Source organism: Felis catus, chromosome B4, assembly GCF_018350175.1.
Source record: "Felis catus isolate Fca126 chromosome B4, F.catus_Fca126_mat1.0, whole genome shotgun sequence".
Classification (NCBI taxonomy): domain Eukaryota; kingdom Metazoa; phylum Chordata; class Mammalia; order Carnivora; family Felidae; genus Felis; species Felis catus.
In genome coordinates this window covers 92,719,540-92,791,628 of record NC_058374.1, presented here as the reverse complement: position 1 = coordinate 92,791,628, position 72,089 = coordinate 92,719,540, and the positions used below count along the sequence as shown (strand labels likewise).

Here is a 72,089-nt window from a genome sequence, read left to right as displayed (position 1 = left end):
GGTTGGTGAGACTGAGCTCCACGTTGGGCTTTCCACTGTTAGCCAAAGCCTGTGTCAGATCCTCTGTCTCCCTCTCTCTCTGTCCCTCCCCCTCTCGCGTGTGCTCTCCCTCTCTCAAAAGCAAATATTTAAAAAAACAAAAAAGAAAAAGAATTACTTCTTTTTGAAAAAAGAAATGAAATAGATTAGAAAGGGAAAGAAAACATGTTTGAGAAAAACCTTGACAGGATTTCTGGGTGCCAAAGATTCCAGTCTTTTCTGTCTCACACAAGCTGCCCAGGTAACCTATCTTTAAGTACGTGGCGAGGCCAAGCAAAAGAATGGATTGTATTTTTTTTAAGTAAGAGAATTCTGCAAAAGATTAAAATTTTGTTTATGGGGAAAATGATCTTTCAATATATGTGTTAGAAAAATTCAGTTAATGGGGCGCCTGGGTGGCGCAGTCGGTTAAGCGTCCGACTTCAGCCAGGTCACGATCTCGCGGTCCGTGAGTTTGAGCCCCGCGTCAGGCTCTGGGCTGATGGCTCAGAGCCTGGAGCCTGTTTCCGATTCTGTGTCTCCCTCTCTCTTTGCTCCTCCCCGGTTCATGCTCTGTCTCTCTCTGTCCCAAAAATAAATAAACGTTGAAAAAAAAATTAAAAAAAAAATAATAAAAAAAAAGAAAAATTCAGTTATTAAAGTGGGCAGCAAATTAGCTACGGGCAATAATGGGACGCAACACATCAGTTAATATTTACGCAGCATTTCTGCAGCAAATATGAAGGGACAGGCTCTAAAACAGCTTAAGAATAAACCTAAAACTAGAGAGGAGGCAGTTTTTCAAGTGTGCCTTTAGAATATGCATCCCATTCTGTCATGTCATTTGCAAAAAAAAAAAAAAAAAAAATGTGAACAAATTGTCTTCAAACGAGAGTAGAAAATTAAAGCTTCATTCAGAGGCAAACTCTGCATCTGGGAGGCCAATGTCAGAAACTGAAATATTAATGTTGTGCCTGGAATACTAGAGCTCATTACTGCCTTCTGCTGGTTCTACCTCCTCCCCACCAATATGTCCTGCCATATTCTCTCCAGCCCACTGGCTTCCCTCAACCCTTAGGAAATGAAGGTCCCAGACGTAGAGTGTCACCTCCTAAATATTCTCCTCCCTTATGCTGACTTTTGCATTGGTTTAGCCCCTCCTTTCTGCATGCACACATTCATTCATTCATTCTCTTACTCATTCTTCACCAAATATTTATTGAGTTCCTACTCCACACCTGCCATGCCACAAGGACTGTGCAGGTCCTTTCTTGAAATGAGATTGGTTTGGGGCGCCTGGGTGGTGCAGTCGGTTAAGCGTCTGACTTCAGCCAGGTCACGATCTCGCGGTCCGTGAGTTCGAGCCCCGCGTCGGGCTCTGGGCTGATGGCTCAGAGCCTGGAGCCTGTTTCCGATTCTGTGTCTCCCTCTCTCTCTGCCCCTCCCCCGTTCATGCTCTGTCTCTCTCTGTCCCAAAAATAAATAAACGTTGAAAAAAAAAATTAAAAAAAAAAAAAAAGAAATGAGATTGGTTTTTCTCTCCTCAGTAATCACAGATTTTGTAGATTTTTATTTTGCATCTTGAAAACACTTCTGATGTTTGTACTACCTCAGGAAAAACACAGACACACTGAGGAACTGTGCTGAACAATTACTATGGCGGATTTCATTTACTCTCACGTCTTGTACGCTATCACTTTTTTTTGACGGAAGTAATGTGTCTGCAACCTGGGTTGTTGGGATTTCACCATAGGATTATTATAACATGGAGGTGCCACGCCCCTTCTTTCTTTTTCATCCCAGCACGGGAGTTTGTGCACAGAGGTGAGGGTTGAATCCGTAGATTAGATGACGTGTCCAGAAACAGCATGCTGCACAAGAAATGGCCAACTTTTTCTGTAAAGACCGGACAGTAAATATTTCTTGTCCTCGCAGGCCATGTGGTCACTGGGTGCATCTGGTCACATGCCCCGTAGGTAGGGCCAAGGCAGCCGTGTACGATTCATAAAGAAATGAGCATGACTGAGTCACAGGAAAATGGTATTAATGGACAGCGAACTTTGAATTTCCTATAATTTTCCCATGTCATAAAATACTATCCTTTGATTCTTTTCCCAACCACTTAAAAATGTAAAAACCGTTGTGAGCTCACGGGTTCTCGAAAAACAGGTGGGGGCTGGGTGTGGCCTGCAGGCAGTAATTCGTTCACTCCGAATGTAGCAGAACAGAATAATCTCAGGGTAGGACCAGTATGTGAACACTATGTCACTTAACCAGCTGGGAGCCATAATGACTAATATCTTTGGGCCACTATCTTCTTAGCTGAAAGTGGGAATGATTTTGGTCTTGCAACGGTGAGGTAGGGGTCAAGTGAGAAGCAGTACCCATAAAGGATTTCCTAAAAGATAAGGGAGTCTGGGGGGCTTGGGATCAGCTGAAGGGACATGTCGGTAGGGGGATGGGAAAAGACCAGCAAGAGGCAATCCCTCCTTGTCTGAACTCAAATAGGCACTTGTTCAATGATAGCTGTTGTTGTTGTTGTTGCTGCTGTTACTATGTTCATCATCATTCAGAGAACGAATCTAGAGAGAGGGAAGTAACAAGTGTCGACAACAGAGTCAGAGGGAGAAAGAGGAGCTAAAAAAAGGAAAGTGAGAAGTAGCAGGAAAGAGAGGAAGAAAAAGCCACAAGAGCATAATGATTCCAAAATCCTCCCCCCGCTCTGATGTCCCTCCCAAACTCCAGAAATGGATTTTCCGCCTCTCTATCGAATCTAGCCACTGGAGTAGCCCTCCGGCAACTCCAGTGGAGCATGGCCCAAGTTAATTTATCTTCCTCTGATCTTAACTCTGCTTTGCTCCAACACTTTCCATTTCTATTAATAATACCACCAAGCTCCAAACATCTAGGTCAGATTGGATTCCTCTCCCTCATTTTGTCCTAAGCCTTGTTGAGTGTACCTTCCACATTTTTCTAAGGTCCATATTCTCCCAGTGCTGCTACTCACCCTCTCTCCTGGCCTCTCGACAGCCCAGGCTGCCCCTGCCAGCCCTACCCATCCAGATCTCAGCATCCCACTCCGACCTCCTTTCAACCTGACCCACAGTGTATCCACAGTGGACCCTGCCAAGCAGAACTGAAGCACAGGGGTGTGTGCCCATCACTCCAGAACAAAGCCTCCTTAACAAGAGGTGAGTGACCATCCAGGATCTGCCCTGATATCCTGACTTGATGTGATTTCCTACACAGCTAACGATTCCATCTCTGCCTGCATTCCTTGGCGTCTGCTTTTGCCTCCTCCTGGGATGCCTCCCTCTCCACTGTATTTCCAAATTCTGGGAATTCTTCAAGGTTTTCTTATAAATGCTCCCTTTTCTGGGAAGCCTTCAACTTAATCTTTACTTCCTGTGAATATCCAATAGCATTTATCTGTACTTCTTTCTTGTCAGTCATCATTTGCTATCCCTGTGTTATTTATATACATGTTTATTTTGCTAGACCAGTGATTCTCCCATCCAAGTACTAACCAGGCCCGACCCTGCTTAGCTTCCGAGATCAGACGAGATCGGGCGCGTTCAGGGTGGTATGGCCGTAGACTAGACCAGTGATTCTCAAACAGAGATGATTTTGCGCCCCAGGTGATCTCAGCCAAGAGGCAGTGTCAGGAAATAGTTTTGATTGTCACAGTTGGGGGATGGGGAAAGGTACTGCTGGCGTGTAGTGGGTAGAGGCCAGAGAGACTGCTGAACGGCCTACAATGTACAGAGCAACCCTCTACAACAAGAAAAACGTCAACAGAGTGAGGGTGGGAAACCCTGGACTAGTTCTGAGCTCTTGTAGAAAGGGTTCCATAACCTATGCCTATGTGTCTTCTGCAGATGCTAACTCAGTCTTGCATATGGTCGTTGCTAAGGAAATATTTGTTGACTTAATGGAACAGGAAGAACTTTGGGAGAAAAGGCACAGCCCTCAGGGATGACACACAGTATGGTCTTACAGTAGCGTGTGGGTATCTGTGCCCAATACATGTGCTTCTCCGTACAAGAACAGCTTTCCAGCATCAAAGGTCTTTCTCATCTCACCCGGTGCAGAGTGCAGGTGACAGCCTCAGAGGGCCTCCTGGATGTCGTGGTCAGTCTGGTGATTCACATTTTGGAAGAGTCTTTCAAAAGATGTAGTCTTCTATAAAACAGGCAAAACGATACTTCGTTTTCTTTTAATATTTCAGCATTCGAGGCGTGTATCTTGATTCTGAGTAAGTTGGATGATTTTCAGCATATCAAGGTCATCACACCCTGAAGAGTTGGCCTCCGTCCTTCAATCAGGCCTGCAGTTAAGCCATCTCAGAAGAACACAGACTTGGAATATGTTTCCGAGGCTGCCATTAGTTCATGTGTTGTTTAAACAATCCGGAGATTTGATTTGATTTTTTTTTTCATGTTTTATTATTTGCCGAGAGAGAGAGAGAGAACAAGCAGGGGAGGGGCAGAGAGAGAGGGAGACAGAGAATCTCAAGCAGGCTCACGCAGTCAGTGCAGAGCCCAACACAGGGCTTGATCTCAGGAACCATGAGATCATGACCTGAATGACCTGAGTCAGATGTTTGACTGAGCCACCCAGGCATCCCTACCCCTTGTATTTAGAGAGATAGAGAGAAAAAAAAAAAAAAAAAATCCCTGCTCAGTTTTCTCCTAACTCATACCTACTAGAGTTTAAGCCTGATTCTTTTTAATCTGCTCTCAGAAATAGAGAACCACTGAAGGTAACACAACACCAGTAACAATAGTAGAAACGGCTAAATCCTTCCGATTTATAGAGGACTTTTTTTTTTAATTTTTTTTTTTTTTGCAACGTTTTTTATTTATTTTTGGGACAGAGAGAGACAGAGCATGAACGGGGGAGGGGCAGAGAGAGAGGGAGACACAGAATCGGAAACAGGCTCCAGGCTCCGAGCCATCAGCCCAGAGCCCGACGCGGGGCTCGAACTCACAGACCGCGAGATCGTGACCTGGCTGAAGTCGGACGCTTAACCGACTGCGCCACCCAGGCGCCCCTATAGAGGACTTTTTACTGGCTTTCCCACTTACTGAATGAACAGTGTAAGCTCCCCAGTGGTGGTTGGGCTTGGGCTCCAATCTTCCTCTTTCCTTCTCTTTACTGCTCACTGGCACTTTCTCCGTGGTGGGGACGGGAAAAACGTTCATCAGTCATTTTTGTAAATCCTGATTTTAAGTAATGGTTCATTTTAAGTTTGTAGCTAATCTAGGGATTATCTACCTTCATACCCATTGACATAAAAAACTGTAGTTTTTTGGGTTTAAATCCAATTGTCTTCTGGACAAATCCGAATTTGCTAATTCTCTAGCTTTCAAATCCCACCTCTCTTTTTTATCAAATCATTTCCCAAGTATTTCTTATGTTTCATAGGACACAAATGGTGAAATAATTGTTTCGAGTATAGGATATCATACTGAGAGGTAAAATATATACTAATCCCATAAGGCAGATATTTATAAGCATTTTTAATGCAAGAAGGATTAACTGCATACAAATTTCACACCCATCTCTTCATATATACTACCGAGACTGAAGTATTATTGAGCCTTGCCTATACATCTATAAATAACAAGCAAGGATTTGCTACCGAAACAGCCAGTAGTTTATTCAGCATCTTCCATTGCAGGTAACTTCAATCCTGACTCTGAAAACATACTCACTGGGGCGCCTGGGTGGCGCAGTCGGTTAAGCGTCCGACTTCAGCCAGGTCACGATCTCGCGGTCTGTGAGTTCGAGCCCCGCGTCAGGCTCTGGGCTGATGGCTCGGAGCCTGGAGCCTGTTTCCGATTCTGTGTCTCCCTCTCTCTGCCCCTCCCCCATTCATGCTCTGTCTCTCTCTGTCCCAAAAATAAATAAACGTTGAAAAAAAATTTATAAATCTCAAAGAGTAACTAGCATCTGGATTACTCAGTTAACACTTATGGAGTGCCTACTATGTACCAGGATATTTTAAAGGCACTGGGGTGACAGTGTTGAATAAGGCAGGCTTCCTGCCCTTGACCTTTCTTTCTTTCTTTTTCATTTTCTTTTGCTTTTTTAAGTAATCTTTATGCCCAGCATGGGGCTCAAACCCATGACCCTGAGATCATGAGATGCATGCTCTACTGACTGAACCATCCAGGGGCGCCTTGACCTTACTTTTTGGGCTGGGCACAGAGCAAAAACAGACAAGAGAGACAGGCAATAAACAAACAAAGAAAGGGACGAACAAGACTTTTTTCAGAGTAGAAAGGATTATGGGAAAAAAAATGGTTTCAAAGGTATGTGTTATGAGTCCTTCAAGACAGAGGTAGGGAGAAGAATGAAAGCGAACTTAGATCAGATCAGGGAGGGCTTCATAAGGAGGGGCTGTTCGACCGGGACCTGAAGAGCAGGAAGGAGCCAACCATGTATAATTCCTGGGGCGTTCACTCTCAGCAAAGGATGGCAAGCATGAGGCTGTAAGCAGGAAAAGCAAAGATCAGTGGGACCGGCTATAACCGACCAAGGGCAAAGATATTGCATCAATTTCCTAGAGCTTTGCTGTAACAAAGTACCACCAAGTGGATGGCTTAAGAGAACAGATTGTCTCACAGGCCTTGGGGGGGGGGGCTAGGAGTCCAAAATGAAGGTATGAGCAGGGTCAGTTCCTTCTGAGGGCTGCGAAGGATAATCTGTTGGATGCCCCTCTCCTAGCTTCTGGTGGTTTGCTGTCTGTCTTGGGCTTTCCTGGTTTGTCCTCTACCCCCACATGGCAAGGTCCCTGTGTCTCTTGACCTAACTCCCCTTGTTACGAGGACACCAGTCTTACTGGATTACGATGTACCTAATGATCTCATTTTGACTCGGTTACCTCTGCAGAGACTCTATTTCCAAATGAGATCACAGTCTGAGGTGGGAGGTGGGAGGTGGGGGGGGGGGGTTAGGACTTCAACAGATCTCTTGAGGCGGGGGGGTGGGTACACAATTCAACCCATAAGAGGACACAGAGAGTTCAGAGATTTTTTTTAATGTATTTTATTTTTTAAATATTTTATTTTATTATTTTTGAGAGAGAGAATGTGAGCAGTGGAGTGGGGGGTGGGGAGGCAGAGAGAGAAGGAGACAGAGGATCTGAAGCGGGCCCTGTGCTCACAGCAGCGAGCCCGATGCAGGGCTCAAACTCCTGAACCTTGAGATCGTGACCTGAGCTGAAGTTGGACGCCGAACCGACTGAGCTACCCAGGTGCCCCAGCTTAGATTTTATTTTTAAGCACCATCTTGAAATGTCTGGCATGTGGCAAATAATAAATGTCAGCAAGTATCATTATTATGCAGGGAATTTCTTTAAAAATGCAAAAAGTTAACAGAATAGGGTTTTACAAAGTGAAATCAGATTGTGTGCTGGCTGAAATCCCTGCAAGGGCTCCCCCTTCAAACTCTGAGAAATGTCAAGTCAATAAAAGACCCACAAACCCCACAGGATCTGAGCCCACTATGATCTTTGACCTTGTCTCCCACCAGAGACTAACCCCTGCCTGCTCCTCCCACTCCATCCACACTGGTCTCCTTATTTGTCCCCAAGCACCCCAAGCATGGCCCCCACCTCGGAGCCTTTTTGTGTTATTGCTTCTGCCTGCAATGCTTGTCCTCCAGAAACTGTCCCTAATGTCATTCATACAGGCTTCACTTCTAATACCGCTCTTAAAATAATGCCTTCATCAATTTCTGTCTCTTACTTCACTGAACTATTCCTCATAGCTTTTATAACTACTTAGACTTATTACACACACACACACACACACACACACACACACACACACACACATCTGTTCTTGTCTCTGGAACGTCAGCTCTGTGAGGAAAGGGAAATGTATGTTCTAGTCAATTTGCCACCAGAGTCACAGCCGCCGGAACAGTGCCTGACACCTAGGAGATGTTCAATATGTTTGTTGAATAAATGAATCAAGGGAGCCGATGAAACCAGGTGTCTCTATTCTCATTCAAGTATGGTCTTCTCTCTCTTTTGGATTGTGTCTGCAATCCATAAATGTCTCACTGTTTCTTTGTTTCACCAATGAACTGTCTCAGTCCCCTATAAGTCTGTCTGTGTACATTGTTGAGCACTCAGTGATGCATATTTAAAGGACAGATATTTATCTCAGGGACATGGAGTTAACAGCTAATGTCTACCTCATTTTGTATTCTTCACTTACTTGCAGCTACATAAATCTGGGTTCTGCAGGGATGGGAAGTGAGATGCCTTTCAAATGAACCCCAGAATGCCTACAGATGACCTCTTCTCTGTCCTGCAGTGGTGGAGGGAGTTCCTAAGCCCCAAGAGAGCAATTAAGTCAAACGATTACGAAGAATCCGAAACACTTCCCGCTGCAAAGTAGAAGTAAATTAGACACAAACCAAATTGGAAACAGAAATGTATATTGCACTGCAAAATGTGACTTCAGATGCACTGAACCACACAAGAAAATCAATCAAATTGCTTTAGAATCCCATCTTCTGGTACTGCCTTGTTTCATAATCCCAAAGAGTCTAACACAAGTTGATCATTATGAAACTGACTTAAAAAGAAAAGACTTTTGACTATTTCCAAAATTTGCATCAGCCTTTAATAGAAGAAGGTCTGCCACTGCTAACGGTATTCAAAAGAATGTGCTGTGAGTCCTTAAATTAACTCCAAAGAGACAGTCCAAAAATGTTTTAGGAAAGGCATCATCACTGAAATAAATGAATGGTTTCCCAATGTGACCACTCAATTAAATGCACAAATTTTGCTGAGATAATTTTAAATTCAGGCATACCTTATAATAAATTTATGCGTATTTAGTTTGTGGTGTATTATGTTTTCCAGTATGCTTCTCAGTTAATTAAAAAGTGGTTCATTACAACTTTTACAAATTATTTATGAGAGAACTATATATTTTCCAGGAAAAAAAAAAAGATTGCCTAATTTGAAAATGTATGGTGCTGGCCAAACATTTTAAACTATGCAAACGGTTATAAAAATTTCTTTACTATTCTTTTACTCCATTAATTTCCTTGAGGTTCTTACTTTAAAAAGAGGCCTTCCTTAAAAGGATACCTATTCAAAAGACATTCCTGATTAAATACCCTACGTAATAAAACTATTAACAAGAAGGAGGAAAGGGCAGAGGGGAAAGGAAGGAGGAGAAGGAGGAGGAGGAGGGGTGGGGGAGGAGGAGGGGGGAGAGGAAAGGGAGAAAAAAAACATTTCTGGGTGACAAAGATTTCCAAATTCCAGCAAATGCCCCAGTAATTCCAAATAGCATTCACTACAGAAATTTTAGTACATCAGAAGTATTTATCAGGCCCTTAGAATTTCATTCCCAACCCTGATTGACCGTAAATTAAGACGTGCATGTCTTTTGAGCTGTTACTATATTTGTAGTTTGAATTTAGTCACTAATTTACCCAGACTGGCCAATTCTTTCAAGTGAACACTGATCTATTTTTCACATGGCCTCAATAGGCAACTTCAAATAATTTACCAGCCAATTCAGTCAAAAGAAGCAGATTGGTAATGTACACAAACTCATTCATTGTAATCTGAGAAAAAGTCACAAGGGTATATTATAACTAATAGCACCCCGGGAGAGTAACGGAGAAGGGCTAGCTTAGAAAGTTCTCTGCACCACAGAATGTGCTCCTTCATTACTTTTCTGAAGCTTGTTTGGTCTTCACTCTATGCAACAAAGATTTCTCGTAATGGACTATAAATGCACTGTGGCATATTTCAAGGAAAAAAATGATAATCATTAATAGTGAGAGAGCTTCATGCTGAGGTCAAAGGCACTCTGGTAGAAGCAAATAATATAGAGGTTTCTAGTTACGAGAGAACAAATCAGAGGGCTCAGTTCTAGTTAAAACAGAGAATGATTCTCAGTCCGAATCATTTTAGAAACAGAAATTGCTCTAGAAACCTAGAGGTAGTTATAGAATGCTGGTCTCAAAATGCAAGTGCCGCAAGGGAAAATGGAAACAGAAAAGCTTAAACATATTCCCTCGGAGCTCCCCAGAGCTTTTCTTTATGCCCAAGGCATTTCTGGTGGAAACAGCTTCACGAGACAAGAGTGTTGTTTTGAAAATTAACCTTGCCTTTTTGGAACATCGAGAAAAATACTCATGTCTTTCAGTTCTTCCACTCCTGCCTGGTTTTCGAGCAAAACTTATTTTTGAAATATTTTCTCTCCCGATTAGCTAAATGATTTAATTTGGGTAATCTCAAAGTTGTTTAAATTAATGATTCAAGATTTCAGTAATTTTAAAACATCATAGCCACATTTATTTATTAATCATTTATACCACATGTGTGTATTGAGCCCCTCCTGGGCACTCGAGATACTGCAGCGAAAAGACCAGCAAGCTTCTTACTCTTATGAAGCTTCCTTTGAAGTTGGGGAGGTGGAGGGGTTACCAAAAATGAATAAATAAACAAAAAGCTACAGCATATGGTGTTGTTTCCTGAGAATCAAAATAGGGCATTCTGATAGAGAAGGACAAATGGGTATTCTAAGATATTTTTTAATGCTTATTTTTGAGAGACAGAGACAGAGCATGAGTGGGGGAGAGGCAGAGAGAGAGAGGGAGACACAGAATCCCAAGCAGGCTCCAGGCTCTGAGCTGCCAGCACAGAGCCCAATGCAGGCCTTGAGCCCATCAACTGTGAGATCATGACCTAAGCCGAAGTCGGACGCTTAAACCACTGAACCACCCAAGCGCCCCAACAAAAGGCTATTCTAGATAGACCCATCAGGGAAATCCTCTCTGAAGATACAACAGTAGAACTCAGTATTGAATGATAAGAAGGAACCAGCTATGCAAAAATCAAGTAGGAAAAGCATTTGGGGCAGAGGGAAGAGCCGATGCAAAGGCCCTAAAGCAGGACGAGTGTGGTCTGTTCCAGGAACAGGAAGAAGGCCAGATACGGTAAATGGATTGGAATGGGTTCAGAGTAGGCACGGAATAACCCCAGTCCAGAAATTCGCAGCCATCACCGTACCCTTGATTAAACGGATGAACATCAAGGCAGTATATTCTTTTTTTTTTTTTTTTAATTTTTTTTCAACGTTTATTTATTTTTGGGACAGAGAGAGACAGAGCATGAACAGGGGAGGGGCAGAGAGAGAGGGAGACACAGAATCTGAAACAGGCTCCAGGCTCTGAGCCATCAGCCCAGAGAGCCTGACACGGGGCTCGAACTCACGGACCGCGAGATCATGACCTGGCTGAAGTCGGATCAAGGCAGTGTATTCTGATCTGAGTTCTGTCCCCTCCCAATATAATCTGCACGTCACTGTTAATTAACCTAAAATATCATGTTAATTAATTGAACCTTCATGTCCAAAAATCATCTTATATACCATCTGCCTACAGAAAAAAAGGTCAAGTTATTTAGCTTGACATTTACAGACCTCCAAAAAGTTACGCCAACCGGTCTATACAGCTTCAAGCCCCTGTCCTCCTCTAAGAAATACTCTTCTTGAGCCAGACCTTTACTCCAACACTCCCTTTATTTTAACCTCAATTTTTTTCTCCTGCCATCCCCTATTATCCTGCACGACTCTCTCCCCCGTCTCAACAAAGTCCTATCAATTTCTATCAGAAGTCTTTTTGTAACTAGCAAAAGAAAATCCAACACAAAGAGGCTTACATAAAATGGGGCGCCTGGGTGGCGCAGTCGGTTAAGCGTCCGACTTCAGCCAGGTCACGATCTCGCGGTCCGGGAGTTCGAGCCCCGCGTCGGGCTCTGGGCTGATGATGGCTCGGAGCCTGGAGCCTGTTTCCGATTCTGTGTCTCCCTCTCTCTCTGCCCCTCCCCCGTTCATGCTCTGTCTCTCTCTGTCCCAAAAATAAATAAACGTTGAAAAAAAAAATTAAAAAAAAAAAAAAGAACTTTCTGGCTCAAGTAAATTAAATGTCCAAGGTAAAACAACTTTAGGCAGAGTTTTATCGAGATGCCAAAGTTATTTACTTCGAGATCATCTTGCCTCCGTATGGCTCCGCGTGCTGGTTTCATCTTCAAGCTGGCTTCCTCCAGGATGGCAAAGCTGCCTGCAGCAGTTCGAGGCCCTGTACGGGGTTGAATGGCATTTTCCCCAAATTCGTGTACATCCACCCGGAACCTGTGAACGTGGCCTTATTTGGAAACGTGATTCTTGCAGATGTGATCAAGTTAAAATGAGGTCATACTGGGTTTAGAATGGGCCCTAATCCAATGACTGGTGTCTTTATAAGAAGAAAGAAATTATGGGGCGCCCGGGTGGCTCAGTCGGCTGAGCATCCTACTGTTGATTTTGGCTTAGGTCACGATCTCACGGTTCATGAGTTCGAGCCCCTCATGAGGCTCTCGCTGACGGTGCAGAGTCTGCTTGGGATTCTCTCTCTCTCCCTCTCTCTCTGCCCTTCTCTCTCTCAATGAATAAACTTAAAAAAAGGAAGAAGAAAGAAGTTTGGACACAGAGAGAAGCGGGAGAGGCTCTCTGTGAAGATGATGGCAGAGATTCGTGTGATGGGGCCACAAGCCAGGGAATGCCAGGGTCCACCACCAACCACTGGAAACTGGGAACATGCAAGGAAAGATTCTGTCCTAAAGACTTCAGAAGGAGCATTGCCTGTCAACACCTTGATTTTGGATTTCTAGCCTATAGAATTTTGAGAGAATACATTTCTGTTGTTTTAAGACACCCAGTTTGTAGTCATTTATTATGGCAGCCCTGGGGAACTAACACAGGCCCCCTCTACCCACCCTGTCATGCAGGGGAGTAGACCAAGATATACCTGGTAGTTTCCATGGGAAAGAGAAGCTTCTTTTCAGAAGGCTCAGCAACTTTTCCTCGTATCTTCTGTGCCCATGTCTGAATCAATCACTGCCTCCAGTCCTACTTGGGACTAAGAGATCATCACTCCCATTTAAACCACAAGGCAAATGGTGGATGAGAGATCCTGCCCCACCTCCCATTCCCCGCCCCCCCCAAAAACTAGTACTTACTTCCTTTGTTATGAAAAAAGGGAAATATATCCTAGGAAAGGAACCAAGGCCACAATTGGTAGCAGTTTAGATGATTTTTGGCTGGAAGCTACAGAAAACCTGCCTCTAACTGGCTTAAACATTGAAGAAACGTATTCTGTCACATAATAAGAGATCTAGAGACAGATCAAGCTGGGGGCATAGTACAAATGGGGCTCCCACTCTGGATCTCCCTTATTCTCTCTCCAGCCTTAGCCGTTCTCCGTGTGCCAGCTTTGTCTTCATGCCAGGGTCTCTCATGATTTCAGAATGACTGCCAGAAGCAACTAGGGCAACCAACATCCTTTTCCTGGGCAGGGGAGAGAAGACAAATCTTCTTCCCGATTATGAAACAAAAGTCTTTCCTTTTAGACGGACCGGACCCACTAAGCTCATGTGCCTACCCCTAGACCAATAGTAATTGCTACGGAAATGCCATCCACTTGTTGGCTTAAGCCTAATTCCCTGAATAAATCGTGGGGGAGGGCAGGGGAGAGTGGGTGGGATTACCATAATGGTTTAGCATGGGACTAATCAAAATTCTCCCTTGGAGCTGAAAATGGAGTTTGTTTACCCTGATACATATGTCCTATGCGGGGGGAAGGTTTCTGAAAAACATGAAAAGAAGGGTGAATGGATGCCTGGTTAGGCAACCAGTGATGCCCACCACAGCTTCCTTTCAAGCGCAAATTGATCTTACTTCCTCCATGAAGCCTCCCCTACCCCCCCCCTTACTGTAACCAGAAGCAAACCCTCCCTCTCTCAATTCTTCAGCACTGATTGTGCACACTGACATTTCACACTTACCATATCGTTTTAACAATATTTTAGATACATATTTCTAATCCCCTGGATTCTTAAAATTAGAGTATGTGTACATTACACTATGCCTCATATATCACCTCGCCCAGAATATTTTATGCTCACAAAAACCCGTCCCTTAATTGAGTGACTTCTAATATCAGCATGGAGAAGCAGGCGACCTTTAAACTTAGCAGCAGACATATAGATCCAGCTCACTAATTCAATTTTTCCATCTCCCTAATGAAAATCTCCCCTTGCTCATTATTGCCCAAGAGTCTTTTATGCAGACATATTGGCGATTCTCGGCCTTTGAAGCCATCTGTGCTTAATAAAATGGTTAGATTTTGAACCTCGTTAAATAGTGAGAAGCACTGGTAAGACATGATTTGGCTAATATTTTGAGTAAGAATCTGGACAAGGTACAAAAACTGAAGTGGTAATACAAGTTTCATTATGGAAGCTGAATAAGATGAAGGAAGATCTCTTCAATTGTGCAAAGATGTTTCAGTTACTTTTTCTGTTTTACTAATGTAAATCACAATGGTTTATCCATTCACACTATAAGTTTTTCAGCGCATTCGCGGTCGAATCCAATAATCATGCATGCAAGTTTTAAGAGTTCCACTGCTCAACGCTATGCCATTAAATCTCTATTATCTTTGAAAACAACTGTTTCACGTTCAGCAGCCAAATTTTTGTAGATTGATGGCTTATCTAAGCTCTCAATGATCTAGCACGGATTTTGATTATTAAATTTATTAAAAGGATTGTGACCACTTTGAAGATATCCTGAGTACACCTGAAATTTTCTCTACGAATGAATTCTAGTATTTCTGATGGTTTATTATTGTTGCTTACCCTTAATGAATAATGTACCGTCCTGGTCCAGATACATAAACAATAGTAATAAAAGTGGTTAACATTGTATTTCAAAATGAATTCAAATTTCAAAGGATGAAAGCAAATAATTAAACCCTTCATTTAAAAATGGAAAGAGTTGAGAGGAGAATGTCTATGGACAAAACACCTGATTTCCCCTCCAAGGGGGAGATGGGAGCAAGAAAATGCCATACACACACTCCCAACAACCTTCCTCTAGGTTAGTGGAGACATCAAAGCCTGACCTGAGTGCTGAAAATGCATTACCCCTAGTTTACCACCTTGAGTAAACTTTGGTCTCATTTTTTTTTTTTAATTTTTTCTTTTTCAACGTTTATTTACTTTTGGGACAGAGAGAGACAGAGCATGAACGGGGGAGGAGCAGAGAGAGAGGGAGACACAGAATCGGAAACAGGCTCCAGGCTCTGAGCCATCAGCCCAGAGCCTGACGCGGGGCTCGAACTCACGGACCGCGAGATCGTGACCTGGCTGAAGTCGGACGCTTAACCGACTGCGCCACCCAGGCGCCCCTGGTCTCATTTTTAAAAAGAACTTGAACCACGGAGAAGGTGAGCACTAATAGTGATTCAAATCTCCGGGAATATTTAACGTCTGCTGGACATATTGACATCACTAGACAGAGTAAGGAAGAACAGTGCCAGACAGTTCAACACCCACATGTTAGTTCTAAGCACTTCCAGGCCCATCCTTTCCCTCTTGCTTTCTAATTAGGTATGTATTTAACTCTTCTGTAGATTTTAAGAAATACTGGTAGGCTGGAGGTGGAGCGGGGCGGGGTAGGGGGAGGGAAGGCAAGTGGAAAGAGGGTATTTCAAAGATAATAGCATGAAAATGGTCTTGATGGGACTTAATGGAACGCGTTTCTAAAGCATAGACATTTATTTTAAGTTTATTTATTTATTTTGATGGGGGTGGCAGAGAGAGAGGGAGAAAAAATCCCAAGCAGGCTCTGCGCTGACAGCAACAGTTCGTGAACTCACGAACCCGTAAGTAAGATCATGACCTGAGCCGAAATCAAGAGTCAGACGCTTAACAGACTGAGCCACCCAGGTGCCCCTAAAACCATAACATTTTTTTTTTCATTCCCAATTTCCCAGGGAGAAAGTGGATTTGGGATTGAGGACAAGGGCATGGGCGGGTTGTTTCGCTCACACACACTGGGAAACAAGCCAATGGTGAACTGAGGGGGCATCAGCCTCCACTCCTTACTGTGTGACCTTGAGAAGTTACCTAACTTTTCCTAAGCTTCAATTTTCACATCTGTAAAATGACAGTGATAACAGTCCTTACTCTGCAGGGTGGTGGCGAAGATTAAACCATCTAATCTATGTGAAGCGGCTAGCAAAAGGTCTGGAACACATTAACCGTTCCATGAATGTGAGCTACTGCTCCCGTTATCCGGGGGAAGCCAGCCTGTTTGAGGGTCGCTCTCAATCCCCTGGCCCAGAGCTGTCAGCCCACCGTGCGATTATCCACAGATAGAAGGGGCTGCTTCCCTCATTTCTTACCTTCTTATTTCCCTCATTTTGCCTCTAGAGTCGTTTATGTCACCAGAGATGAAAATAATAATCTATTTACATCACATTAACCTTATTTTCTTCCTTCCCTTTGGAAAAGCTCCAGTATTATCAAATTAGTCCGTTTCGAAGATGACATCCGCTAGAACTAATCAAACTGACCAATTTCCGTTCCTCGATATTGTCCTCGATTCTCATCCGTGAGGGCAACAGCTGCACTACTTTTTTTTTTTTTTCAACGTTTTTTTTTTTTTATTTATTTTTTGGGACAGAGAGAGACAGAGCATGAACGGGGGAGGGGCAGAGAGAGAGGGAGACACAGAATCAGAAACAGGCTCCAGGCTCCGAGCCATCAGCCCAGAGCCTGACGCGGGGCTCGAACTCACGGACCGCGAGATCGTGACCTGGCTGAAGTCGGACGCTTAACCGACTGCGCCACCCAGGCGCCCCTGCACTACTTTTAAAGGAGGCTGGGAACACGCACGCCGCAGACAGACTTTCGGCACTTGGTGACCGCAGTTGTAACCGTTTACCGAATGCGAAGATTCTGTGTGCGTGATGGGGTCTGGCGTTCTAATGCCGACACCCATTCACTGCAGAGAATCACAAGTCTGCAAGGGAGGAGAGTCATTCCTGCTCAATCTCAGATCTAGTTCTCTCTTATCTCAGTTGTCTGCTGAGCCCCCTAACGCTAAATTCTGACCCGCCAAATTTCTGAATACAGACAGTGAACAAGAGCCACTTAATAAATCTTAGCCCAAACTAGTACCTGAACATGGTATGTTAATCTAACAGTGGAGTGCCGTTTGAAATTTCTCGCTATGTCTAAAATAGACATCTGGTGTGTCCCGTATGTCTAGATGTCCTTTGTGCTTGAGATGTTACTGGTGTTGTGATTTCTCTTGCATACAAATGTCCCCTAGAAAGCAGGTGTAAAACCAAATGCCCTTGCCTCCTCCCCCTGCTCTCAAGCCCGCATTTCAATAATTCTAACGATGTCTGCATGACAAATGAAAACTGCATTATTTACATACTTCTAGCAAATGATAGAAAACAGACATTTGGTATTATTTCAGACTAAAGCGTCAGATGTTTGGCCCAGATCACGACTTTAGATCTCGCTTTTCATCCATCTCGGTGGAATCTGTTCAGAGCATGTATTTATACATGCCACTCAAATGGTAGGAAGCTGATTAAACACATGACCACCAAGTTGTGGGGCCCTTAAAATTTTGTTGTTTTATACTCTGTTGAGAAAAAATGGTAAGTTTTTAAAACCAGTTGCTGATGAGTGCTACTTACGCCTATCACTCTTTTGAAAAACACACTTCCCTGCTTTCTTTCTTGAGTGTGAATATGATATATGCCCATTATAAGAATTCAGACAGTGCAGAAATTTACAAATGTGATAGTAGAGATCACTTGAAACTCCATTCTCCGAAGATAGACACCATTTACATTTTGCTGAATATCCTTAGCGATATCCCTCTATGAATATGTACAGGAAGATGTAATTCTACATAATGTCCTAGAACCTGGCTTTTCCAGTCAGCAATATGTTTGGACATTTTCCCATGCCCATAAAGATAGCTCTACATTTGTGATTCCCATTATGTCCTCCTTTGCCTTCCAGATAAGAGTATGGTGCATAAGCGGGATGGTGTGGCAACAGGTAAAGGGTGGAGGGAGAGACATGAGTCTCCATCATCATAGTTCATGATGACTTAGTAGCCACTTGTCCCTTCGCGATTGATGTTTATTCCCAACGTTGCACAATTATAAATTTACTGAACTCTTTCTCCCCCACAATTTCTTTATTTTTTTTAAACCTATTTGTAAACCCTGCTTTATCTTAAGACGGACTCTTGTCTGAAGTCTCTCGTAGTTGAGACAGCAAATTATGACAGTGTTAGTTCTGTTCAATTCTGAATGCGTTGCTGGATGCCTGTGATTTATTTATTTTTTTTTTAAGTGAGTCTCCTATTTCTTGATAACAGGGAAAGTTACCTACATGAAATACAATCTTTATTAGAATACGAAGAATTGTTTTTAACTGACTTTGCTACTTAGCAAACAGTTCAAAATTCACTTGCTAACAGAAAACTGCTGGTCTGGGTTTGTTTTGGCAGTTCTGACAAATTATGCAAGAATATGCAGTTTCACCCCTGTGGAAAGTCTCTTTTTCACAAGTCAGTGGGTTCAAGTTGTGGAGTGCACCTGGTCATTCACCATTGTACTACAATCCTCAAAAGTAAACTCCTGGTGGGGCGCCTGAGTGGCTCAGTCGGTTAAGCGTCCAACTTCGGTTTGGCTCAGGTCATGATCTCATGGTTCATGGGTGTGAGGTTTGTAGTTCGAGCCCCACATCAGGCTCTCTGCTGTCAGCACAGAGCCCATTTCAGACCCCGTCTCCCTCTCTCTCTGTTCCTCTCCCACTTTCAAAAATAAATAAACATTAAAAAAATACTTTAGCAGTTTACCAAAGTTATAGGACCGGGAAAAGGTTCAGCAGTTTACCTAAGTTATAGGACCAATCTGACTAGTTAGGTCAAAATTCATTTCCAGAAGGTAAGACAAAAAGCCCAATTCAAAATATAGTAAAACCTTGGTTTGCGAGTATAATTTGTTCTGGAAACATGAAGCACTTGTGCATATCAAAGTGAATTTCTTTTTTTTTTTAATTTTTTTTTTTAACGTTTATTCATTTTTGAGAGACAGAGAGAGACAGAACACGAGTGGGGAAGGGGCAGGGAGAGAGGGAGACACAGAATCCGAAGCAGGCTACAGGCTCTGAGCCATCGGCAGAGCCTGATGCGGGGCTCGAACCCGTGAACTGCGAGATCATGACCTGAGCGGAAGTCGGACGCTCAGCCTACTGAGCCACCCAGGCGCCCCTCAAAGCGAATTTCAAGAACCATTGGCTCAGGTGGTGATCATGTGACATTCAACGTCACACACTACTCATATCGCAAGACATCGCTCGTTTATCAAGGTAAAATTTATTAGAAACGTTTGCTCGTCTTGCAGAACACTCCTGGAACACGTTAGTCTCAATCCAAGGTTTTCCTTGTGTTAACATTTCAATTTCTTGTGTTTAGGAAGATTCATTGTTTTGGACAAGACTCTGCACGCACCACCACTCATTCGGTTATTCAACCGGTAAAGCTATGATGCGCATCATTGCCCCACACAGGGCACACAGTGCCAATACACGTTGATGGCTCCAGGCTGGGCAAGTATGGCTCCAGGCCTTTGCTGGTGTCTTGACCTTGGTTCAGCCAACTGTAATTCCCCTTTTACAGCCAAGCTCCTTCCGGATGAGCCCGGAAGCTGAGTAACAGCTCTGCACACACCTGGCTTGAAGTGAGGAGCCCGGAGCCTGACCCCTGTGTAAACTCGAGGCTCATGTACCCCTCAGAGGGGCCACCTTCACGTTCGAAATGAGGGATCCTGGACCAATCTCACAGTTTTTGCAAATGCTAAGTCATGTGTGTGAAAGCCTCCGGCACACCGTGGGGCTTTACAAAGCATTATATGGAGGTATTGCTCCCTTTCCCGACTCAAACCAAAAGAAGAAGAACCAAAACCAGTGCGTAAATCTATTCTAATCCGGGTCTCAACTATCGGAGAATTGACTGTTACTTTTTTAGTTAAAAGCCAGGCTCTGCTTCCGATTCTGTGTCTCCCTCTCTCTCTGCCCCTTCCCTGCTCATGCTCTGTCTCTCTCTGTCTCAAAAATAAATAAAATCATTAAAAAAAAAAAAAAAGCCAGGCTCTTCTCTTCTTTTTCTCAACCTATTAAACATACTGGGAAAAAAAAATGTTGAAAAACAAAAGCCAGGCACCTTCCCTTAGACGCCTAACAGCAGTGGCTGGGGCTACCTTTTGGTTCCTGATTCTTAGGTCTACCTACCCTGGTTCTGAATCCTGTTTCAAACTCTAAGTATAGGAATTGCTGGCCCTTCATTCAAAAGGAGTGCCTTAAAGATCAATGGAAGAGAAACTGTAATGTGGGACTTGATTTCCCTTGTCCCCACCGGTAATCCAAAAATCGTTTCACCCACAGCTGAATTAATGTGACGCTCTCAGTCAGACACGTATGTTGAAGCTGCTGAGGACAGTCAGCTAATGGTTGTGTCAAAGCGTCTCTCCTTCCACAGCCTCAGGGAGCGGAAAAAGCAACAACGGTTTATTTTGGCCACAAGTCCTCTTAATGTCCACCCCCCGAAGACCTCTCCTTATGTCCCTCTTTCTCCAGCTATTTCTTTTTTTTTTTTTAATTTTTTTTTTCAACGTTTATTTATTTTTGGGACAGAGAGAGACAGAGCATGAACGGGGGAGGGGCAGAGAGAGAGGGAGACACAGGATCGGAAACAGGCTCCAGGCTCTGAGCCATCAGCCCAGAGCCCGACGCGGGGCTCGAACTCCCGGACCGCGAGATCGTGACCTGGCTGAAGTCGGGCGCTTAACCGACTGCGCCACCCAGGCGCCCCTTCTCCAGCTATTTCTGTCTATTTAAAGTTTATTTATCTCTCCCCCATCTGTGGATGAGGTCCCTTCCCAATCTCGCCCCTCTGGTTCCAACAGAGCATGCTGTAGAGGTAAATGAGTCTCAGCTTGAGAACCATGCAGTCTTAAAGGAGGAAAAAAATCTTTGTGATCTTTTACTCCAACCCTCTTATTCTTCAGATGGGGAAAGAGTGTCAGAATAAAAACGAATCAGGTCCTCGAAGCTCAAGACCAACACGTTTCTGTTTTGCTGCAGCTATGAAGCAAATGTTTACATTATCCATGGTCAGGTTTTAAATTAGGCGGGCTCAGTGTTTTCCTTTTCTCCGGGGAAGAAAAGAGTGAAGATCTCTTCTATCTTCCCCTGTGGTGTGGAACCCATGGTCCGTGACAGTCCGTCCAGCATCGAGGAGTCATGCCCCTCCAGCAGCTGGACCCTTTTACTGATGGCTGTATTCACATCTGATTCAAAACTGGGGGAATTGAGGGGTGCCTGGGCTCAGGTGGTTAAGTGTCCGACTCTTGATTTCGGCTTAGGTCACGGTCTCACAGTTTGTGAGATCGAGCCCCATGTCGGGTTCCAGCACTGAGCACGGAGCCTGCTTGGGATTCTCTCTCTCCCTCTCTCTCCCTCTGCCTCTCCCCCAAGCACCCTCTCTCTCTTTCAAATAAATAATTTTTTTTTTTTAAGTGGGGGAATTCAACCAAGTGGCTGATTGTCCTGGGCATCCTTTTCCCTGTCTCAGCCAGCAAAGTTGAAAGCTACCAACTTCACTTCCAAGGCAAGAAATGTCTGTGATTCTTGCCCTACATGACTTTTTTCTTTCTTTTTTTTCTTTTTGTTACATTTTCTTTAATGTTTATTCATTTTTGAGAAAGAGAGAGAATGAACAGGGGAGGAGTAGAGAGAGAGGGAGACAGAATCAGAAGCAGGCTCCAGGCTCTGAGCTGTCAGCACAGAGCCCAACGCGGGGCTCGAACCCACAAGCCGCGAGATCATGACCTGAGTTGAAGTTGGACGCTCAACCGACTGAGCCACCCACGCGCCCCCCTCTATGACTCTTAATGGGAGAGTATATGTGGCAATAAAAGTCTCCGTTGCGGTGTTTTGGCAACAAGCGTCTTTGTCCAATATATTCCCATCACCAGACATCAGAATTTATTTTATTTGAATTCTCATGACAATAGCGTTGCCTCTATTAGAGTATTGTATATTTAAGAAACCCATTATTTTGAAATTATGGTTTTCATTGAAAATTATCATTTGTCTTTTCCTGTATTTACTTTTGTTGCAGTAAATTGTGACATTTTGCTATTCCTATCAGAGCAAGACAAATTCACTTTGGGAAGATAAATGTCACATTTTAATGAAAACCAGCATACAGCAGTGGATGGGGCTAGTGAGCCTAAAAGGGGAACAAACAGGCATACACTTTGACATTTCTCATTCTTCTCAGCCACAGCATAAGATTTAACTTTATTTTTTTATTATTATTATTTTTTTTTATTTTTGGGACAGAGAGAGACAGAGCATGAACGGGGGAGGGGCAGAGAGAGAGGGAGACACAGCATCGGAAACAGGCTCCAGGCTCCGAGCCATCAATCAGCCCAGAGCCTGACGCGGGGCTCGAACTCACGGACCGCGAGATCGTGACCTGGCTGAAGTCGGACGCTTAACCGACTGCGCCACCCAGGCGCCCCTAACTTTATTTTTTTTAATATTGGAGAAATTACCCTGTAAATCCCATCAGGAAGGTAAACTAGATAGCTTGGGAGTTCATCAACCGTCACACATCCAATCCAGAAAAAAAAACTCCTGACACGAGACAAATTTGCAGTTAAATGAGAAGTGAAATAGAGCAAAGGCGAGTCGGACCGCCGAACGTTTTGTACCCCAAGTAACATAAGGGCCAAGGATCGTGGCAGGTAACCCAGGAGATCCCGCGGCTTCCATCCGAGGCTGGGGGGAGGAGCGGTGGGCCCGAGGCTATCCCACCCGGCTCCTGGGAATTTCAGCTCTGTGCCTTGACTGGCGTAAAGCTGAGCTGCAGAACCAACTTCTTTTTTGCACATAAACTCCTGTCGTTCACAGGGGATATTCATCTTTTTTTTTTTTTTTTTCTTTTTGGCTGCCCAGCCTCTGAACCTCTTCACTAAGTTTGGGGAATATTTTGCTGTGAGTCATGGCGGGAAGTAGGGCCTGCCTTCCGCTGCCGAAGCAGAAAAGGCAGATAGCGACTTTTCTCCCTCCAAGGAAGAGAGCGCAGATGTGTCCTACCCAGGCTTGGCCCGCGGGGGGCTCCCACTCAGGTCTTGGAGACTGAAGCGATTTCTGCAACTAGGAATTCATTCCAGCTGCAGCGACTACAACAGCCAGTGTCCAGCAGCAACCGAAGGAGCTGGGGGCACGCGGCTGTTAGCGCTGGGGGCCGCGATGCTCCGGGAGACCTGCCCGCTGGCTGGGCGCGACCAGCAGCCTCCGCAGGCTCACCCATCAGGGGGATTGGGCTGGGAGTCTCCAGGCCTCACATCTCTCCGTCTCTGCCTAATTTCCCAGCCTGATTTTCTAGAAGCCCTTGCTGCTCAAAGCGTAGTCTAAAAACGTGCTAGGAATCCAGAGTCTGAGCCTCTCCCCCCCAGACCTACTGAACTTGGGTCTTGGTCTCCCCACCCCCCCACCCCAGACCAAGTATTAGCACAGGGTAGTATATATAGTGCCTTGAACAGAGTAGGACCTTAATGAGTATTTCTTCAAAGTATGGACATCAAAATGTGTTGAAATTTGGGGCACCTGGGTGGCGCAGTCGGTTAAGTGTCCGACTTCAGCCGGGTCATGATCTCGCGGTCCGTGGGTTCGCGCCCCGCGTCGGGCTCTGGGCTGATGGCTCAGAGCCTGGAGCCTGCTTCCGATTCTGTGTCTCCCTCTCTCTCTGCCCCTCCCCCGTTCATGCTCTGTCTCTCTCTGTCCCAAAAATAAATAAACGTTGAAAAAAAAATTTAAAAATGTGTTGAAATTTGATTTTGCTGAAGCTACCTGAATAAATTTCTTCAAAACGTTATGTATGTGAATAGCCCTTAATCCATTAAGTATGATATGTAATGGATTGCACTTCAAATGCATTTTATTGATATTGAAGGGACTTTTATAGTGAATCCCTCTGTAAATTCATGACGCCTTTTCAAGTGGATAATCACCCTTTTATCTGTGTTGTTAATTTGCGTTCTTTAAAAAGCAGGGCCTACCCACGGTAGGGATTACAGCAATCAAATGATTTGTCACTGAGATGACCGCTGAAATTCTCTCCATGGCCCTCCTTATTCTGATCCTTGTCTGTCTCTCGACTCGTTCCCTAAAACGCCAGCTCCACACGATCTTGGTGCCTATCAGCGCATAGCCAAGCAGCCACAACGGAGGCGTAAAACAGTTCTCTTTACAAAGTCAGCCAAATGCTGCAATTCCGTAGCGCCTAGTTGTATTTGGCTACCTGCAATGACTGAATGTTAAGGGCAACTTGCTGTCTCAGATGGCATCATGCCAGCCTTGAGAGCCTTCAACAGCTGGAGTAGAGACAGTCATAGTAAGAATTGGAGGAGGAGGAGGAGGAAACGTTACACGTTCGCTATCAATCAGCCACTGAATTATTTGCTGTGCTCTCTAGAAAGTTTCTTAACCCTCTGATATATTTACTGCTCCAGAAATACTGGCTCTCATGATTGTTATATTTCTACTGCAAGATGCCAGCTCATCAACAATTTATGAAATGATCTGACACTAGTCATGGCGACACATATTTCATAGATAACAGAAGGATTTTTCAGTGGCATTGACTTTGATCCCCACCCTCCTACCCCAAACACCACGACTTTTAAAAACTGTGGTCACCCTAGATTGTAAGAGATGCTGTGGTGCAGACAAAGCACAGGTTTTGGAATCACATCTCCCAGGGGATGAACTGCAAAATCATAGATGTTATTCCTCTTTCCCCTTCCTAAGGATACACAGACTTTTATGTAGGTATTAGCCCCTCCTCCCCATCACCCATAGGTGGAGGGGAAGGTCACCTTGACAGTGGACTTAATGGGCCTTTGGGAAATCCCATCGCAGTGGTCAGAGTGATTGGTTCATGAATTTCAGGCCCTCAGCCAATCAGGGCATTTAATCCCGTCACAAAGACTGATTTAATAATTGACCAACACGACGTGAGGAGAGATGTAGTGGCCGTGAGAATGCATCTCACACACTTCCCATCACAGGTTCGTCACTGACCGGGGGCCCCCGGTGTTGCACTTTGAACTTCATCCCCAAGTTTTCAGATCCTAAGGGTACTAAGACAGACTGGTTTCTGGGAGACTCTGAACTCTTTTGTCAGCTGATTTCAGCTAAAGGATTCTTCTAAGCTTCTGCTTAGACTGCACAGCAGTAAAAAACACATTCTCCCTCTTTCTTTCACTCCACATGAGACTTCCATCAGGGGCTCACTGCTCTTTCCACCTGCCCAGCTCCCTATTTCCTTTCACAGTGCATTTTCCCTTAAGAAAGCCCGACAAGGGGCGCCTGGGTGGCGCAGTCGGTTAAGCGTCCGACTTCAGCCAGGTCACGATCTCGCGGTCCGTGAGTTCGAGCCCCGCGTCGGGCTCTGGGCTGATGGCCCGGAGCCTGGAGCCTGTTTCCGATTCTGTGTCTCCCTCTCTCTCTGCCCCTCCCCCGTTCATGCTCTGTCTCTCTCTGTCCCAAAAATAAATAAAAATTTTGAAAAAAAAAAGAAAAAAAAAAGAAAGCCCGACACATACCGGGGCGCCTGGGTGGTTCAGCTTTCTAAGCATTTGACTTAGGTTCAGGTCACAATCTTGTGGTTCGCATTGGGCTCTGAGCTGACAGCATGAAGCCTGCTTGGGATTCTCAGATCTCCTCTCTCTCTGCCCTTCCCCCACTCACACTTTCTCTCAAAATAAATACGCTTAAAAAACAAAAAGCTCAACACATATGATACTACCTTGATATCAGCTCTTGGAGAACCCTGGTTTACACAGGGGGTGGGGGTTGCTGGAGGTTCCCAGGAACTAAATCTCTTTGCTCTTCTTAACGCATTGGAGATAATGCTCTTTCTTCCTCTAGATCTCATGAATGTCATGGAAAGCTTAGAACTGCCCCAGTCATTTTCCAACCAGAGTTCTCTTCTCCAGGTTAAATATCCCTAGATTTTTCAACATTGCTTTATAGTAGATGGTTTCCAGATCCTGTAACTATCCTCAGTGTATCTAGAAGTGAAAAAAAAAACTACATAACAAAAACAGAAAATACAGCAAGACTATATGCTCCCTTGTTTCTCATATTGCAGCGTTATATGGCTTCAGCTTTTGGAGGAACTGTATACATATATTTTAGGAATTTGGTAGCCACCTCTACCTAGTGAAGGGCTGACACATAGAATGCAACCATCAAATGTTGACCCATTCATGCTTCAGTAAATGGCAGCAGAGAACCCAAAATCCAGAGCCAGAGTAAGTTCCAGTCCCAGCTTAAGCTCTTGGGAAGCTATGTGTCCTTGGAAAACTGAATTAACCTTCCTGTGCCTCAGTGTCCTCCACTGTAAAGATAATTACAGCGCCTACCCTATAGTGTTCTATGAATTACTTGTAAAGTATTGAGAAGAATGCCGTCACATAGAAAGTGCTAAGTAATTGTTGAATAATTGAGTATTTCAAAGCACCTATTACATGCCAACCCCTGGCTATGCTCAGAGAGCAAAGCTAGGAAAAATTAATGACCACGAGAATTGCCTTTTAAGTAACTATTTCTAAGAATGGAATAGCTGACTGTTGACTTTGGCGAGGGATGTGTCAGAGTTGTTGACAAGAGGCTTTCTGATACCCTTTCAACTCTTGAATTCTATGATTCTGCTTCTGAATTCCAAAACTAAGTGTCACATTATGCTAGATCTGAACTCAGCCAACTTTCTCTGTAAAGGGCCAGATACTAACTATTTTAGGCTTTGCAGGCCACGCAGGTTGTGGTGCACCTTTTAACTCCACCATTATAGTGTGAAAACAGCCATAGACAACACGTAAATAAACAAACATGGCTGCATTCAAATAAAACTTTATTCATAGACACCAACATGTAAGTTTCAGATACTTTTCTTGTCGTAAAATGTTATCCCTTTTTAAATTTTTTGAACCATTTACAAACATAAAAAACATTCTTAGCCCCTGAACTAAAATTGGGCCTATGAACCATAGCTTGCCAACCCCTATGCTAGATGAAGCAATGTATAAGATAGAGTCCTAATCAAGGATGAGATGTCAAATGTGGCTGAGAGTTCCAATGACAAGTAAATATCTCAAAAGAAGAACTAAGACAGAACCAGGCCTACTGAAACACCATACTATCGTGAGCACAAAAGAAGTTCCAGGCACAAGAAGCTGCAAAATAATTGCAATGAACTGTGGTTTCGCCATAATTGCAAAAATTGCGGTTGAGTTTGTCTAAATAAGTTCGGTACCCTTCCCATTTCCCCTCTTTTTAAATTTTGGATAATAATCGTTTAATTCTCACAAAAGAATCTCGAACTCTCGCATGTGTTTGCTGACACCATTTGAGGAGCTACCGTTTGGAACAGTGGTTGATTCTCAGTTCACTTCTCTTCTCGGAAATAACCGCCCTGAAGAGCGTAACCTATTCTAATTTTTACCCATCTCTTCCTAATTAGTCTTAACACACACATATTTAAAGAGTTGCTGACATGCCACTCTTCATTATAAATTCTTAACATTTACCAGGAGTAGTCTGGTCCCAAGGAAAACTTGTGAGTGACTCCAAGCTCCCCACTAGCATGGATCAGGAGAGTCTCCTAGAATCCCAAGAATGGGCCTACAACAAAACTGTACTCTCTCATGTGCCTATCAGGTGTCAGTCTCTTGGGATTGTCACTGATGTATTCAAAACTGGCAAAAACAAACAACTGAATCTCACCTTTTACCTACCTTTTACCTTTAGCCACAAGTTACAGAAAACTCAAGGTAGCAGTGACTTAAATGAGATAGAAATGTATTTCTCTCTCACCTAAATGAAATTAGAAGGTATAAGAGGTATAGAGCTGTAATAGTAGGCTCACGAAGTCCTCAAGACTTCAAATTCCTCTAGTCTTCCTCTTGGACATCACTACTAGAGTGGGGGTCATCCACGAGGTTTACCTTCCAGTCCCAAATAGAAGAAGGGACAAAGAGTAATTACAAAAGTGTAATGAACTCGAGGGTACACAGTAGCTATCTTTCAGGAAAGGTACTCAGAAGCTTACAACCTTTTTACTGACATCTCTCTTGTTAGAATTTAGTCACAAGATTATACCTAGCCACAGGTAGGGGAGAGTCTTCTGGGGGATGATAACACATATCTGCCATACTTGGAATGCAAGAGTTCTATCAGGCTGGGCTTCCCGCTCTGGGAGCTGCTCCAACTTCTTGTCTTCAGGGAAGTACTTCAGTCAGACCAGAGAGAAGCCTGTGTACCCCCAGGACTGTGGCGATCAGACACAATCAAATTATAAGGAGAGGCGGCCATTGCCATCAGAACTAGAATTTACAAAGGTCAACGCCCTATGGAACTCTCATCGGATTTGACTGTCTTAACACCTTCTTCTTCATGAATGCCAGGAAGAGTCTCACCCTGTGTGACTTTCTACCTTCCCAAACTCACATTTACAACTCGTGATGGAACGTATTGGGCACATGTTCTTGTTTTGAGAAGAATTATTTGAAATTTCTTGTAGGTAAGCTGCATAAGTCCTACGAATAAATAAACATTCTTCTTTCTACTTCCTCAACTTCCAAAATGTTTCTAAAATTGTCCTAGGATCTCATGTTTGATCTAAATGTAACATACATTCATTTTCTTGCTATATATTTTGGAAGTGTTTTGCATTTATGGGATGCTCAACTTTGGGTTTAAGAAATAAAAAAGAACTGGGGCACCTGGGTGGTAGTTCAGTCGCTTCAGCGTCTGACTCTTGATTTCGGCTCAGGTCATGATCTCACGGTCACGAGACGGAAACCTTATCGGGCTCTGTGCACTGGGTATGAAGCCTGCTTGGGATTCTCTCTCTTCCTCTCCCTTTCCCCTCCCCCATTTGTTTTCTCTCTCACTCTCTCTCTCCCCCACCCTCAAAAAAGAAAGAAAGAAAAAGAAAGAAAGAGAGAGAGAGAGAGAGAGAGAAAGAAAGAAGAAAGAAGAGAAGAGAAGAGAAGAGAAGAGAAGAGAAGAGAAGAGAAGAAAGAAAGAAAGAAAGAAAGAAAGAAAGAAAAGGAAAAAGAAAGAAAGAAAGAAAGAAAGAAGAAAGAAGAGAAGAAAGAAAGAAAGAAAGAAAGAAAAGGAAAAAGAAAGAAAGAAAGAAAAGGAAAAAGAAAGAAAGAAAAGGAAAAAGAAAGAAAGAAAGAAAGAAAGAACTGCCAGGCCTTATCTTTGCTCTGAGTGTAAGGCAGAACGAAGCAAGCAAATGCATCCGAGACATTTGGATGTAATTAAATTCTTATTGCCCTGGCAAGGTAAGGTGAAGAGGTGACAGGATGATTTACACACTCGGATAAATGGAGCTGCCAGTGGGACAAAGATTGTTGTGATTTTAATTATCTGATGGCTTGTTACAGGGAGTAAACAAAGGGGGTTAATTCTCCATCTTTCATTCCTACTTTTTTGTGTAAGTAATTTATAGTCCCAGAGGGTGTAACATACAAATGATGTAGACTAGAGAGTTTCGTTCATACTCCTACACTAGGTGAGCAAAGAGCTTTCTTTTTGCTCTGTTTTCCTCTCAGATGTCTGCAAAATGAGAAGTGTAAGGAATTGTCCTAGATGAGGAGAATTTTCTAAGGAATTCTCTTTCCCTGGTCTACGTAATCACATACTAGAAGAGGAACTGCAAGTGGTGACTAGTTCAGGTACTTCACCTCAATCATCTCCGGGAATATTCCTTTATGTCCTGTTTCTTAAGTCTAATAAAGAAGTCATAACTGAACCCACCTTCTGTAATATAGTGTGCACGTTTGTGTTGATAATAGAACTAAGCTGACATCATAGCATAATGATGGCTACCTTCAGTTTAAGGCAAAACACCTAAAATACACAGACATAATTACAAAGTTGTTTTGAGACTAATTTCCAATCCTTCTTCCTTAGGAAGCTTATAATTTTCTTTGTCATCTTTAGAATCAATTTTTCCAAAAAAGAAGAAAAACAGGGGGGAAAAGCTATTTCATTCCACATACACAGCAAAAGCAAAGCTATTTAGGATTCCTTTTGTTGACTGAACACCCCCCAACACACACACACACACACACACACACACACACACACACACTCTCCTTCAAGGCAAGGTCCTCAGAGTTCTCAGGCTGAGTTGTCTCTGTCTCCCAAAGCTTTAACCTCTTCAACTTTTCTCTTAAGTGTTGAGTCTCTTTCCTCACCCCATGTTGGCACCACTGAGGAAAGTCTTGGAATTTCTTTGATAACTTGGTCTTACAATGATAATTGTAGAGAAACTGATGAATAACAGCATGGGGAGACTTTAATTCACTTTCTCCCACTGGGCACTAAAGATAGCTTTGCTTCAGTTAAACTCTAGCCAGGAAATGTCAGAAGAGAGGTTTAGCATCCATATTCCCCCAAATGGCATGGGTTTCAGGGAGCCTGTGTTGCATTCTCCCGTCTGTCACTAAGACATTGATAACCTGAGGTGGAACCCTGATGATAATGTGCACAGCACATATTCTCCACAAACTACCTCCAAACCTATCGGTACATTCAATCTTCTGCCCTAGCTTTGGCTCGCTCATGTCCATACACCCCAAAACACCATCACTGTCCCCATTTTCCTCCATCTTGCCATCCCTCTGAGCAGAAGATGGTAGCATTTTTTTTTTAATTTTTTTTTTCAACATTTATTTATTTTTGGGACAGAGAGAGACAGAGCATGAACGCGGGAGGGGCAGAGAGAGAGGGAGACACAGAATCGGAAACAGGCTCCAGGCTCCGAGCCATCAGCCCAGAGCCTGACGTGGGGCTCGAACTCACAGACCGCGAGATCGTGACCTGGCTGAAGTCGGACGCTTAACCGACTGCGCCACCCAGGCGCCCCAGTAGGGCCACTTCAAATGGCGTCATTTACATGGATGCTTGTTCTTCCAAGGTTGTAAAATGCAGCCCCTGATTCAGTATCTAATAAAAATGTATTGACTAGACTTGAAAATAAACCTGAGTCTGGGAAACCGGCCTTTAGACTGCTGTGCAGGGCTCCTAAAAAGCCAAACATTGTGAATTGCCCCTCTTTTGCAGCTGACTTTAGGTGGAACTCAGGGAAAAGGCTAATACTTACCCACCAACTCTGTGGTAGTCAGTCTCCAAGATAGTCCCCATTGATTCCCACCTCTGATACTCACACCTTCTAATAATCCCCTCCCACATCGGATCTCTGCTATGGTCTGAACATTTTGTGCCCCCTCCCCCAAATTCATATGTTGAAATCCAAATGCCAATGTAAGGGTGTTAGGAAGTGGGGCTTTGGGAAGGTGTTTAGGTTAGGAGGATAGAACCCTCATGAATGGTATCAGTATTCTTGTAAAAAAACAAAACAAAACCCACAGACATCTCTCACCCCTTCCACCATGTGAGCAGCTGGTGGCTATGAACCCAGAAGAGAGTCTTCACCAGAATAAGACCATGCTGACACCTTGACCTTGGACTCTTGGGTAATTTGCTCTGGTGGAAGTCAGTGGCCGTATCTTAAGGACCCTCAAGCAGCCCCGTAGAAAGGCCACATAGAGAGGAACCAAAGCCTCCAGCCAACAGCCTTGAGTGAGCCTTCTTGGAAACAGATCCTCCAGCCCCAGTCAAGCCTTCAGATGACTGCAGCTTTGTAGGACACCCTGAGTCAGGACAACTTAGTTAAATTCCTCGTAGATTCCTGCCCCTCCCCCCAAAACTATGGGAAAGATAAATGTTGTCTTAGGCTGATGTGTTTCAGAGCAAGTTTTTATGTAGCAATAGGCAACTAATACAAGCTCTGCCTTCTGATTTGTTACTACTGCTTCCCCCTGCAGAAATGCCCACCTCTCCCAAATGTATACCTGAAACCCATGAGCTAAACCAACTTTGTACTCTAAAATCATTTGATTGTCATTTCATCACCATATAACATACCCCCCAAAAGTCAAACAACCCAACTTGCTTTAACAAAAATATCAGGTTTGACTCTATTATAATTGGGAATAAAACAGTAAGTATATTTGCATTTTTTCCTAGAGAGTCAAAGATTTTAAGGGACACATTAAAAAGTACTTGAAGATGGGGTACCCGGGTGGCTCGGTCAGTTGAGTGTCCGACTTCAGCTCAGGTGATGATCTCACAGTTTGTGAGTTCAAGCCCCGTGGTGGGCTCTGCGCTGACAGCTCGGAGCCTGGAGCCTGCTTCGGATTCTGTGTCTCCAGCTCTCTCTGCCCCTCCCCCGCTCGTGCTCTGTCTGTCTCTCTCTCAAAAGTAAATAAACATTAAAAAAAATTTTTTTAAGTACTTGAAGAAAGATACAGCAACTGGTATTTTGAAAATCAAATACCCTCAACAACAATAAGCCACAATAAAGGAAATAAAACCATAAATCACCCTGTAAGGATGCTTTCATCATCCAAAGAGACTGTCTCTCACAACAGACTGATAGAGTATATATGATATACATACGTTCCACTACCTTTTGTTGAGTATTCTCAATGTGCCAGGCACTAGGACAAAAATACAAAATGTATTACCTCCAGAAATTCAGAATCTAGGGGTGCCTGGGTGGCTCAGTCAGTTAAGTGTTCAACTTCGGCTCAGGTCATGATTTCACGGTTTGTGAGTTCGAACCCTGCATCAGGTTCTGTACTGACAGCTTGGAGCCTGGAGCCTGCTTCAAATTCTGTGTCTCCCTCTCTATGCTCTCCCCTGCTCTCTCTCTCTCTCTCTCTCTCTCAAAAATAAATAATAAAAAAAATTTTTTTAAAGAAATTCAGGATATAAATAGTCTAGAGAGAATCAATCATTGGGTCAGAATATTGCTTTTTGCTTTATCAGGAAAGCACACACACGTATAAACCATATATTGAATACAAACTATTTTAACCAAAAATAGTAATTTATAACTACGTGCTACATAGGGATACTCAAAGCAGATGATTTGGAATGAAGCAAATTCCAAGAAATTCCAAAATCAGGCATTTTTTTCACAAGTTAGAAAAAGGTAATGGGTAGCCCTGACTACATAATTTGTAGTGCTTAGTGCAAAATGGAAAATTCAAGCTATGTGTTTGAAAATTAAGAACTTGAAGACAACAGCAGAGCATTAAACTTAGCACAGAGGCCTGTGACCTGAGCCAGCTCCAATGACAGTATATATTTTGTAGCTTGTTAAAAGAGCTCTCAGGAGTTAAGTGCTAGAAGCAAAAGAGAGATAGAAGCAGAAGGCATCAGTGTGACACAGAGAAAGAATTCTGTGAGATACTGTTATCCCTCTTGTATAGAAGACAAACTGGGGTCCAAAAAGGTCAGTGACTCCTTCAAAGCCACTCAGCCCGCACGGGATTGAGATGTGGGTCATCTCACCTCAAATCTGATATCCTTTCCAGGAAATCAACACAGCCTAGTGCTAGGCGTTGTGCATTACAAAGAGGTGCAGAATTTCGTGGGTGCAGCCCAGCAATTCACTAGTGAAAGCTGGAAGGTGACAGGTGGGGCACTGCCACACTGCACTGATTGGGTGGGTCTGACACAACCTCGGAGCAAACCCCAGACCAAATTCCATATTCCAAATCGCTACTCACCACCCCTCCCTGCCCTCCCCACCCTTCCACAATAGCATCAGACTTTAGTTCTCTAGCAGTTTCCGGATTGGAATGCCAGTTAGCCTAGCAATCTCATGCTTGGGTTTGCCTAACTGTAAGATCTAGGAATTTGAAGCAAATGCCCTATGTTTTTGACTGTTGACAAAGTCTTTTTTAATCTAAAGCATGCAGCTTTACCTTTAATAGCAGCTTAAAGGACCCTTGAAAATTACAGACATCATTTTAACTGATTTCTCATCTCCCCCAAAGCTAGATGATAACATGGAATCTGCCAGCGTAAATCCACACCTGAATGAAACAAATTTAATAATTGTTTTTTAAGCTCACTTCATTTTCTCCACACTTGCACTAAAAGCATGAAAATTTATGTTTTTATGACAAATTTTCATCAGCAATCAAGAAGCAAGTTACGAAAATAAAACCACATTATTCTTTTTAAAAAATTTTTTTTTCAACGTTTATTTAGTTTTGGGACAGAGAGACAGAGCATGAACGGGGGAGGGGCAGAGAGAGAGGGAGACACAGAATCGGAAACAGGCTCCAGGCTCTGAGCCATCAGCCCAGAGCCTGACGCGGGGCTCGAACTCACGGACCGCGAGATCGTGACCTGGCTGAAGTCGGACGCTTAACCGACTGCGCCACCCAGGCGCCCCAAAACCACATTATTCTTTATTAGTAGTACTCTTAAATGTCATTGCTTATGAAATATTAGCTTTTAACTGATAAATATATAAACTTGATTAAAAACTTTCACAGCCCTAATTTGTAATTTTTCCTTCTTATTTCATGTTTCTCTGTACAGGAAATCCAATGTTGAGTGTGACTTATTTCTCTTAAATTCCAGTTTTATTTCTGACTTGCTGTAAGGCACTGGCTCAAGCTCGTAACTTCTCTATACTTCAGTTTTCTCAGCTATAAAATTGCAAATACATAGTACTTGTCTGGCTTGCAAGGAAGCTTGGGAAATTCTGGCTCCAGGAATACAATACTTAAAAGTACAAAGTATCATTATATTTATAACTTGCTTGACAGTTTCATTGTACTATAATGTAGGAAATATGTACTTGAAAATAATGGTAACATAGCAATTGTACAAGTTCAGAAATGGGTATTCTGAGATCCAGCAAGAGTTAGAATGTCTTTTAAAATACTATGAGCCTTCAAGTGCCAAGATAAAACTCAGATCTGGAGTCAAAAGAAGACTTTTGAGAATGGTATATGCTTATCCTCAATAGTAATACGTACTAAGATATATAATATGCAATGGTACATATTATAAATTATATAATACATGTAATATATAATAATATATGTTATCATCAACCTTTGCTTTTATTGCTATTATCCTATTTCCTATTGGATGAGGAGTATAAAGTAACAGAAGTGACCAGTGGGACAGTCTCATGAAAGAATGAAGAAGCATGGCAAAACATGAAGGAGAGGATATGAAGGAGTAGGGGTAGAACTCTAAGGATAGAGAAAGAGAGGGACCCTCTTGAGAGACTTCCTGTGGTAGTTTGTCCGCTCCCCTGTTTGTGGCCTTTCTCTGTTCAGCATGGCTGTTTCTGTGTTTTCTTCCCCCCCCCCCCCCCCCCCCCTTGAGCCCAAATCCCAAGAGAGTTGTCCCTACTGCTAAATCAAAAAGAGATCAAGGTCCAGGCCTTTGAATAAGATGCTTTTCTAATGAATGCCAACACTCCTCCTCCAACCCCAGCAATCAGTGTTGTGTGTGATTGGCTTTTTCTAAGTTCCTTTTTTTTTTTTTTTAAAGATTTAGTTTTATTTTTTTAGAGCAGTCTTTGGCCCACAGTGAAATTGAACATAAGGTACAGAGATTTCCCATATTCCTCCCGCACCCACACCTGCAGAGTCTCCCCCATTTTCATCATCCTCCACCAGAGAAGTAAGCTCTTTTATTTTTTTCCATATTTTCCCCTGGCTTGTCCCCAAGTAGTCACTTCCTTCCAATTCATCCTGTGTTTGATTCCCTCCCTATTTCCCTTCATTTGTTTTTCTTGCAGTTCTCCTACACTTTATTTTGTTTATCTTCTGAGCCATCACATCCTCTATTAGCTGAGGTTATCTCTTGGTGTTGGCTCCCCTTTGACAACATTCATTTTCTTCTGACCCTGCTTTAGAAGGGAATTTCAATTAATTATGCATGTATTTTTTCCCAAAGGGGTGATCACTCAGATTTGCTGAGGTCCCTGACTGTCCTACAGTATTACAGTTTCTTTTTTTTTTCAACGTTTATTTATTTTTGGGACAGAGAGAGACAGAGCATGAACGGGGGAGGGGCAGAGAGAGAGGGAGACACAGAATCGGAAACAGGCTCCAGGCTCTGAGCCATCAGCCCAGAGCCCGACGCGGGGCTCGAACTCACGGACCGCGAGATCGTGACCTGGCTGAAGTCGGTACAGTATTACAGTTTCATCAGCTGGAGGCCAGCTGCCAGGAAGCAAGCACATCCTTCTCTTTACCTAAGGATCATCCCACTCACTCCTTGGCCTTCATCCATTCCTCAGCTTTGTTTTTGAAAACTTTCTTGATCACTAGACATTGTCAGTTGCAAATTTAAGCACGAAACAAAGTGCCCTGAACTCCATTGAATATCCATCCCAGGATATTATCAAGATAAGCTCAGCCTTTATCCATATGATAATATTAATTGTTGGCTTTTAACTACCATTCCTACAAAGGAGTTCTTCTACAAATCTGTGGCCATATTCCAGCTGCTGGAGTGGAGTTGGAAGCAACCATAGAAGAAATTGTGTGAAGGCAGTGACATTTGCCTTAGATATCCTCTCTCTAGGGATTGTCTCTCAGTACCTTTTGGGTCGTATGTAGCTTTATGGGAATTTCTTTTGCTTCCTCCCTACCTTAAAAAAAAAATACTGTCTTGATTTTCAAGCATATATTCACCATTTTAAAGAAGTTAACATTTTTTTCAGTGGCACCTCTTTTCAAACTACCCAAGTCAGTGAGAGACTGCATTTTGTTCCAAGGGTTTAAAGCACTTAAAAGATAGGATCCTGCTCTTAAGGTGAAGAAGAAATGCCAGGATCAGGGAAATTGGGACTTTGAGAGGCTAAATTACTTGTTCCAAATGAAGGACTGATGGGGAAAGTGGGATTACATGTTAAGCTGCTGGCTTCTTCTGCTAATACACTGTTGATGTGCTCAGGGCTCAGGTGTGCTTAGAGAAATTATAGCAGCTTCTATAGAAGACAGTGATCAAACTAAAAAGCTCAGCACAGTGCGAGAAACCATCAACAAAATTCCTATGGAATGGAAGAAAAAATGTGCAAACCATATATCTGATAACGGGTTAATATCCAAAATATATAAGGAACTCATGCAATTCAATAGCAAAAAAAACCCCACCAAACCATCCAATTTAAAAATGGGCAGAGGAACTAAGTGGACATTTTCCCAAAGAAAACATCTAAATGGCCAACAGTCGCATGAAAAGACGCTCAACATTACTAATCATCAGGAAATACAAATCAAAATCACAGTAGGCTATCACCTCACACCTGTTAGAATGACTATCAAGAGGAAGAGCAGAGAAAACAAGTGTTGGAGAGGATGTGGAGAAATGGAAATTAAGGGCGTCACGTGAAGTGAGATAAGTCAGACAGGGAAAGACTGTATACTGTTACTTACATCTAGAATCTAAAAAACCCCAAGTCATAGAAAGAGTAGAATGGTGGTTACCGGGGCCTAGGGGGTGAAAGAATTGAGGAGATGTGGAAGGGTTTGAACTCAGCAACCAGAAAATGAGCAAGTTCGAGAGATCGAACGCACAGCATGGTGATTACAGTCCACAATACGGTCTTCTACACTTCAAAGTTGCCAAGAGACTAGATCGTAAATGTTCTCACCACAAAAAAAGAAGTGATAATTATGCGATGGGATGGAGGTATTCGCCAATGTTCCCAGGGTAATCATATCGTAATACGTAAATGTGTCAAATCAACACACCGACTGAACTTTTAAACCAGAGGCTCCTCATATTCCCTCTTAATATAGTAGGACACGCGGGCTTGCTTTCCTTCATAATTTTATCACAAGTACAGTGAAAAACGTATCTGTTGTCGTAAGTGATGTGTGCGTGCGTAGTAACTTGCAGCTGACCGGCCCTTCCCTCCAGCAAAACGAGAAAGGTCAACTTCATGGCGGGTATCGCCTGCTGGAAGAAAGTGGAGAACTGTCAGCGCTAAAAAGAGCGTGGGGCCCTCCAAGAGGAGAGCCGACTCCGCAGCCCCGAGCCTGTGGACAGTCCTCCCTTCTTGGTCTCGGCAGACGCTGAGAAACTGAGGACAGAGAAACCAAGCATTTCTAAAAGATACAAGGGCTGGGACGCAAACACACAGCTGCATTTCCCTTGAAGACAAGTCCTCAAACGGGGACACAGGAAGAGCACAGACCCAAAGAGACGCAGCCGGCCTCCGAGCAGCGTCTCGCGAGAGCAAAACGGGAGTTCGGGACCAGCCGAGGGGCGGGGCCGGGTGGGGACGCGGCGCTCTCGATTGGGCCAGGGTTGGGCTGTTACCCGGCCTCACACCATACCGGAAATTAAATTAGATGGGTCAAGACCAAGGTGGGAAAGGTTAAGACTGAAACTTCTCAAAGGAAACAGGAAAAGGTCTCCCTGAACTTGAGGTAAAATTTCTCCCCCCCCCCCCCCCCCCGCCTCCTAGTTAAAAAAGTGTAATACTCCATTTTGCTTCGAAAACATCTCAGCATTCTGGGAGAAATCGAAAACTGTCATATTAAGAGTGAGAAGTGAGGTTATCTTTGGCGAGAAGGGGCTGCTGTAACCGGAGAGGGGGCCTGAATGAAGGGGGGGGGGGGGGCTCGTCCTGGCTGGTGGTCACGCAGGTGTGTTCACTTTATGAAAGCTTGTAAGGCTCCATGCCGGCTGTGCATGCACTCGTCTGTATTACATTATGCTTCAGTGGAAACATTTACACGAAAAGAAAGTCTGCGCATTCTCAACGTAGTGAAAAAAATAAATAATAAATAACACAACGTTGCGAATTGTGTTTTAAGGTCAGATGGCTTCTGCGCTTTCATGGAGGCAGTGGCTGGTCACTTTTCCGACAATGAAGAGTTGTCCAGTTCGTTTTCAAACTACCAGATTTCACCAAAAGAACCAGAACACGTCTCCTGCCGGCCGATAGCCCCTTTCCACGACTAAGAACGTCTGCGGGATGTTGGCACTCTGTGGAAAAAGACAACCTGAAGCAGCATCCGCAGGTTTGTCCTCGTCCCCGGACCCCCCACACGAGGTGCAACCTCCCACATTACACTACCCAGCGGGGACCACGTGAGGTCTAGTCTGTTGTGTCCTTTTAGCAAACTAGAGTTCTACGGTTCCTAACAGGATTTCTAACGGATAGCACTACCTTCCAAATACATTTTTTTTTTTTTACACCCCAGGAAGGTTTTAACTGCCCATTCACACAAATCTCAAGTTGATGGAAGGAGGACAACAAAAGAGTGTCTTTTTATTTTAAAAACATTTATAAATATGAACACCTTTGATGGGACTTTCGGGTGCTCTTGACATCCATAAGCATTTCCGGGAAACCACCTGCAATGTCTAGAGCACTTCAAAAACTCCGGTGTGACCATTTCCAGTTGTGGAACCAAACTCAAGGAGAGCCGCAGACACCTTCTCAGAGAGGAGGTGGGTCACTTCACAGGTTTTATTAGTTATTCTCCTCCTCATCCTCTTACCGCTTTCTCATACTCTTCATCGCCCTCCTGCACCCTTTTTCCCAGGGAATGTTAGATGGCCCCTTCTTCCCATTTTCCTTTAGATTGTTTGACAACATCGTTCTCACTCATCTCCTTCAACTTTGTTGCCTCATTATAAGGGGGCTTCTCAGTACCACTCAAATTATTCCGCATCCTTTGTTTTCTAGCACTGTGTCACAAATTCCTACAAACTTTGCAGTTCAAAGCAGCACCCGTTGATCAGCTCACAGTTGTGTAGACCAGAAGTCTGGTATGTTATGACTAGGATCCCTGCTCAGGGAATCACAAGGCTGAAATCCAGTTATCAGCCAACCTGAATCCTCATCTGCAGGCTCTGAGTAGACATCACTTCCAGGCTCCTTCAAGTGGCTGACAGAATTCATTTCCTTGTGGGTGTAGGACTGAGGACCCTGTTTCCTTGATGGCTCTTGGCCAGAGCCCTCTCTCAGCTCTGTAAAGTTTCCTGGGTTCCTTTCAGGTAGCCTCCTACATCTTGAAGGCAAACCCCCTTTATTCCTCAAATCTCTCTGACTTCCTCTTCCACCTGCTGGAGAAAGGTCTCTGCTTGGAAAGGTTTTCTTGGTTACATCATGCCCATCCAGATAATCTCCTGTTTTAAGACCAACTCTGCCATAGAACACAATCACATTGTGAGTGACGTCTCATCGCATCCATAGGTTCCAGGGATTAAGGTAGAATATCTTTGTGGAGGAATTCTAGGAATCCTGCATACCGTAACATATCACCAGCTTTTTGGCCACATCCTCAATGAAAATGCCTGGGTGTGTAGATTTGATCTTGCACAGAGGTCTAAGTAGAAAAGGAGGAAGCCAGATGGGGTATGAAAACATTTGGGATATTATGATCTTTCTTCTTGTCTCCCTTAGCTGGTCACTGACCTTCCTTTCCTGATCATCGTGCCCTTTACCATTTCATCAGATTCGCATTTCTCTCTCCCACATACTGTATTTCACCTCCCAGAGCATTTGGAGAATGCATAGTTCACAGGAGTCTCTGGATTTTTCTTCATATGTCCCTCCCAGCATATCTTCACAAAGAGAGCATGAATAGGCATCTTGCCCTTTGGTTTCTTGGGGACACCATTTGCTCTCCTGACTGTACTGTTTGCTGGTCCAGGCAACAGAGTGCATAACAATTTCCCAGTCTTGTACTAGCTGCCTCCCCAAGAACAGCCTCAGGCAAAGATTTCTTAAGACACAAAAAAGCAGTAACCATAAAGGGAAAAAGTATTGATCAATTGGATTCCATTAAAATGAAGAACATCAATTCTTCCAATACCACTGAGAGTGAAAAGATAAGCCAGAGACCAGTAGAAGAGAGTTTCAATACATATTCCTGTAAAAGGTCTCTTACTATCTGGACTGTAAAGAGCACTCCTTCAAGTCAGTAAGAAAAAGGAAGAGAACTCAATACAAAAATGGGCAAAAGTCAAAATAGATACTTCAAAAGAGAAGATATCCAAACAGAAGATAAACATATAAAAAGGCATTGGACTGCATTAGTCAGTCACTAGGGAAACGCAGATTAACATCAGAAAGGAGATGCCCTAGCAGATCTCCAAAGTGGCTAAAGTGAGAGAGATGAGACAATGTCGATCTCTCATACGCTGTGGAGCAACCACAATGTACAGCAACCAGATCTCTCATACTTTGCACACAGTGCAAATTGTTACTGCTTTGGAAAGCTGTTAGCGTGTATTAAAACTGATTATACCCAAGCCTTATACTTGGCAATTTCAGTCCGGAGTGTATACACAATGCATGCATATGTCCAACAAATGGTACGTACAAGAATATCAAATGCAGTAGTATTATTTATAATATTCCCAAACTGGAAACAGCCCAAATATCCAACAGTAGAGTGGATACACAAATAATGGTATATTCATTAATACAGGAGAATAATATGCAGGAATGAGAATAAACTAAACATAACAAGCTAAAGTAATCCGTGGTTTTAGAAGTCAGAATAATATTTACCCGGGGTGGGACGGTGTGTGTGTGTGTGTGTGTGTGTGTGTGCGTGTGTGTGTGTGTTTGCGTGCGTGCCATGAGTGTAGGGGGGCAGAGGGAGGTATTTGGGATACTGGTAAGATTCTGATTTTGATCTGGCTATGAGTGTGTGTGTGTGCACTTTATGAAAATTAATTGAACTGTGTGCTATTATTCCTACAATTTCTGTATGTACTTTATACTTTAACAAAAAGTTGACATTATGCAAAATGACTTAGGTATGTAATATCTCTCCCAGCCATGAGCATGGGACCATATCTGGTTTGATCACTATGATAATGGGAGCCCCTAGACAATGCCTAACACATTGCTTGTTGAGTGACTGATTAATGAATTTTAAGAGTTTTGTTAATAGTGATGCTTTTTCCCCCCACCTTTATCAGTGGAGTACTATTCATCTATATTTTACCAAATATCTTTAGATACTGCAAGGCATTTGTTTTAGGTAGACCGGCTTGCAGAGGGGAGAATGGAGTGAGGAACTGGAATTTAAGCTTTTCTGGGCACAATGACTTTTGTACTGCTCGTTCACCATTCCAGGCACTGTTGTCATACTTTACATGTATACGTCATCGAATCCTCACAACCTCCAGTGAGGTTCCTCACAAATGACGTAGCCGATGAGACCATTGAGGTTTAGAAAGGCCTGATAACACAAATAAAGAATAAAACTGCCCACATTCAAACCCTGAATATGAGCTGAATGGTAACACTGTGAACGTAGGAGGCACTTGAAAAATATCTGTGAAAGAAGTCCATAATGGACCTCCCCATAATCCCTTACTTTCTTCCTCCCTGCTTCCCAGTCATAATTGCATACTAACAGTTAGGTCTCAGTGCTGGGGCTGGAGGCTGAGGAGCTGGGAGGAGGAGGGCAGGGGAGCCTTTTAACCCAGACTTTCAGATTTGAGAGGGTGTCACACAGAGGCTTGGCATCACTCCCAATGAGCCTATATATATATATATATATATATATATATATATATATATATATATATATTCATCACACTTAAGTTTGCGTCTCATTCTCTATTGCATACCCTAAATAAATATTTCTTATGCATGCTATCATCTTTTGAAAAACAAGATAATTAATGTGGCACTTATTTAAATGTGTTAAAATTACTCGTTTTTTTTTTTTTTAAACATAAATGTCTGTGTTGGAAAAATGCATCACAATGTTTGTAATTTTGTTTTGGCATTGCACTTCTTAACATACCAGGAATATTAAAAAAGAAAAAATGGAAGTGGCTCAGGCACTTTACCTTCGGAGAGACCCTGGCTAATGCACAAGCAGTTTCTGTGTGCACAGCAGCATTTTATCTCCTGCCAACCCCGGGTGTAACCACTGCTACACGGAGAGAGACAAAAGGGGAGCCCTCAGGCTAATTTGAATCACTGAAACCCACAGAAAACTGAAAGCCTCATTTAGTTTCAACTTTTTACCCTGCAAGGCTTGTTCCTAGGGTGGCTTTTAAATAGCAACAAAAATGCTTGATTTTACTTTCACTTCCTTCTTTCTCCATCACCAGCTACTGGTGGAGGTTCTCCTGAGGTTTTGCTGACAAAGGCAAACACCAAGGATCCTTTCCGTTCAGTCCTTTTCAGTCCTCTCAGGAGCCCTGTCAACAGCAGCTGCGACTCTTTACTGACAGTCATGGTGACTGAGTCTCCCTCCAAAAGTAGAAGTGACTTGTCCCTGGTCTCAGAACTACTAAATGGCGTGGATCTCATCCCCCAGGATGGAGAGAGGAAACTTCATACAGCCCGTGAACTGAGATACGTCGTATTGCCTTCAAATTGTGTGGCTTATCAGTTCCTTCACCTTCAATTCCATGAAAACCACACACACAAAAATTTCTTTTAAATTTCAGCTTGGCAATTTTACCATTTTCCCCTACTGAAAAAATTCGTCCATTTGAACCTCTTTTATCATGCAGTTTAAGCCTGTGGAACTGTCTGTGTGAACCAGGTGAAGGAATTAACTTTCACTTGATGCAGAAATCAAAAGGGGGAAATCATTCGGCAGAAGATGAAACCCTGTTGTTTCAAAAGGGGAAAAATTAATATAACACAAAAGAGAAAATATTTCAGATTTGTAAGAGAAAAACATTGTTTCACCAGAAAGACGTCCTCATGCTCTCCTTTTCGTTTAGCTCTTACTCGTGGCATTTCAAGGAGTAGTCTCCTTGGCGCCACAGTTGTGAAATATACGCACTTAAGGAGATTCAGGCAGTTCTAGCCCCTCCCCTGATTGTATTAGCCTCCTCACTTTGGGCATGTGGACTCCATTGTGGGCAGTGTCTTGCCATTGACTTGCCGTCACACTGTGCTGTCTAAACTGTTTCATAATTCTGTTTTACAGAAAACATTTTCATCTAATAGAGAAGTTAATATATTGGGGAAATAACAATCAACATACAGTCGTAAAACCACATTACCATTTTTGAATTAACAATTCTTTATTATACACTAGTATCCAAACTATCCTAGGAGAATGGGCTAGTTTAAGAGTAAAGTTAACTATAGACTTGATATCAGAAATTTGCATCTACTAGGTTAGGAGTCCAAAAGCCTTTTTTTGTGAAGGGCTAAATAGCTTATATCTTACTATGCTTTACAAGCTATACTATCTCTGTCTTGACTATTCAACTCTGCCATTCTAGGGAAAGCTCCCGTAGATAGTAGACAATATATAAAGGAATAGATGTAGTTGTGTTTTACCAAAACATTATTTACAAAAACAGATAGCAGTCAGATTTGTGACATGGAGTTATAGTTTGCTGACCCCTGATCTAGATGCTGGGTATGTTTGCAACTACCATTCAAAGGCAGATCCTAGACAGTAAGGTATAAACATCTGTTTGACAACTTACCTGAAAATGTATAGTCGTGTGTGTGTGTGTGTGTGTGTGTGTGTGTGTGTGTGTAGATGGGGAAGGTTTAAGTTAAAATGAATTTTCTCATGAGAAAACTTTTAAGAGTAGGTTTTTTCCAAGTGTGTTCAAGGACCATCAGTTATTTTCCTACATACCAATTACCTTGATGTAAAATAGGTTATTGGATGAACAGAATTTTTTTTAAATGCTTATACACTGAATAAACTAACAATGCCCAACGAAACCTTGAGCACCATTGACCTTCAGCCTTCTGGCTTGCCCATCTCCAGAGTTTCCTTTTTCGGAATGCTAACATACAAAGTCCGTGTCACATGTTTCCAGGCTTAGCTCCTCCTTTAATCTTGATAGCATTGTGGATTATACTGACTGTGCTTTTATTAAGGCAAAGCATTAGGTTTGTAGAAAGCTGCTTATGATTTTTCCAAGGCACCTCTTAACTTTCCAATTTATGTCAGTGGTGACGGTCCTTTTCTTTATTTGAGCTTTTTCCTGAGATTGTGACAGACACTTCCCAATAAGGATTTTATTTACATTTCAAACAAACACATGAATTGAAAACATCCTGTGCCAGGTGGCACATTGTGGAGCGTCAGGGGAGACCAGTGCCATTCCCTTTGCCAGCGAACCTTCCGCCTTAGACATAAAACACTGGCAGACGGTTTAAATGATTGTATTCCAAAATGAGGTCTTGCATATTAACAGAATTCACTCCCAGATATGCAAGTTAATTGCATATGAATCAAGAGGTAGTATATTGTTTGGCACTTAAGTGTTCTGCCCTGCTGACTCCCAGGGTGACAGGGACAGGTTTGCCTTCTTATCACTCAGATAAGAGGAGGCAGAATCTTGGGGTTGGAGCAGAGGGGAAGGATTGGGTCTCTGAAATTCCTTGCCTGTCTTTCCCTGACTGAACCTGGCCCAAAGACCTTTCTTTCCTTGTCTCTATCTGGGCTTTTCCAATGGCATAGTGATCATGGCAGCTGTTTTATACTACTCTTTTACACTCTGTGCATGCCTGTGATATTATTTTCATATTTGGCATTGGGCATTTTTGTCTCCCCTTCTTGAGGTGTTTGTGCAAAGGGAAGTTTGGGGAGACTCAGCCTTCATGTGGTCAGTGTCTCCTGAATAAATGAATGAATAAAGATCTTTGTTTACTCATTCATCAATTCTCCGATGCCTACTGTATATTAGTCACTGTTCCAATGCTGGGAGTAAGCAATAAACAAAACAGGCAGAATTCTTGCCTTCACGGAGCATACATCCTTGTGAAGGGAGACAGAAAACTAAAAATTACAATGTTAATTTACCAAATGCTTCGTTCTCTGGAGAATAATAAAATAGGCAAGGAGAAAAGAGAATCCTGGAGGAAGGGGGATGAAATTTTACATAGGTAGCCGGGGAAGTTATCACAAGAAGGAGACATTTAAGCAAAGACCTGAAGGAGGTAAGGGAGAGAGTCGTATGGATCTCTGGAGGAAGACAGTCCCAGGCAGAGACAAGGGCAAAGGGCAAAGGCCTGGCTTAACATGTGCCTCTCAGAGGAACAGCCTGAGGCTCTGGGCCTGGACCAGAGTGTGAAGAGGAGAAAACCGAGGAGGATGAGACCATGAAAAAAATATAAGCATTTATTCTAAAGGAAACATATCAGTTACTTCCCTGGGTTTTCAAAAGTCTGAATATGATCTATTCCATTGTAGGTCCACCTCTTTCCCACGGAGTTGACCCCCAGATCTCTGCTTATTCTTTCATTTTCTATATTTAATTTCTTTATACTTTAATGGGAAAAATAACACCTTTCCTTACGGGAAATGTTGAAGGGACCAAGTGGCCATCACTGTGAGAGCGTGAGTTTAGACTGTTCATTGAGCTGGTGACACAACCATCTCCTCAACAGGTGTTTATTCAGTGCCTGCTATCAGGAAGGCACGCAGAGCGTGCGTCAGAGTGAAGGGCGGAACGACTGAAGAATGGGAGCAGACAGGAAGAAGGCAAGCAAGTCAGATGGAGAATGAGGAATAAGAAAAGGGAAATAAAGGTGATAGTCCCGTGTGTCTAACCACAGGGAAGAGAGAAACCGATACAGTTTTAAGTCTTACTGGCTGTGTGACCTTGGGTACGCCACCACTTTGAGGTTGTTTTCCTCTGTGTAAAACCAGGACTTGACCTCTGCCCTGCAGCTCGTGGTCAGGATCAAAAGAGATATTGCACATAAGTACCTAGCACAGTTGCAGCACCAATTTACTCAATACATTTTAGTCACTTTACTATTATTATTATCATCATCATCCCCAGAGGACAGGAAAATAGAAGCAGCCGTGCATCTTCTGACAGGAGAAGACAAAAGCAGGAAAGATCTCTTGTAGGGAAAACTTGTCATAAGGATCCATTTTAGAAGCAACTAGCAGCGTGATTATGCATTGGGATTCAGTTTATCATTTGAATTGGGATAAGCCTAAAGGGACATCTTTTCAGTAACTCAGGTCCCTAGAAATTCGGTTCATCTGGGAAACAGGATTTATTCTGGAGAATATACACCTATAGAACAGAGGGCAGAACTCTGGAAAAACTTGGTAATGCTTCCACATTAAAAACAAATATGAGAGACCTTGGATGACTTATAAAGACTATAATGTATTAGCAGTTCCAGGAAAAGCAGAAGACAGATTTGTAACTGAGCAATACAAAAATGAAATAGTGCTATGCCAAGGAAGAAGGGATTGACTTAAGCAGTTGCCAAGTGCTTTTACATTTGGGACAAAGTTTATAGCAGGCAGCAGGGACAGCCAAGACTCAATACACATGAATCTCATAAAACTATCTGAATATATTCTGTACCGTAGCGGGCATGTGCCACTTTTTTGTCTGTCTAGCATTTCTTACTGCAAAATACTTTCCCTCTCCAATTCTATGTGATTCTTTTGAGCCTATCAGTCAAGAGATCCCAAGATGCATACCGCAGGAGTGACTTGCGACCCAGGGTGTTCGTTTAGAATACCCCATTTCCTGGGCCACAGTGATTGGTCTAGAGGAAGACACATGACACAAGCATTGCCCAGTCAGGGTTTTCTGGGGAAACGATACGGATGCTGACTGAGAGTCTTTCCATTTGAGACTGCTGTCAGTACCATATAAGCCTGGAGCTGTCTGGAGCCTTGTTATCACCATGTAGAACAAGATTAAGAATTGAGCCCAAACCTAAACAAGAAGAATAAAAAGAGCAGGAGGGAGCAAGTGACAGACAGCGGTATTCCTATTGCTGGTATTTATTTGTTTAAACTTGATTCGTACATACCTGAATTTGCCACTTCCTGGGACTTTTCAGTCCAACAGGCTACTTTTGCTACTTTCAATTTGAATTGGAATTTTTCAATTTACAACCAAAAGAGTCAGTTAAGAAAAGTTTGAAGGAAATGAAGAATCTAACTGATAAAGACAATTTGTGGCAACTGGAACAGGAGTACATAATTCAGTCTGTCCCAAAAAAGATAAGAAATGTTTTAAGATGTTACGAAAGATTTGAGTAAAGGTGTAATTTAGTGTTAAAGTGGTCAAGGGACACAGTCTGCCAAATCAATCCCCAAAAAAGGACAGGAACTTGGCTTCCACAATGACATGGCAGATAGAACAGTATGCAATGTGTCTCTTTGTGGCTTGGGTAGAATCATCCTAGAAGTTTGTAGCCCTATGACCCATGTCCTGGTCTTGAACATCTGATACATAAGTAACTGTATCACAGTCTAAGTCTTTCAACCAAGTAAACTTAATGCACCAGAATGGTAAACAGCTCCCCTCTATTGGGATATGATTGTACAAGTACAGGAGGGTTAGAATTAAATGTAAGGATCATGGAGTAAGTTGGACCCATAGTATTAATATTATATATTAATAGGTATAGGAATCGAAGTTATAATTTGTTTAAAGTGTTAGTAATTTTTTAAAAATTTTTTCATGTTTATTTTTGAGAGAGAGAGAAAGAGAGACAGAGCACGAGTGGGGGAGGGGCAGAGAGAGAGGAAGACACAGAATCTGAAGCAGGGTCCAGGCTCTGAGCTGTCGGCACAGAGCCCAGTGCGGGGCTTGAACTCGTGGACCGCTAGATCATGACCTGAGCCGAAGTTGGACGCTTAACCAACTGAGCCACCCAGGCGCCTCTAAAGTGTCAATAATGTTTAAGAACATCTGACATAAATTGACCTTCATGATTTCAATTTGAAATGTATGCTTAATTTTATTCTCATTATCTTAAATAGCAAAGATCTGATAATCTAATAATGTTTGTAAATAGACTTTGAAAGTTTTGACTCACGTTTTTAAGGGTGAATTTTTAGATTTACAAGTACTTGGATGTTGATTGTTGAGGTTCAAGTCAGCCTTGTCTGGCATCTAAATTGCTTTAGTAACTTACAAATGTTTTGAAAGTTTGAGGGACTTTGATTGATGACTTACTAATATGACTAATTGTATACAGGATTTTAACCTGCTAGAATTGTATTAATCAAATAAGTGGAGGAATTGTTTTAAATTTTATGAAAATTGCTTGGCTTACAAGTAAAATCAGAATTGCAAAGTGAATGTAAGGTCCTAAGAAAATTATAGATTCAAACTCATACGTTAATTAAATATTATTTAATTACTCAAATATTATATTCCTTTCTGCGGACAAAAGCCCTCATTTCCCAAACACTGGAAAAAAAAAAAAAACACATCGACACACATGGTAAGGAAAATCATTATAGACGCAAAAGCCCAAGATACAACAGTGCTTCCTGTAGAGAATGAGAAATATGTGGCTTGCAAGGGGCATGAGGTCAGGCAAACTGTAAAAATCTTCATAATAAACAATGATGAACTAACTGGACCAGCTTCCAGGAACTAAAATAAAAGCAAGAATCACAAATGGAAGTATAATAACCAAATGTTCACCCATTCATTCATTTATTCTTTCATTCAACAAATGTTTAGTCAATATGTACTACATATCAGGCTCTGTTCTAGCAGTTCTAATATATAGATGAAGAAAGAAAAATATAGATTGTAGTTTGGGTGTAAAAAAGGCAAAGAGAGTAAAGCAATTGGAAATGAAGGAGAGATGCCAACAGCAGATTGCTTTGATAAAGCAAAGCCCAAGTTGTCTTATCTCAGATTCCTTAGCTTTGCCTGATGTCAGCAAGCAGGGAAAATAAGGAGCGAGAGCATCTCAAGACATCCATAGAAGAAAAAGAACAACTAAAAGGAAAATGGAATAGCACAGTCAGTAATGATAGACTACCGACACAAAAGAAGAAAGGCTGGAGGGGAAAGTAATAGAGCCTCGGAGAAGTAGAGGAGGCAGCCAGCACAGCCATCAATAGAAAGTAATGGGGTTGGTGTTCAAAAGAAGTCTTATAGGACTAATTAAAATGACACAAATATGGTAAACTACAGCATAAAGTAGGAACAAGCAGTACAATTAACAAGAACGAGAAAAAAAAGAAGGGGTAAGTCTGTAGGATCCTGAGAAGAAAATCTGCACATGAGTTGAGGCACAGGAAATAAGACTGAACACCCGGATCCAAAGGACTGGTGTTGGGCTCCTCCTGTCCATCCAGAGAGGAAGAGAGACACATGGTACAGCGATAGCTCAAGAAGAGAAGCAACTAATCATGCTTTAGAGAAAGGAAAGTGAGCTTGATCCTGGGGCCTTAGTGCCCACTAAAGTACAAGCTTTTGCAAGCCCTGTTGACTACACCTCCGGCCATGCCTTCCAGCAACCCATGGACAGACAGCCAGAAAAGTGGAATAAGTAATATAAACGATGATTTGGGGGCGGGGGGGAGGTATAATTTTGTTCTGATTATTTCAAAAATATTCCCAATAAATATATTCATTCTAGAAAAATTAGAAAATATAGATAACCAAATCAAACATGAGAAGAGAAAAATCACCACTATAACCAGTGATATTTCTGAGGGATAAAGAGCCATTGATTTTTCAAATGAGTCAAAGGTTTTTGCACCTTACCTACCCTGAAAGTTGGTAGCAATGGTCCATATATAGGAAAGGTAAAAAATAGAATTGCCAGATCCCAATCAAGAAAAAAGCTTTTATTAATTAATTAATTTTGAGAATGAGAGAGAGGGGCAGAGGGAAGGAGAGAGAATCCCAAGCAGGCTACACACTCAGCACAGAGCCCAGCATAGGTCTCGATCCCATGACCCTGGGATCATTACCTGCACCAAAATCAAGAGTTGGTGCTCAACCGACTGGGCCACACAGGCACCCCAACAAAAAAAGCTTTTAATCAGCTAATCTAAGATATTTCCTTCAAGTGAATTCAAAGATATGGTGGCAAGATCTGTAAAGTGTTCTCTCAAGTGTTTGTCAGACTACTGGTTAGCACATGTTCATGAGGAAGCAACCCAAGACCAGGGAAAGAGCCATCCTAGAGGATTAGAAAGTATCAAATGCTCACATATGGCTGGGCATAATGCCTAGTCCCACCAGCTAGACTGGAAAATCTCATAATTTATGGATCATTGGGTAGAGTGTTCAGAAGGGTCTTGCCTCAGAAATGGGGCAAAATTAGCCCTAAACTAAACATGCTCTGGCCCTACCTAACAAATCTTAAAGGTATGACCAGAAAGAATCAAACTGTTTCCAAGTAATTTAGCTGCATCGCAAAACAAAGCTCAAGAATATTTATAGGAGTAAAAAAATCCAACACTCAGCAGGGAAAAGCACCCGCTGTCTGGCATATAGTAAAAAAACAAAAACCAATAAAAAAGCAAAACAAAACAAAAAAACAAGGATGTAAAGAACCATGATGAGGAAAAAAAAGTCAATCAATTGAAACCAAACCAGAACAAAGGCAGACGTCAAAATTAACAGCTGAGGATATTAAAACAGCTATTATAGCTGTATATTATATGTTCACAAAGTTAAGTAGAGACATGGAAGATATTAAGATACAAATCAAACTTCTAGAGATGGAAAAAAATATGTTTGAGATGAAAAAATAACACTGGGGTGCCTGGGTTTCAGTCAGTTAAGCATCTGACTTCTGCTCAGATCATGATCTGGCAGTTCATGAGTTCAAGCCCTGCCTTGGGCTCTCTGTTGTCAGTGCAGAGCTCACTTTGGCTCCTGTGTCTCCCTCTCTCTCTGCCCCTCCCCCACTTGCATGCTTATGCTCTGTCAAAAATAAACATTAAAAAAAATACTGGATGGGATTAACATCAGATTAAACATTGCAGAAGACAAGATTAGTGAACCTGAAGACATAGCAATAGAAACTATCCAAAATGAAATATATAAGCATATTATAAAATGTATCTCTTGGAGGTAGACTATGATAAGTTAAAATGTATAAACACTAACACAATTGATATATACATTTTTTTTAAAAAGAGCTCTTTTCAAAAAGAGCTAACAAACCAACCAAAGGAGATAAAATTGAATCATAAAAATAATTCAGTTAATCCAAAAGAAGGTAGAAACAGGAAAAAAGAGAATAATGGATAGAGTAAATAGAATGCAGATAGCTGTTGTCTGAAGTATTTTATAAATGTCAATTAGGTCATATTGGTGGATAATTTTGTTCAGGTCTCCTATATCTTTACTCATGTTTCTATTCTATTGATTATTGAGAGAGGCGCATTGACACTTTGATCTTTGTAGATTTTTCTGTTTTCTTTTTGCAGTTCTATGAGTTTTTGCTGCACATATTTTGAATTACTTCTGTTAAGAATATAAACATTTAGGGGGTGCCTGCATAGCTTCAGTTGGTTAAGTGTCCAACTGTTGATCTTGGTTCAGGTCATGATCTCACGGTTCTTTTGGTTTACCTGAAAGTAGAGGGGTGGTTGCAAAGGTCTTCAGGGAAGGGAAAGGGGAAGTTGCTATTCAATGGTATAAAGTTTCAGTTACGTGAGATAAGTAAGTTCTAGAGATCTGCTGTACAACATTGTGCCTGTAGTTAATAATACCATATTATGCATTTAAAAATTTGTTAAGAGGGTAGATCTCATGTTAAGTGTTCTTACCACAATGATCTTTTAAGAAAGCCGAGGAAAAGGTGAAAAATAGAACCTGAATAGCCCTATATCAATTAATGAAATGGCATTGATAGATAAAAATCTTTCTACAAAGAAAACTCCATACTTACAGCCTTGGTGGAAAATTTTGTCAAATCTACACAAGCTCTTCCAAAAAAACAAATATATAAAGACAAAGGAATAATTCTCGACTCATTCTAGGTGAGCAGCATTACTCTGATACCAAAACTAGGCAAAGACATTAAAAGAAAACAAAACTACAGGTCAATATCTTTCGTTAACATAGATACAGAAATTCAAAACAATGTTTTAAGAAATCAAATCGAAAAATACATGAAAAGGTTAATACATAGTGACTAAAAGTGGTTTATCCTAAGAATGCAATATTGGCTTAACATTCAAAAATCAATGTAATTCATCATATTAACAAGTTAAAAAGAAAAACCATATGATTATATCAGTAGTTTCAGAAAAAAAGCATTTCACACAATTTAACTTCCATTCCTGAGGAAAACTCTTACCAAATTAGGAATAGAAGGAAAACTCCTCAACTTGATAAGGGGCATATACAAAATACTACAGCTAATACCATGTGTAATGGTAAAAGTCTGAATGCTTTCCTTCTAAGAAATAGGAACAAGACAGGGATGTTCACTCTATTTAACCACTTCTGTTCAGTGCTGCAGTTGAAACTCTACCCAGCACAGTCAGAAAAGAAAAAGAAATAAAATGTACCTAAGTTGAATAAGAAAAAGGAAAACTGTCTTTATATGCCAACAACTTGATTGTCTAATTAGGAAAACTGATGGAACCTATAAAAAAGCTAGTAGAACTAATAAATGAGTTTAGCAAGTTTACAGAATACATGATCGATATGCAAAAATCAATTTTATCTCTTTTATACTAGCTACAAATAATTGGAAATGTAATACCATTTATAATATGGTCAAAAATATGAATTAGGGATAAATCTAACAAATATGTGCAAGACCTATTCACTGAAAATTACAAACTGCTGAGAAAAATTAAAGAAGACCTAAATAAATGGATGAGAATTACAGATATACCTTGTTCAGGGGTCAGAAGATTTCACAGTGTTAACATGAATAGATCTGAAGATCTAATGCAACCCCAAACGAAACCCGAGGAGAGTTTTTGGTAGAAATTGACAAGTTGATTCTACAATTTACATGGAAATGTATAATAGCCAAAACCTATAATAATAGCCAAAAACCTATAATAGCCAAAACAACATTGAATAACAAGAATACAATTAGAGGACCAACACTACTGTTTTCAAGTGCTATGGAGTGAATTATGTCCCCTTCCCTAAATTCATGTGTTGAAGCCCTAGCCCCCAATGTGACAGTATTTGGAGATGGGGTCTTTGGGAGGTAATTAGGTTTTAGTCATGAAGGTACAAACCAGGAAGAGGACTTTCAACAGAATCTGAACATGTTAGCACCCTGATCTCGGACTTTCAGCCACTAGAACTAGAGAAAATAAATTTCAGATGTTTAAACCACCAGTCTATGGCATTTTGTTATGGTAGCCCAAACAGACTAATACATCAAGACTGCTTATAAGACTACCCAAGGAGTATCTGCGTGGCTCAGTCAGTTAAACGTCCAGTTCTTGATTTCAACCTAGGTCATGATTTTATGGTTTGTGAGATCAAGTCCCACATGGAGCTCTGTGCTGACAGCACGGGACTTGTTTGGGATTCTCTCTCTCTCCTTCTCTCCCTGCCCCTTCCCCACACACACACGTGTGCTCACTCTCACTCTCTCTCTCTCAAGATAAATAAACAATAAAAAAAAAGAGTAACCAGGATAGTTTGGTATTGGAATCAAGATAAACAAATAGATCAGTAGAACAGAATAGAGAGTCCATAAATAGACCCACACTTACTTGGACAATTCATATCTGATGAAAGTGCCAAGGTAATTAAAAGAAGAAGGGACAGTCTTTTCAACAAATAGTGTTGGAACACTTGAATATATGTGCAAAAAAAATTAAGCTTGTTCCATACATCTCACCCTGTACTCACCATAAGGATTAACTAAAGATTGATCAAAGACCTAAATATTAAGCCTAAAACTATACAACACAAGGGAAAATCACAAATATTTCATAAACAACACCAAAAGCATAATCCATAAAATGGAAAAAGGTAAAGATTGACCTTCATTAAAATTAAAAATGTTCTTTATTTTTTTAATGTTTATTTTTGAGAGAGAGAGAATGAGAATGTGTGGGGGAGGGGTAGAGAGAGAGGGAGACATAAAATCTGAAGCAGGCTCCAGGATCTGAGCTGTCAGCACAGAGCCTGATGTAGGACTCGAATTCACAGGTTGCAAGATCATGATCTGAGCCGAAGTCAGACGCTTAACTGACTAAGCCACCCAGGTGCCCCAAAATGTCCGTTCGTTAGAAGACACTGTTAAGAAAATGAAAATAACACTCAGAGACTTGGAGAAAATATTTGTAAATCATATATTTGATCAAGACTTTGTATCCAGAATATATAAAGAACTCTCAAATCTCAATAATAAGAAACCACCTCAATATTTTTTAAATGACCAAAATGTTTGAATAGATACTTTTCCAATGAAGATATAGATAATAAGTGAGAAGATGCTCAATATCAGTAGTCACCAGGGAAATGAAAATTAAAACCCACAATATGATGTCACTATACTTCTATTAGAATGGCTGTAAAAAGACTCTGCTGAGACAAGAATGTGGAGGAACTGGAACTCTCATACACTGCTGATGGGAATGTTGGACACTTTGGAAAACAGTTTGGCAATTTCTTAAAAATGTAAACTTATGCCTGCCATGTGATCTAGCCATTCCACATTTATTATCTATCCAAGAGAAATGAAAGCCTGTATCCATACAAAGACTTGTATGTGAATATTCACAGCAGCTCTATTTGTAATAGTTGAAAATTAGGGGGGAAATCAACACATTTCCATCAACAGTAAGTTTGTTCATTGTGGTTTATCTACACAAGGAATGAACTGTTGATACACACTTTAATGTGGGTGAATCTCCAAATAATTATGCTGAATTAAAGAAGTTGGACAAATGAGTACATAGTATATGATTTCATTTATATAAAATTCTAAAAAGTGCAAACTACATTATTCTCACAGAGAGTAGAACAGCGGTTGCCTGAGATCAGGGGAGTGGGGAGAAATGGGAAGAGGGGATTCCCAAGGGGCATGAGGCCACTCGTAGGCATGATGAATATGTTCCTTGTCTTGATTACAGTGATAGTTCCAAGAACATGCACATATGTCCAAAATTACCTAGTTATACCCTTTAAATATGTGTAGCTGATTTTATGTCAATTATACCTCAATAAAGGTAAAAAACTAAATAAAATTAGTATATGCAAATGGTAGAAAAAAAAACCTCAAATAGGACAAAACAGAAAGAAAAGTCACTCCCCCTGCCCTTCCTGCAGAATTCCACTCACCAGTGATAACTGCTTTAACTATATCTCTTTTGTAGTTCTTCTGAGGATTGCCTCCATAACTCTGATTATGGGTATGCCTCTTTCTAGATTTGTCAACTTAACATATCTATTTTTTTAATATATCTCATTTTAAAAATATGAGAAAATAAACTTTCTCAGACCGCATCTTCTCCTTTCAGTCTCTGCCCAGTGAAATGTTAACTTTTAGTTCTTTGTTGTTTTTTCTTCATCATTATCATCTCATTGAAAACTTTCACTTTCAATGTGCCAGACTAATATAAACACCAGATAGATAGACAGATGGATAATTGATAGCATGTATCAGCAATTTCCCAACTGAAGTATGGAGGAACTTACAAGCCCAGGTGTTTTAGCTCCAGGGTCTGTGCTCTTAACAGCTATGCTATCCTGCATTCATGTGATGTCAATATAATAAACAAATTGAAACAATATGTTTAAAACTATGACTTCCCATAGATACAATATCTCTTAGTTCACTTTATGTTTGATGAAGAAATCCAAAATCACTACATTTTCCTCCACCTCTGTACCCCCTCTCTAAACCTCCATTCTAGCATACTATTGTTTTTACATTTGTTCTGCAACTACAATTAAATTTTGATGCATCGTCTATAAATTGATTCTTTTAATTGAAAACTAAAAGGTGGTATTCACAATAATATTTCTACGGAAATATCCACTGCAGAACCAAGTAGTACCATTAAACCTATAGAGGAGATGTAACTCTTATCAATAAACCTTTGCTATTAGAAGTAGAAAGGAACTTTAAAGTTGGGAGAGGGTTAGGGTGGCACCGTATCATAATGACCCAGTATGCTTTTGCCTTGTCACAAGATTACTCAGCTTCTTAACCACTCTGTTTGTTAGAAGAAATCCGTATTCTCCTGAGAAACATTCTTCACAGAGCTTCTGACTTCTTTTTTTTTTTTTTAATTTTTTTTTTAATGTTTTACTATTTATTTTTGAGACAGAGAGAGACAGAGCATGAACAGGGGAGGGGCAGAGAGAGAGGGAGACACAGAATCCGAAACAGGCTCTAGGCTCCGAGCTGTCAGCACAGAGCCTGACGTGGGGCTCGAACTCACGGACCGCGAGATCATGACCTGAGCCGAAGTCAGCCGCTTAACCGACTGAGTCACCCAGGCACCCCAGAGCTTCTGACTTCTAATTAGTACTGATGGCTGTCTAGGCCAGCCTCAAAGTTCTCATCCCGGAATTACTTTTCACTACAATCCTGGGTTTTGTTTTGCTTGAGTAATTCTTTCAGAAATAGTCTATGGGTGGTAAATGGTTCGAGGTCTTGCTTGTTTGAAAATGCTTCGGTCTTGATTGATAGTTTGGCCAGGTAGAGAATTGTAGGTTCAAAAACATTTTTCCCTCAACATTTTGTAGTCATGCTTCTTAATTTTTTTGACTAATGTCTAGGATTGCTGATGATCTACCTAATGTCAGTTGGACTCTCATTTATTTTTGAGTGACGTACTCTTTTAGCTTTTAAAATCTTCCCTCTCTTGTCGGTGTCTAAAAGAACATGTCTTGGGGTAGGTTTGTTTACTCATCCCGTTCTGCATTTTCTAGGCCCTTACAAACTGAAGTCCTGTTTCTTCATATCTAGAAAATTCTCTCTTCTATTTTTTGTCTGTTTACTTATTCTAAACATCCTTTCAGGTATTAGATCTTTTGGACCATTCTCTAATCTTTTAATTTGTCTCCCATATTTTCCATCCCTTTAAAAAAACGTTCTGCTCTATATTGCGAGAACTTCTTCCATCTTTTTTCCATTGAATTTTTAACTGATAATTTTTTTTTTAATTTTGGTTTTGATTGTTCTTTTGGCCTTGATTGTTCTTTTTCTTAGCAACCTATTTTTGCTCTACGAATGGTTTTTCTTGAAATTTTATTCTGTGAAGAAACTAAATAGAATAACTTTAAAGATAATTTCTACTTCCTGAATTTCCATTTCTTCCAGGGTCAGTTTATTTCAACCTTCACTTTTGTCCTTACTTTTCCCCAGATTTTTATGATCCTTGCCCATCAGTTCATACTTATGACTGAGGCAGACCAGCTTGTTTAATACAGAGAGCACTCCTTGCCTAGGTCCCATCTTCTATCCACATGGGTGGGCCTTTTGACTAGCAGGCTTTACCTTAGACCTTGAGGTGAAAGAGGAGGAAGCAGGATGCCCCCCTTCCTGCCTCCCCCATTTGCCAGCCCAAATGAGGAGAATTTTATTTAGAGTGGACATCACCCCTTTTAGGGCTCCTTCTCGTGCAGGCTAGTCTCAATTATTTTAAAGATTAGTCCTCTGGTTTTAGCCTGAGCATGTGACACAGGGAAGGGGAATGTGGGCTGTGACTCACAGTTATTCCACAGTTGATTTCCTTCCAACTTCCCTCTCACACTCCACAGAGCCTCTGTGGGTCTGCTGCCAGGAAAAATAGCTCCAGCCCCTACTTCAGCCTTCTCCTGTGAATATGATTTAATCTGTTAATATAATTCCAAGTATTTTTTACTTTCAAGAAATTTGTCTGTATCTCTAGTTTCCAGATGCCTCTTCTCCGGCTCTGAGGGCTGTCTTTATTATTCTCTGTTCGTCTTTACTGACATTTCTATGGGTTTTAGAGCAGAAAAGAGATATATGTATGTGCTCTGTCTGCCATCTTGAACCAGAGTCCCTATTGCATCTTTGGACATCTTTGTGATTTCTTTATTTGGGGGCACAAGACTCCATATAGCTTCCACATAGGGCCATAGGACCATACGAGCAAGGCAAATTTCCCTTCTACTTGTCAGCTGTCCAGATACTTGAAGCTCGTTTTGTATCCTCCTATCCTCTCCAGGTCAAATATTTCTAGTTCCATTAGCCATGCCTCATTGAATTTTTACTCCTCCTATCATTCTCATCATTTTCTTCTGAACTTCCTCCATCTCTAAACTAACCCAGTGCAATGCCTAGGGTACTAATGCTGGAAGCTATTTCATAGTGATCTAATCTTCCCTACCATATCACACATCCACATTGTCCAGTTTTTCTTTCTTTGCCCCGACACCTGCTGGGAGGCACTCTACACAATAGCGATATTATTTAAAAGCCATAAAATTTGGGGAAGATAGCCGGAGGAATTTCTATCCAAGAATTTCCAGGCTGTCTACCACAGCTTCCAACTTATACACAATTACTTTATCACTTAAATAAAGGTTATTTAAAGGCTCTTAATTTTAGTCATTTTGTAAAGAATAGTACTATGTACTGAAGAAGACATTTGGGATAAATTGTACCTAAACTGACTGAATCACACAACTGAACTCACTATATATATATACACACACACATATACATACATAGATACATATATATATACACACACATTTTTTTTCAAGTATGTGGAATGCAACTTCAGAACTCCAACACATTTCCCATTTCTCATTAGCAAAAGTGAACATTTTTTCTAAGAGCCTCAGACTGTGGTAAAACCACTACTAATTAAAATATGTACAACACTTAAAAATCAATAAAAAGAAGATAAAGGCAAGCATTATACCATCTAAAACATCACAGCTATGGTGACATCACCTTATAGCAGACAGTTTTAAAATTTAAATACAATGTTGTCTGATGAAATTACACGGTATAGTTCTCAGCTAACACAAAGGTTTTTCTGATATGTGCAACTTGCTTGAATATTTGCTGCCTCTGGTTCCTTGAAGAGCATATTTAAAAACTGTGAAAGAAAAAAAATGTTTCTGACTATATATTAATATATAAGGAAAGATTTATAAATGACATGTATTAAATGAACAAAAATCTTATAGGAACGTTATAGAAGTTTTCAAAATCTAGAATTATTTAAGAAACTGCTGTGGGCTAGGCAGTAGTGGTTCAATAATACACTACAAATCTACAGTCTCTATTTTCATGGAACTTAGTTGAGTGAAAGATGCTCAAATTTGTTAAAGCACCTTCTTTCTACAACTTTGGTGATGGAGGATAGGTTCAGTTGTACATGAAATGATGCCACAGCCTCTAGAAAGCAAGAAGCCTAGCACTTTTCCATTGTCTGAGCCAAGTGGACCCTGTCAGTGACACGGAATGCTGACTATGAGAAATCAAAGCTGAAAAGTTAGCTGGAAATTAAGACGCCATCTCAGGAAACATCCATTGGTTATTCCACCCGATCAATGTGATCAATTGGTTATTTCCTCTGATCAGCGGGAACTTGGAGAGAGGGCACTGCAGTTTCTACAGGTGTTTCTGCACCTGCTGTACCTGGTATTGGTGGGCCTTTGGGATCTCCTACCTTTACAACTGAACCTCCTGCAAGCCTCATAAAACACACAGTGCTCTTGCCTGCAGAGCTATTTTTAGTTCTCCACGCACACCATGCTCTTTCACACTTCCTTTCCTTTGCCTGAAATGCCCTTGCTCTCCTCGTTCAGCTGGAGTCTTCCTCCTCAGGTTGCAAGGCTCTGCTCAAAGTCTGCTTCCTCTGGGAAGCCCTCACTGACCCCCGGGCTGGTTAGTCCACTCGTGAGGTTGTAGCAACAACTGTGAAAAAAGACCAGGGAATAGATCTTGATTCTAGCTTTTACCAGATGTGGAGTTATGTAAACATTCTGAATCTTACTTTTTCCCATGTATAAAATACAGATATTTGCCTTCCAGGGCTGTTTTGAGGATTAAGTAAAATGGTAAAGGTCAAGTCCCTAACCAGAGAGCTTGGCATACAGCACTCAATAAATGCTGCTTTCCATCCCTTTCTCTCTAGTCACATCTTGGAGTTGTCATGGACTTAAGTATGCTTAGATCACCCATGGTCCTTACAAAAATCAATAGGATTACAATAATATATAGTTTCAAGTTAAAAACAGCATTAGAAATCAAAGCTTATTAAAGAGTTCCCAATTACTTACAAAGATGCTTTGTGTGAAGAATGACTATAAAGTACTTAGAATGATCTTCTACTTGAAGTGCATGTGTGCAATAACTTTGAAAGATTCTGATCAAAAGCCTCAGCACTGTGTGTTCCAGGCCTATAAATTTTACATAGAGGTCAATGCTATATTCTTAGCAACCACATCTGCTCTTGTAACTATTTTATAAACTCAGACTTAGGCGAAGAGCACAGTAAATCCATAGCAAAGATCTCAAAAAATACAATAATGTTATAAAAGCAATGATTTAATAAGAATTTCCATTTCTTCTGAGTCTTTCACCCATGCCTCGAACATTCTACACATATTCATTACCTCTCACCACATCCTCTGTGGCAGCTCAGTGGTGCTGGAATCACTCGGTTGTCCCAGTGTCCGAGGCTGTGTGCAGATGCCCTTCCACATCAGTGGAGCAGAGTGACAGAGAAGATGGAGTAGTCCTAAATAGGCCACAGAGTTTCGTTTTGGGGTCTAGTTCTCCCTCTGTTTTGAAAAATTTGGCAAAATTTGAAAAATTTGCCTTGCTCAGTCACTCACTCAGCAACTGTTTGTAAACATAGTGGTTAAAAGCACAGAATGTGGAGTGAGTTGTCTGGGTTCAGATTCCAGCTCTTACCACCTGTAGCTATGAGGCCTTGGGTGAGTAACTTCCTCCTCCTGTGGTTTAGCTTCCCCATCTATAAAACGGTGATAACAATAGTAACTACATCATAGGACTATATGGAGCGGGGCCCGGCACATACTTAATGTTCCTAATGATTCGGAACTATTAGTGTTAACTTTTATGCCTATCCTAGGGACTGAGATGCAATGGTGAACACAGGCACTCAATAAATATTTAGTGGATGAATAATGGACAGCCATAATAGAATGAAGCCATAAATACAGATTTTTGGATACCCAGGTGGTTTCCATGAATGGCTGATGTCAGAGGACAAAAATGTAAACATGCATGATTAAGTCTCAACAACATGCTCATTTGCCCAGTGGCAGAAATAAAAAGCTATAATGAAATTATCACCCGATGTCACAACAGGCAAACCAATGACAGTAAGCCAAGTAGCTCTGTGCACAGTATTCTTTTTTAACTTGGCTGTGGTAGGAATCTTTTTTTTTTTTTTTTTTTTTTTTTAATGAGCTTGTAAACCTTGTTTAATTGTTAGCCAAAAACACTGGCTCTCCAGTGAGGTCACGTTTGGAAATATATGTATCAATATTTAAACAACTCAAAACCATAAGAAAATCTTAAATACCTCAGCCAAATTGTGTCTTAAAATTGAAATAAGATGTAAAAATTAGAGGAAGACATATTCTCAATTGGATCGTTGCTTTTTTGCTACCCTTTACATATAATAATTATGTCCAGAGTAAAGGCACTTCAGGATACCATTAAAACCGTTTGCAGCATAAGCCCCTTCTAACCACTGCTAAAACTTCTAGCACTGCTTGAAAGTACTCAGGAGAGAAGAACTACAATATTTACATCTGCCTACATGCACATAATCATCTTAAGTCTTGATTTTAAAGACTGATACTTTCTTTTAGAGTCTTTCAAAACGTATGTTCTGTGAAAAGGCAACTTCAAGAAGCATTAATGTCTAAGGCTGCAAGAAAGAGCAGGAGCCGTTAAGGAAGGTGTTGAAAGAGTAAATGGAAGCAATTGATACAAATCTAAAATGGCATAGAGGACCAGAGAACAGAAAGGGCCTGAGGAAGAGATTCACCTCCTTCCAACTGCAAAAAGGAGAATGTGTACACATGACCAGAAACACTCTCATTTATTATTTTCCCAGAGATAATGAAGTATTAGGATCCAGGAGAACTCAGAAAGTTGATCAGTTCTAAGACAGGCCTTTTCAGAGGTAGGCACAGATTTAACAGTTGTTTTAACAATGAATGAAAACAGAGTACTGACAAGAGAGACGAGAAAAGCCAGAAAGAAGGGTGGAGCCATTCTTCAAGATACAGTAATGGGAAGCTGCCTTCAGTAGCTGGGCATCCTGAAACCACAAATGATCCCAGATTCGTTCTCTCTCTCTCTCTCTCTCTCTCTCTCTCTCTCTCTCTCTCTCTCTCTCTCACACACACACACACACACACACACACACACTCCAAAGTAATGATTGATAAAGGAGGAAATTATCTGTTATTCAGAAGTTCCTTTGCAGGCAGGTATTATGTTGCCTTAAATTTTGCTTTGTTCACATAGTGAATTGCATTTACATACAGAGTCCTTTCATATTTTTGCCTCTGGTGAGTTGGTTCAGTTGTGGCAAAGAAAACAAAAGAACGTGGAAGTGCAAGTTATATGCTCTTTGGTTCTAGTGTTCTAGCAGCAGTATATTCGGGTTATAGATGGAATATAATTTGTCACCTTATTGTTCTCTACATCAATTTTTCTTTCACGAGGAAATGAATCCCAAAGATATGTGCATATCCAAAATACTATTTTATTTATTTTTTTTTTAATTTTTTTTCAACGTTTTTTTTTATTTATTTATTTTTGGGACAGAGAGAGAGCATGAACGGGGGAGGGGCAGAGAGAGAGGGAGACACAGAATCGGAAACAGGCTCCAGGCTCCCAGCCATCAGCCCAGAGCCTGACGCGGGCTGGAACTCACGGACCTCGAGATCGTGACCTGGCTGAAGTCAGACGCTTAACCGACTGCGCCACCCAGGCACCCCCCAAAATACTATTTTAAAAGTGTTAATAGATATTATGCCTTAACATGCTAATACTGATTTTTCTCTTGGTGGCCAAATACCGCAAAGTTCATGGCCTAAAATAATACAGATCTGTTATCTTACAGTTCTGTTAGAAGTACAGGTCTCACTGTACCAAAATCATGTCAGCAGGACTGTGTTACTTGTTGGGAGGTTTTAGGGGAGAATACATTTTTTTACCCTTTCCAGCTTCTAGATCTCACCTGTATTCCTTGGCGCATGGCCCCTTCCTCCATCTTTAAACCCAGCCTGCATCTCTCTAAATTCATAAATAATCATTATATCTCCTTCTGACTCCTCCTGCTTCTTTCTTCCACTTCCAAGGACCCTTGTGATCACACTGGGCCTACCTGGAAAGGCCAAAATACTCTCCCCATCGAAAGGTCTGTCGAGTAACACTTAATTCCATCTCTAGTTTTAATTCATCTTTATCATGTGTATCACTCTGCTCTGGCTGCCTTAACAAAATACTATAGACTGGGTAGCCTAAACAACAGAAATGTATTTTCGAATAGTTCTGGAAGTTCAAAGCTTAAAGTGTAAGATCCAGGTGCCGGCAGGGTTGGTGTCCTGTGAGGCTTCTCTCCTTGGTTTGCAGATGACCTGCCACCTTCTCACTGTCTCCTCTCCCGACCTCTCCTCTGAGTCTGTGGGCAGACAGAGCGCTGGTGTCCCTTCTTATAAGGACACTGGTCCTATGGGAGTAGGGCCCCACCCTTATGACCTCATTTAGTCTTAATGACTTTTTTGAAGGTCCTGTCTCCAAAATCAGTCACATTGAAAGTTAGGGCTTGCTAAAGAAAACTGTTTCCCCACTTATAATACTTCTGACACCAAAAGCATGGGGGTTTCCCTCAGCAACAACCAATTCTCCAAACTCTCCAGATACCAGTGAGGTGTCCTAGAATTTAATTCAATTCTGACACTAACTGTTAGTATTAGTGCAGACTAATTAACAACATAGGTTAAGAGCTCAATCCCACAAGACTGTTCCCATTTCCGATGTCAGTCACATGTCCCAGATTGTCACCTATGCTTCTGACCAAGCAGCTGTAAGGGTTTCCCACAACACCCTCTTCAGGTTCAATACTTTGCTGTAAACATGCACAAAAGTCAGGGAAACACTTCCCTTACATTTACCAATTTATTATAAAGGATATTAATGAACAGCCAGCTGAAGAAGTACATAGGGTAAGCTCCAGAAGTGTCCCAAGTGTACAAGCTTTCGTTCCTGTGGAGTGGGGATGCACTAACCTGCCTGCACATGGATACCTTCGCCAACCTGGAAACTCTGAACCCTGCACTTTAGGAACTTCTAATGGAGGCTCCATCATGTAGGCATGATTGATTACTAACTCAGTTTCCGGCCACTCTTCCTTTCTCAGGGGTCAGCGTGTGGGTGATGGGGGGAGAGGGGCTGCAAGTTCATGCCTTGGTCTCCCTGGGGACCAGCCCCCATCCTGACACTATCTATGGGCCTCCAGCCACCAGACATCTCATTAGCATACCAAAAGATGTTCTTACCTGTGTGAGGACTCTAGGGTCTTAGTAGCTCTTGTTCTCAGGCACTGGGGACTAAGACCAAATGTTATAACAAAAGATGTTGCTATCGCCCTTATCACTTGGGAAATTACAAGAGTTTTGGGAGTTCTGTGTCAGGAACTAGGGACAAAGACCAACTATATATTTCTTATTATATCACAAGCTTCTACATAGGAATTTATTTTGGTGGGCGCACATTTCAGTCTATAACGTCATATAATCTACTATATTCACAGGTTCTGGCAATTAGGATGTGGATATCTTTGATAGAGCTTTTATTCTGCCTGCCACAGTGCTGCACTTTGTTGGTTTTTTGTTTTTATTTTTTGTTTTGTTTTCTGTTGAAAGATTGTTCAGATTGGCTAAAAAAGGACATTCTGTGCTATACTCGAATTTTTTTCTTTATCTGATGCTTTTTTTAAATATAATGTATTGTCACGTTAGCTAATATGCCGTGTATACAGTGTGCTCCTGGCTTCAAGAGTAGATTCCCATGATTCATCTCTTACATACAACACCCAGTGCTCATCCCAACAAGTGCCCTCCTCAATGCCTGTCACCCATTTCCCCCTCTCCTCGCGCCCCCCCCCCCCCCCCCCCCCCGTCAACCCTCAGTTTGTTGTCTGTATTTAAGAGTCTTTTATGGTTTCCCTCCCTCTCTGTTTGAAACTGTTATTTCCCCATCCTTCCCACATGGTCTTCTGTTAAGTTTCTCAAATTCCACATATGAGTAAAAACGTATTGATATCTGTCTTTCTCTGACTGACTTATTTCACTTAGCATAATAACCTCCAGTTCCATCCACATTATTGCAAATGGCAGGATTTCATTCTTTCTCATTGCCAAGTAGTATTCCATTGTATATATAAACCACATCTTCTTTATCCATTCATCAGTTGATGGACATTTGGGCTCTTTCCATATTTGGCTATTGTTGATAGTGCTGCTATAAACATTGGGGTACATGTGCCCCTACAAATCAGTACTCCTATATCCTTTCGGTAAATTCCTAGTAGTGCTATTGCTGGGTCGTAGGGTAGTTCTATTTTTAATTTTTTGAGGAACCTCCACAGTTTTCCAGAGTGGCTGCATCAGTTTGCATTCCCACCAACAGTGCAAGAGGGTTCCCGTTTCTCCACATCCTTGTCAACATCTGTTGTTTAATGAGTTGTTAATTTTAGCCACTCTGACCGGTGTGAGGTGGTATCTCAGTGTGCTTTTTGATTTGTATTTCCCTGATGACGAGTGATGTTGAGCATCTTTTCATGCCTCTGTTGGCCATCTGGATGTCTTCTTTGGAAAAGTGTCTATTCATGTCTTCCGCCCATTTCTTCACTGGATTATTTGTTTTTCAAGACACAGTGCTGCACTTTGAACTGTAGACCCATTGTGGTGATATGCTCCTGAGGTCAAATGAGGGATCAACAGTGAGCCTGATCCTAGATAGGGCCAGGAAGAAGGAGGAAAGATACTGCATCGCACAGTGGATTTGGGGCCGTTTTTCCTAAAGTGGTTGTAATTGCTGCCTGAGCCACTTCCAAACAGAGAACCAGTCTTCCTTCTTCTCTGGCACTGGTTCAGGGGAAGATCAATACGATCATTTACTCAGAGTAAAAGGTGGAAGTGGCAGGAGTGGCGGGCCCTCTAAACCTAGGGGCTAGGACACTTGCAACACAGTGGCCACTCACGGTGCCCAGAGGTTAATCTGAACACTATTAAATGGCCTGCGCTGATCAGATCCTGGTGTAGAGCCTGTGGGTCAAGCACTCTGTACTGGGTTTTTAAATCACATTTCGAGATAGCATGATGCATGAAAGAGGCAAGAAATAAGTGCAGAGTACGAGTTGTCATAAAGGAGTATGCCTCTGGAAAGTCCAGAGAGAAGCTGATTCTCAGACAGCAGGCAAAACCTCACGTCTTTATATTCTCCTTTTATCATTCACGAAGGTCACTGGGTTAATCAGCCCCATTATTCATCATTTGTGTGCCAGGACACACAGGGATGTGGCCATCTTGATAAAAGGCCTTACCGTTCTCAAGAGGAAATAATTAGCCCAGGGAGTAAGAGATTTGCAGATTCCAAGCCTAAAAGGAGACGGCAAGTATCAGAACAAAAACAACTCACCTGCAGCTTCCCCTCTACTTTCATCTGGTACTGTTATCATCTCTACTTTCTGCTGGCCTGAGGCTTGCCAATGAATTTTTACTCAGAATTAGCTACCATTCTGACATCAACCAAAAGATCGAGCAATGAAAGTTGCAAGAAAGGAGATTACAATAACAAGGAAGTACTTTCTTGTCCTTCTCTCATCTACTGAACACACACATACATCCAGATGTCTTAGTAAAGAACAAATTAGGGATGCCTGGGTGGCTCAGTTGGTTAAGCACCTGACTTCGGTTCAGGTCATGATCTTGCGGTTCGTGGGTTCAAGCCCCACATCGGGCTCTCTGCTGACAGCTCAGAGCCTGGAGCCTGCTTCGGATTCTGTGTCTCCTTCTCTCTCTGACCCTCACCGGTTCATCCTGTCTCTCTCGAAAATAAATGAACATTAAAAATAAATTAAGGAATAAATTAATAAGCTGCAAGTAAGATATGAAAAACTCTAAGATACAAAAAGCATTTATGCTCTTCGTGTTATATTGGTTCCTAAAGCCACACACGTACACACCCAAACCCAAACCCCTATATATTAACTAAGTAGCAGCCATATCCTGAGCACAGTGTCCATGTGTGAAGACTAGAATTGAAGCGGTACACACTGGAATACAGAAAAGTCTATTAAACCACTGAACTGCCCCTTCTTATACCCATGGCAGACCTTGCTAATCAATGATAGCATTATTTCCTACGGAACCCAGAGGAAACTTCATAATCCCAGGACAGGGTTCTAGTTAGTCACTCTAAAGCATTCAGGGTTGATACCTATTTGCCTTCTGTCATATAACATTTCTAATGTCCTCCTCCCTACTAGTTTCTTCCTCACTTCCTCCAAATATACATAGGCCTTACTCTCAACAGCAAATATTTGCGTGCCAAACAAATACTATGTGCCAAGTGCTGTTTAAGGCAATAGGAAATACAGCGGTAACAAGAATTTACATGATCCCTGTTCTAATGGAGGTTATACTTACTGGGGGACACAGACAATAAGTAATCATTAAACAAACAGGATAGTTCAGATACTGATAAGTACTTTAAAGGAATAAAACAGGGTGATGTGATGGAGAGAGACGGGGAGTGGAGAAAACCACTGGTAGGGAAGTGCTGTGTGAGCTGTGAGTGGGTCTGCACCCACATTTCCTCATTGCCAGCCTCCTTAGCCACTTAATGTTCTGTTCCATTTCCTTTACTCTCTTGAAGCCTCTTTCTGAAAGGACACTGATGGCCTCTTTTGTGCACATCTTTCTCTGACCCTTTCCACATACTCAGTCAGAAGTCTTTATTGAGGCTCCGTTTTGTCCCAAACTCTATACTGGTCACTGGGGATACCATAGCAAGCAAGAAAGACAGTCCACTGCCCTCATGGTACACAAAGGTTAACAATTAAACCAGTTCTAACAATGAAGTTTAAGGTCTATGAAGGCAGGCTTTGCGGTCATTATGGGAGACCACAGCAGGGGCATCTCCACTAGTCCAAGGAAGGGTGACTGAGGTGGGGGACAGGGAGGACAGAGGAAGCACAGTGGGAATTAGCCAGACCAAGAAGAGAACACATTCCAGGCCGTGGAAACTGGAGATAAGAAAGAGCTCAGCAACTAGTAGGAGTGGAAATGGTTCAGCAATAGGTAATGAATACAGGAAGTCACTTTCCTCATTATTAAAGTGTTCTGCTCACCTAGTCCATAGCTGTCTTCTTTTAGTTTTATCCCTTGCAAATATTTTTCTGCTTAATGACCTATTGTTTTTTTTTAATATTAAAATGTAAGTGCTCACGAAAATTGATGAAAAATAGCTAAAGAAAATGAAAATGAAAATCAACTCCCTCTTAACATATTGGTCTATTTCCTCCTAGTAATTTATCCTGTGCCGTCTCTCTGTCTCCGCCTCTTTTGAAGGGAACAGAATTCAGTTGTATGTCCTATTTTCTTTTGAGGAAGAGCTTTCTGCTTACTATTACACTGTGAACATTTTGTCCATGAAAACATAAATTTATCATAAGCTATTAAGTAATCCTCTGTTGAGGGATACAAGTTGGTTTTTTTTCCCCTGTGTTTGTGATACTAGATATGATTATCCTTGTACATAAATCTTTGTTTACATCCTGGATTATTGTGAGATAGATTCCTGGAGGTAGATTTGTCAGGTAAAAGCAAATGAGCATTTCTGAAGCTCTTAGTGCTGATTGCCAAGTTACCCTCCGTTAATTACACCCCACTTGCAGTGAATGAGCGTTTTGTGCCTCCACACACCCTTGCTATCATGGCACATCATTGTTTTATTCATTGTGGATACCCCTTGGGTTAAAAATAAACTCAGTGTTTGGATTTACATTACTTTGATTCACATTTATAAATTGTTTTTTGGGGTCAATTTATGGTTCTCATATAAAACTTTTTTTAAGTTTTTAAAAAAATTTTTTTAAGTTTATTTACTTTTGAGAGAGAGAGAGAGAAAGAAAGAGAGAGCGAGCATGAGTGGGAGAGGGGCAGAGAGAGAGGAAGAGAGAGAATCCCAAGCAGGCTCTGCACTGTCAGCATGGAGCCCAATGTGGGGCTCGAACTCACAAACTGTGAGATCGTGACCTGAGACGAAACCAAGAGTCAGACGCTTAACCGACTGAGCCACCCAGATGTCCCTCTCATATAAATTTTTTAAACATGTCATTTACCCATTTATTTCACTGACTTCTTAGTGCTTTTCTTACTGATTTAAAAAGTCTGTAATAGATTAAATGAATCCATAAATCTTAAGATTTTGTAGGGAAATAGTCCTCTCAATTTGTCAGGTAAAAACTTTTAATACTTGTTAATTTTTTTTTTTTTTTTTTTTTTTGAGAGAGAAAGAGTGAGCGAGCCTGGGGGAGGGGCAACGGGAGAGAGAGAATCTTAAGCAGGCTCCATGCCCAGTGCGGAGCCCAATGCCAGGCTCAGTCTCACAACTGTGAGATCATGACCTGAGCCAAAATCAAGTCAGACGCTTAACCAACTGAGCCACCCAGGTTCCCCATTTGTAATTTTTATATGGTCACATTTAAAACACACATTTTTTCAGCCTATTCTACTTGAGTTTTATAACAATGCAAATGGCGTCTTCAGAATCATGCATGGTCTTATCCCCGCCTCACCTCACCTGAAACAGAACACATGGTCTGGGACCATTATTAATCCTATCAAATGATCTCTCCCTAACTTCTTGGAGCCAGTTAGGGCTTCTCTGTCTCATGAAATCTCACCATTTCCGCTTGGTCCCCTCAGTTTTTCTCCACAGGAAACCAGAATGACTGTTTCAAAATCTACTTTAAATGCTTCAGCGGCTTCCTGGTGTAATCAGAACAAGTTTCCAACCCCTCAACATGGTCTGTGTTGCCTTCTCCTGGGCTGGTCTTGCTTTCTTCTCCCTCCTCATCTTGTGCCACCGTTTCCCTGGCTCACCGAATTCCAGACACACAGGCCTTCTCTCTGTCCTCAAACTCATGTTCTGGGTTGTTCTTCCCGGGGCTTTTGAGCTGCCCTCATCCTTACAAACACCACATAAATGGCACTGTACCAGATGAGGTATTTGCTGACTGCCCAGTCTATTGTTCTTTCTCACAAAATGTAGCTACCTTTCCTTCCTGACACTTCTCATAATTTAAAACTAACATTTTTGTGGTTATCTGCTTAATATCTATCTCCCCTACTAATGTGCTATCTCTGGACACCACTCTGTTTTATTCGCAGTATATGTCCAAAGCGAAAGATGGAGGGAAACAGGGGAAAGGATCCCACTGCTTTCCTCCATTCAGTTCCACTCACCTTCCCATTGGAATTCCTTCCAGATGCGAAGAAAAGCTTGCCAGGGTCAGCTTTTGGTAAGGGCCACTTTGCCCAACCTCAGGTAAAGGATGGCTTTGTAGAGGAAGTGACGTCTGGTCTGAGTCGAGTCCCACACGAAGAGGCGGAGATTGGAAAGGGCATTCTTGACAAAGCACGTGTGCTGTGAGAACATGGTGAGAACACGGCACATTTGAGGAAACCTTAAGACAAAAAGCCTTTACCTTTCCAAAGGAATTATCTCCAGTTCTTTACTCTGCAAAAGCCTGTCTCTTTGCCTTATGCCAAAAATCATATACTTAAGTGCTCAGTAAATATTAGATGACCAGATGAATGAATGATACGAGTTGTCTTGATTAGGGAAATTCCCTTCTCATAGAATGCTCTTTTTCTCTCTACCAGTCTGAATTCCATCAAGATCTGGCTAGAGACATACCTCCCTGAAGCTTTTCTTATCCACAGTGACCTTTACTTGCTCTGAATTTTGTCTTTTACCATTCTCACATTGTTTAATGTTTCCTGCTAATCTCATCTTCCCAATGAAACATAAAGTCCTCAAAGTAGAGACTCATCTCCTTCTCCTTCTCCCTCTTTTTTTGAAAAAAAAAAAAAAAAAGTCATTTTGTTTTGGTTTTTGCTTTGGCATACCCAAATGCCCTACAGAGCACATGTTTGCTTTCTATGGAAGGAAAGAGGGAGCAGAGCCCAAGAGAGTAGCTGTCCTCATGGAGTATTTGGCTTAGTCATGACCTCTACAGTCCCCCTTCTCCCTCATTACTTATTTATTTTATAATCTCTTTTAAATCTAAATAATTTCCTGACTTCACAAATGAGATTTTACTCCAAGACTTCAAATTTCAGCAAAAGATAAATAGCTTACTAAGATGTCACATTCTGTAACCAAAGGCATTAATTTTCACCTTCTCTTTTCTAGAACAAATGAGATACTATAATTCCCTTTGATGCAGTGTAGCAAATCAGACACTAAAATAACACTAGC

At 41.7% G+C, this 72,089-nt stretch overlaps 3 long non-coding RNA genes across 3 annotated transcripts in view; 2 read left to right on the top strand and 1 right to left on the bottom strand.

The window, feature by feature from the left end:
* Positions 1-9,004, top strand: part of LOC123386635 — a 14,105-nt gene extending 5,101 nt beyond the window's left edge. Inside the window, exons 2-3 of the long non-coding RNA XR_006600845.1 lie at positions 3,049-3,209; positions 8,256-9,004. This is a non-coding gene — a long non-coding RNA (uncharacterized LOC123386635). The remainder of the gene's footprint in view (positions 1-3,048; positions 3,210-8,255) is intronic.
* A 28,714-nt stretch (positions 9,005-37,718) lies between these two features.
* On the bottom strand, positions 37,719-38,133 carry LOC109501975. The gene is made up of 2 exons (XR_002160296.2): positions 38,047-38,133; positions 37,719-37,861 (listed from the first exon to the last, which is right to left on the bottom strand). It is a non-coding gene; the product is annotated as an uncharacterized LOC109501975 (long non-coding RNA).
* Positions 38,134-38,188: 55 nt separating this feature from the next.
* On the top strand, positions 38,189-41,176 carry LOC123386634. The gene is made up of 2 exons (XR_006600844.1): positions 38,189-38,337; positions 38,728-41,176. It is a non-coding gene; the product is annotated as an uncharacterized LOC123386634 (long non-coding RNA).
* Positions 41,177-72,089: the final 30,913 nt, after the last annotated feature.